Genomic DNA, 58,371 nt, shown 5'->3' on the forward strand with positions numbered 1-58,371 from the left:
AATGGTTTGGGCTGGAAAAGACCTCTGAGATGATCAAGCCCAACCATCAACCCAACACCACCATGGCCACTAAACCATGTTCCAAAGTGCCATGGCCACAGATTTCTTGAACACCTCCAAGGATGGTGACTCCACCACCTCCCTGGGCAGCCTGTTCCAATCCCTGGCCTCTCTTGCAGGTAAGAAATTTTTCCTTATATACAACCTAAACCTCACCTGGGGCAGACTGAGGTTGCAGCTTGAGGTTGGTGCCTTCCCTGGTGTAATTTCTGGGCAGGTTTAGATTGGATATTAGGAAATAATATTCAATAATAATAGGAGCTTAGTCAAGCTCCTCAGTTTCCTCTTGTTTAAGGGAAAGGATATGATGATGAGCCTCCTTTATTCTGATGATCTCCACTCCACTGGTCTTTACTCTACTGATGATGAGTCCCTTTCTATTCTGACCTAGTGAGACCACACCTGGAATACTGTATTCAGTTTTGGGCTCCCCAGTTCAAGACAGACAGGGATCTGCTGGAGAGAGTCCAACAGAAAGCTATGATGATGATGATGAAGGGACTTGACCATCTCTCCTATGAAGAAAGACTGAGAGACCTGGGGGATGTTTAGTCTTGAGAAGAGAGGGCTGAGAGGGGATCTTATTAATGTCTATAAATACCTGAGGGGTGGGTGTCAAGATGATGGTGCCAGGGTCTTTTTGGTTGTGTCCAGTAATAGGACAAGGGGCAATGGGTGTAAGCTGGACCACAGGAAGTTCTGCCTCAACATGAGGAGAAACTTCTTTGGTGTGAGGGAGCTGGAGCCGGCTGCCTAGAGAGGTTGTGGACTCATCTCCTCTAGAGACTAAAAGTTCCATCTGGATGAGTTCCTGTGTGAGCTGCCCTAGTTGATCCTGCTTTGGCAGGGGGGTTGGACTCAATGATCTCCAGGAAATCCCTTCCAACCCCTTCCATTCTCTGATCTTAGAGAGCACGCTCCACCTCTGTCACACAGCATTATTAGCACAAGGAACAGTTTGCCTACGCCCAGATTTGATCCCAGCCCAACTCACTCCATTTGTTTGGCAACAAACACAGCTCATTCCTAAAACTTGCTAGCATTAGTGTAATTATCTCAGTATCAACTGCTTGATGGAGTTGAGGAAATCACTGAGCTCCTCTGCTGAAAGGCATGCATAATTGGGCTTCAACCAGCTCCAAATCTGACAAACATATGCCTGACATTTTTAAAGTGCTTGCAAAGAGGTTGTTCAAGTGAAGCCCTCTGAGATCTTCAAGCTAAATTAAGAAGCTGAGATAACAAGAACACACAAATGGCATGAAGTTCCAGAAAATCCATTCAGGCCTCCAAGCTTGCAATCAACGTTTCTTGTAGCTCTGCTTGCTGTTTGGTGTGCTACAAAGTCTTCTGGGTTGACAAACAGAAGAATTGGTTAAGAAACAACTGGTATTTACAAGCGCTTAGGAAATGGGTTTACTGGGACACAGAAGGAGGTCACAGGCAGTCAGCCAGAAGTGCCTGCACCTCTGCCAGACTTTCCACTCTCTATCTAATCATAATGCTTGGACTTGATGGTCTCAGAGAAGAGCAGAGGGGATTCTCTTAAAGCTTATCAATATACCTTAGATATTGATCCTTTAGATCCCGGTAACTGTGAGGGGGGCCACATGCTGGAGCAGGTTGCTCACAGAGGACAGTCTCCAAACCCAATGTGACATGGTCCTGGAAAACCTGCTGCATTTGACCCTGCTTCAGCAGGGGGCTTGGTCTAGTTGATCATAGAATGACAGAAGTGTTTAGTTGGAAGAGATCTTTAAGGTTGTTACTGAAAATCTTGGATTCAAACTCTCTAAGAGCAGTCTCAAGGTCTTAGGGAGCAAAAAAGCATTTATGGATGGCCAGGTCCATGGGGAAATCATTTCACAAAGTCCATGCAGACAGGGTCTTCTCAAACACACATCAAACATACTCATGGCTTTGCCCAGAAATCATTAACATATTCAGAGCTCATGCTAGGTCTCTCACAAAATCACAGAATTATCAGGGTTGGAAGGGACCCCAAAGATCATCCAGTTCCAACCCCCTGCCATGGGCAGGGACACTTTCCACTGGATCAGGTTGCTCAGCCTGGCTTTAAAAACATCCAGGGATGAGGCTTCTACCACCTTCCTGGGAAACCTGTTCCAGTGTCTCACCACCCTTATGGTGAAGAAGTTCTTCCTGACATCTAATCTAAATCTCCCCTCCTCTAGCTTGGATCCATTTCCCCTAGTCCTATCTCTATCCAACACCCTAAAAAGTCCCTCCCCAGCTTTCTTGTAGGCCCCCTTCAGATACTGGAATGCCACAATAAGGTCTCCTTGGAGCCTTCTCTTTTTCTCTCCCATGTGCACACTCCCAGCCTCTGTCAACTTTTGGGGAAGGATCTTCAAGAAGAATCCCCCTCACTTCCTCCCTCTCTGATGTTCTTCATCAGTCTGTTCACTAGCTGACCCCCAGGTTCATGCATGCTCAGAGAGGTGTGGACTCATTAGTGAAAGTCTTAACTGTCTGCCAGAGTCTCTGCTCTTTCTCCTCTTCAAGAAAACTGCTGACTTCACAATTCATTACCTTTCCTTCCATGTTTTGTCATCTCTTTATCTGAGTTCTACAAAGCTGGTCTCTCTTTCCAGCTGTGTTATCTTAAAGAAGCAAGCTAAGGATGATGGTTTCTCTGCTGAGCTCTGGTTGTTTCATTGACCTATTCTATTTCATCTTTATTTATAAAGACTCTATTTGTTTCATTAACCTGGTTTATGTCATTTTCTACTTACAAGAACACCAAGTCCAACCATTAACCTAACACTGCCAGGTCACCTCTAAGCCATGTCCCTCAGCTCCACATCTCCACAGCTTTGAAATCCCACTAGAGAGATCCACAACTGCCCTGGGCCAGGTCTTGATAACCCTTGAGGGGAAGAAATTGTCCAACTTAAAACCTCCCCTGGTGCAACTTCAATCCATTTCCTCTTGTCCTATCACTTGTTTCATGGGAGAAGAGACCAGCCTCCACCTGACTCCAACTTCCTTTCAGAGAGCTGGAGTAAACAGAAGGACACAGACACCAACAGAAGGAACAGGCTTATTTTACTGTCTATTTCAAGGTCATACACAAATAAAAGAGTGCATTTAGTCAAAAAGATAAGCTTATTATGCTCAAGTTCAAGCAAAAGAGAAGGTAAGCATCAAATCACTGCTACACAGAGTTTAGCCACAGTGGTTAGGAAAGCTCCATCACCAACTGCCCCAATACTTTACCATCATCCAGATCTGCAGTTGCTGGGGAGCCCTGGTTGCAGCAAGGATTTGGAGAACCTGTCCTGGCAATTGGGAGGTCATATGCAGTGTGTCCACTCGTAGGTGAGGTCTCCAAAGGCACTATAAAAGGGACCAACTTTTATACAGTTGAATAAAGAAGTTCCAAAACCTTAGGTGTGCAAATATCTGATGTCATCCCTCTCCTGCTGAAATCCCTCTGAAGCCTGGCCAGGTCTCAAAAGAGGAAGACATAGAATGGTTTGGGTTGGAAGGGACCTCCAAAGCTCTAGTCCAATGCTCCTCCAGTGAGAAGGGACATCCTCTACTACATCAGGTTGCTCAGAGCCTTGTTGAGCATGACCTTGTATACCTCCAGGGATGGGGCCTCAACTACCTCCCTGGGCAACCTGTTGTAGTGTTCCACCACCCTCATGGTTTCTAGCATCTAATCTAAATCTGCTCTTCTCTAGTTTGAAACCATTGCCCCTTGTCCTGTCACTGCAGGCCTCTGGAAACGGTACCTCTGCAGCCTTCTTGTAGGCCCCCTTTGGGTACTGGAAGGTCATTATTAGGTCCTCCCTGAAGCCTTCTCTTCTGCAGGCTGAGCAACCCCAGCTCCCTCAGCCTGTCCTCAGAGGAGAGGTGTTCCAGCCCCCTGATCACGTGCCTGTCCTCTGGACCTGCTCAATCAGGCCCATGTCCTCCTGCTGAGGGCTCCAGAGCTGGACACAGCGCTCCAGGTGAGGTCTCACCAGAGCAAAGTGTTGCTCTATCTATTACAGAGGAGCACTCTACCTGTTTTTCTGTTAGCCACAAGTCTCCTGGCAAGGCCAAATGTCTGCTGAGATCCCTTGCAACCTGCTCTTCTAGATATAGAAAGATCACCTGGTTGGTGATAGTTGCTCACCAAGCACCACAGCAGTGACATCCATCTGGATAGATAAAAGGCCACTTAATTGACATTACTGCATATAATAAGCAGTACAAGAAAGCTTCCTTGTGATGTGCAACTAAATCAAAAAGGATCATTTGCTCATTATTAGTGCAAGGTAAATATCACAGCAGGGCTGTGACATCCCCATACTGACCTAACAAAACAGAGCTAACTAGCTTATTACATGTGCAATTAATAGCATGCATGTTAATTATATTGTGGGGTTGTGAGGTTCATCTCTAAGTCAGCTTTGGTTCAGGGCCTATTGTTTAGGCCCCAGTAATTCAGTTGTAGAGAGCCATGGATAACTAGATTATCACATGTGCAATTAACATCATGCGTGTTAATTATACTGGGGGGTTGTGAGGTTCATCTATAGGTCAGCTTTGGTTCAGGGCCTTTTGTTCAGGCACCAGTATTCCAGCTGTAGAGAGCCAAAAAGTCTCCCCTCAGCCTCTTCTCTTCCAGGCTGAACAACCCCAGGTCCCCCAGCTGCTCCTCACCAGACTTGTGCTCTTGGCTCCTCACTTCATCTCCAGTGGTGCCTTCCAGCATTAATGGTTTTGTGAGCTGAGCCCCATCAGGGAGTTTTGTGCAATTCAGAAAGTCCACAGAGAGAAAAAAAAAAAAAAAAAAAGGCAAAGCAAATGATGAAACCATTAGCAAGCTCCTGTGCATTACTCAGACAAAAATAACCCAAGGGGGCGGGGGGGGACAAACACCTCCTGGTCAGCAGTGCTGGCTCCATTAGAGAAGCCCTCGTGATTTATCTGTCAATACCAACTTGGCTGACTGTGGCCTTGCAGCTGGAGACAAGGCAGAGGTGATTGCACATCACAGAATGAGAGAATCATTTTGGTTGGGAAACATCTTTCAGATCATCCAGTCCAACCATGAACCCAGCACTGCCAGGTCACCACTAAACAATGCCCCTCAGCACCACCAGCTTTGAAACCCCTCTAGGGATGACGGTTCAACCTGCACAGCCTGTTCCAGGGCTTGACAACACTTTTGGGGAAGAAAATGTTCCTCAAGTCCAACCTAAACCTCCCCTGATTCAACTTGAGGCTGTTTCCTCTTGTCCTGTTGCTTGTTCCTTGGGAGAAGAAACCAACCCCACCCAGCTCCAAGCTCCTTCCAGGGAGCTGTATTATAGGACAGGTGTTGTGGACAAGATCTACAACAGAGAAAAGTCATTCTGGGCATTCTCATCCTCCAGAATTGGGTGAAAAGCTGTCATTTCTCCTGTCTTGAGACAGGTGATCTCATAATGCTCATTCTCAGATGACAGATCATTTGAGGCTGTCATTCATGGCTCAGATGTAGAGAATCACAGCATCATTAATTTTGGAAAAGACCTCTAAGTTCATCAAGCCCAACCTTCTACCCAACACCTCCATGACCACTACACCATGTCCCAAAGCACCACAACTACTCTTTTTTTTTTTTTTTTTTCTCTTAATGGTGACTCCACCACCTGCCTGGGCAGCCTAATTGAAAAATAATAACATAATAAAATATACCCAAAGATGTTCTCCTACATCAGTCCCTTTCTTAGTAGTTCTAGATCTATGGCTTATCTTTAGACAAGCCTGAGATGGGTTGCAAATGTGGATGCTCTCCAGGAACTCCTAGAACTGTTTTACACATGGTACCTTCAGGAATGAGGATCTTAAATCCCTGGAAGTCTCTGAGCAGCACAAACAACTAGAGGGAAAGGAAAACATTTCAAATAGAGTCACTTGGGGGAAAGACTAAAAGTGTTTGTTTGTTGTATTTTTTTTTTTTTCCAGGTGGTGAATTTTCTTTACATACCCTAAAAGCCAAAAGGAGAAGTCTAACTAGTCAGGATTTGTTTAAAAGGGAGGAAATGCTCCTGCCTGCTGAGATCTCACACTGGATGCTCAGCTTTTCTCTCCCATGGGGTACACAGAGCAAAATTTGCTCTGAAGAGGAAATTGCTTTACTACAGGTGGCTTAAAATTAGCTGGTTGCTATTTATGTTCATTATCTCAAATACCTGGGGAGAAGTTAATGGTGGCTGAGCCTTCAAATCCTTGCCTTTTCAGGCAAGGCTTTCCAAAGCTGACAGTTCACCTCCATCACTAGGTTATCCACAGCCTCCTGGCAGAAAAAAAAAAATAGACATAATTTCTGAAATTGAATGAAATCCAACAAGGACAAGTGTAGAGTCTTGCATCTGGGAAAGAACAACCCCATGGAGCAGTATAGGCTGGGGGCTGATCTGCTGGAGAGCAGCACAGAGGGATGTGGAGGTTCTGGTGGGCAGAAGGATGACCATGAGCCAGCAATGTGCCCTTGTGGCCAAGAAGGCCAAGGGCATCCTGGGCTGTATTAGAAGGGGTGTGGATAGTAGAGAGATTCTAGAGAGGTTCTCCTGCCCCTCTACTCTGCCCTGGTGAGGCCACATCTGGATTATTGTGTCCAGTTCTGGGCCCCTCAGTTCAAGAAGGAGCTCAGGGAACTGCTTGAAAGAGTCCAGTGCAGAGGCACAAAGGTGGTGGAGTGGAACATCTCCCTGCTGAGGAAAGGCTGAGGTCTGTTTAGCTTGGAGAAGAGGAGCCTGAGGGGTGACCTCATTCATGTTAAAGATGTGAAGGGTGAGTGTCAGGAGGATGGAGCCAGGCTCTGCTCAGTGATGTCCAATGATAGGTCAAGGGTCAACAGGTACAAGCTGGAGCAGAGGAGGTTCCATGTGAACATAAGGAAAAACGTTTTCACTGTGAGGGTGACAGAGCCCTGGGACAGGCTGCTGAGAGAGGCTGTGGAGTCTCCTTCTCTGGAGACATTCAAAATCCACCTGGACATGTTCCTGTGTGACCTACTCGAGGTGGTCCTGCTCTGGCAGGGGGGGTGGGCTGGATGATCTTTCGAGGTCTCTTCCAACCTCTAATGTTCTGTGATTTCTGTGATTCTGAGAAGATAAAGATGGTTTCAGGCAGCATGGAAATAAAAACCTTCTTTCAAAATGACATTACAAAAGAGTTCTCCCCAGTCTGATACAGACTACAAGTGAGAGCAGCAGCTTCTTGACCAAGAGCCATAAAAATAATCAATCACAAAGCAATGAGAAAGCTGGAAATAAAGTGGGAAGAAAAAGATGTCAGATGGAAAAAAAAAAAAACAACCAAACCCACAACAAAAAGCCAAAATTTCTGACTTACCTGATTTCCCAGCCTGGGGTTGTCATCATTCCCCAACCCCCACCCCAAGTTCCAAGGTCTGCATCTGAAACCAGCTAAAAGCTATTAAATAGTCAGAGAATTAGCTCTGGACCCATGTGTCTATGAGAACATCTGAAGGGAAATGAGACAAATCATCACTTTTTCATTCAGAAGCCTAACTCATTTCTAATATTAGTAGACTGCTGGTGACTTCCAGTCACACCAGTTTTCCCAGAGTCTCCACCCCATTAAACCTGCTCAGCAAGATACTGAGTGACACCAGAGTGAAATGCAGCTGAAGAACCACTTGCTCCTCAGCATTCTTTGGCAGGCTGCTCCTGAGAGTGTTTGTTCCTCTGCCTGCTGAGGAATCCAGGAGCTGATTAATACTTCCTGAGGTGCTACAAACACCTGAGCCACACTAGTAACCCCTTTTGGGGCATGGGAGGCTGCAAAGTCACATTTGGAGGACTCTAAGTGTTCCACAGTGATTGCTCAATCACTCTGTCCACTGTTTTTGCTCCTGAGTGCTGGGGCTTGTCACAGAATCATAAAGCAGAAGCCCTTTGGTTGGAAAAGAGCTTTAAGATCTGGAGAAGACCTTTAAGGTCATCAAGTCCAACCATTCTCTAGCTCTGCAAAGTCTGGTGCTAAACCATGTCCCTCAGCACCACATCTCTGCATCTTTGAGACACCTCCAGGAATCCCGGGGATTCAACCACCTCCTTGGGGAGCATGTTCCGGTGTTTGAGTTTCTTTCAGTCAGGAAGTTTCCTCTAATGTCCAACCTAAACCTCCCCTGGTGCAACTTGAAGCCATTTCTTCTTGTCCTATGACTTAAAATCATAGAATTCTCACTGAAATTCTCACTCCAAGAAGGCATGGAGCAGGTCCAGAGAAGAGCAATGAAGCTGGTGAAGGGTCTGGAGAATAGGCCTGGTGAGGAGCAGCTGAGGGACCTGGGGGTGTTGAGCCTGGAGAAAAGGAGGCTGAGGAGAGACCTTCCAGCTCTTTGCAACTCCCTGAAAGCAGGTTGGAGCCAGGTCAGGTTGGAATAAGTGACAGGATGAGAGGAAATGGCCTCAAGTTGCCCCAGGGGAGGTTTAGGTTGGACATGAGGAACAATTTCTTTCACTTGAGGGTTGTCAAGGCCTGGAACAGGCTGCCCAGGGCAGTGATGGAGTCCCCATCCCTGGGGGGGTTTCAAAGATGAGGTGCTGAAGGACATGGTTTAGTGGTGACCTGGCTTTAAATTGGAAAAGGGGAGATCTAGACTGGAGATTAGGAAGAACTTCTTTCCAGTGAGGGTGGTGAGACAATGGAACAGGTTGCCCAGGGAGGTTGTGGATGTCCACTCTCTGGAGCTGTTTGAAGGCCAGGTTGGATGAGTCCTTGAGCAACCTGATCTAGTGAAAGGTGTCCCTGTCCATGGCAGGGGCTTCAAACTAGATGATCTTTAAGGTCCCTTCCAATCCAACCCACTCTATGAATCTATGTTTATCCAAACTTTACCTCACCATGGGGGGTTTGCTTATCTCACTAAGCAGCCCCTTTGCTTTTAGGTAAGCAAAGAATTTCTCATCCTGTTTGTACAAAGCTCAGCTCCAGCACACATGAGAGTGAGCTGTGAATATTCTGTGAAGCTCATTTGATTGAGTCACTATTTTGGTTATCTTGGCAGCATTTCTGCAAAAGAAAAACTTTTCCACTTATCCAAACCTAAACTTTTGTTTAGACAGAAATGGGAATGCACAAACAGTGTGGAGAGAATAAAAAAAACATATAAGGATTAGCCAGGCTGTTTCTTTTTGAAGTCTTTTCATGCTCAGCAGATGACAAATCCTTTTGGTCTATTCAGTATTTCATATCCACCACTTAGTCCCAGGTTGTGCTGTTGTCATATTTGAAAGAAAAGAAAAGAACATTGTCACTTTCCAAGGCCTAGAACAGCAGCAGGGCACTCAGTATGGAGGGAGATTAACAAAGGGAAATCACGGAATCCCAGACTGGTTTAGGTTAGAAAAGACCTTTCAAGGTCATCCAGTCCAACCCCCCTGCAGTCAGCAGGGACATCTGCAACTAGAGCAGGCTGCTCAGAGCCCCAAAGAACCTGACCTAGAATGCTTCCAGAGATGGGGTATCTCCCATCCCTCTGGGCAACCTGGGCCAGAGTCTCACTACCCTCTGAGTCAAATATTTCTCCCATCTCTCCAGTCTGAATCTCCCTCTTTTAGCTCAAACCATCCCCCCTTGTCCTGCCACAATATGCCCTGCTCAGAAGTCTGTCCCCAGCTTTCTCACAGGCCCCTTGAAATCCTGAAAGGCCACAGTGAGGTCTCAGGTCTCAGCAAGGTCTCGGTAAGGTCCACAGGAAGCCACTAGCAACATCTCTTCTTCGAGGAGCAGCTCCTTATTCACTTGCTAAACAAAGCAGCAGAATTTCACCACAGTGCCCCTGGGACCCTCCTAAAATTCCCCCCAGCAGCTCTCCCTGGAGAAGCTTTACCTTGGGCAGAGGACAGGGAGCTCTGGGCGTGCCTCAGGGGACACCCACTGGTTATGTCACTCCAGTCTCCTCTAACCCACCACTGCCCATCCAAAGAGCTCTTCTGCGACACAGCTCACTGCGGTGAGTCCTCTGAGAGCACACCAGGAACTCAAACCGAGCACAACCCACCAGGACCCAAGCCAGAGCCACGAGGTACCCCAGCCCCAGGAGCCGACACAAGGACACCGCCACTCACCCAGCGCCCGGGGCGAGGCTTAAAGTGCCGCTCGGCTCTCCCTGCTGCGGGGCAGCTTCGGCCTTAGCGTGCAGCGGGTCCGGCTCCTCGGAGAACCCCGGGAAGCAGAGCTCCAGAGCCCGCCTCTCACCACCCTGTCCGCCGGCCACCGCTCCCAACACAGCGGCTCAACCGCTTCAGCCCCATGGGTGGCCGTGGCCAGCTCGATACAGCTCTGGCTAGCCAGGGGCCCCAGAGGCAGTGGAAGGAGAACGATTCGCTCCGGGACAAGGTGCTCACACGGCCCGAACCCCGGCAGCGGCACAACCAACCAGACTCACCGGCACAGCGGCCAGAGCAACCTGGCTGGCCCCGCGGAGCCAGACCAGCTCTCCCCCAAGAGCGGCCACCCCGCCGGTCCAGCCCGCACCTCCGCGCCGGCCACGCTCTGCACCACAGCTAACGGAAGCACCGCCACTGTCTGGCTTTCCGCCCCCACACCCCGCGCCGGCCCGGTCCCTCCCTTCCCGGCTCTCTGGGGCAGGTCCCGGTGCATACGAGCAGACCGCGGCGACCCCGACAGCGCCTCCATCTCCTAGCCACACGGACGCACCGCAGAGGAGCGCCTGCCGCCCGTCACAGCGCCCCCTGCCGAGGGGCGGACCGCATCACCCCCCCGCCTCAGAACCGAGAGGGCGGGCCCGGGGCGGGGCTGCTCCGGGAGGGGCGGGGGTCTGGGGGACCGGGAAGCTACCGGGACGGGCGGCACTGAACCGGAGGGCGGCGCGCTCCGGGGACTCGGGGACGCACCAGAAAGGGCGGAACTGAACCAAAGGAGCGGGGCTTCGGGATTGGGTAGAGCACCGGGAAAGGCGGGGCTGCATCGGAGATTCGCGGAGCGGCGCCGGTAGCGGTCGGCGCTGATGGGTCGCGGGTCCTGTTGTTTCGCAGTCGGCCCCGGAGGAGCAGGGGCGGCGGGACGGGGGCGACCACCCTGGGAGAGGACCGAGGCGGTGTTGGAAAGCGCGGTGCGGAGGGCTGGGCGGAACGGGGCAGTGGTGGGAGCTACCGGGGCTGGCGGAGCGATACCAGGGGTAAGCGGCGGGATGGACCGGGGTAAGGGTGCACAGCGGCTGGGGGGATCCGGGGCAGGGATCTGAGGGCAGACTGAGGTGGTGGGGGTCCCCGGGAGAAGGATGCCGAAGCCTCGGGGACGAGGGATCGGGCTCGTGGCAGCACACGGAGACCAACGTGGCCTGGACCCAGCCCCATGGCTCTGCCCCATGCTCACACGAATAAAGTGGAAACCTCCCTAAACGTCCCGTTGCGTCCTCCCAGACCTGCCCTAGCTCTGCCATAGCCCTGTCAGCTGCCCCTGCCCCTCACCGTGACCTCTGTCACCGACATGCTTGAGCCAAGCCAGGAAGCAGCAGCCAGGGCTAAAGGGGACAAATCCCATCCTGCGCCTTCCACTGTGCCCCCAAAAGGGCTGGCAGCCAGCTGGGGATGTGCAAACCACCCGTGTTGCAGGGCTCGGCAAAGTGGCCATCCCAGTGCCACATCCCCTACTGCTACCATGGCACCCACCCAGGCAACCTCACGGGCAGGCACATACCATGTGCCACACACTGCCAAGGTGTGTCCTAGCATGTGGAATGCTCAGGGGAATTGGGAACCTGTGCATGCCAGGGGACAGTGGCAATGCCAGCATTACTCCCTAACAGTGGTGTGGTGCAGCTTTGCCATGGCACTGGCACTCGTCCTGCTCCGCTTCACAGAGCAACCCCACAGCTAGCAGGCACAGGTGGGTGGCAGACAACCCTGGAGTCCCTCCAGGAGTCACCAGGAGGTGGTTCAGGTGACTGTTGGCTGGGTTCAGCCAACAGTTTGATTTCAACTCAGGACCTCTCAGGGTGATGTGGCACATATTGGAAGGTGCTGTGACAGGGAGACTTGGGCAGAGCTAGAGAAGGGCTGCCCTGGGCACAGCTCTCATCCCACATCAGCTGCAGATGACAGCTCAGGGGGGCTGTGGGAAGCAGGGAAGCTGGTGGACCCCCATGTGTGGTGCAGCTAGCAGGATGAAGCTCCCTGGGGCTGGTGGTATTGGTGACCTGGGGTTTGCTTTTAGACCAAGAGCTGAGGAGCTCTGAAATGCAGCATTCTGGGGGCTTTTGAGGGGCCAGGTTTTGGCTTGAGGCCTTGGTGCCAGCTGCGGATGCTGGGGTGCCTGCTCCCCACACAGTGGGGAGGGTGCTCAGGACGATGAAAGGACACAACTTGTGGCATTTCCAAGCAACCTCGATGCCAGCCACCCCCTTAAAGTCTTCCCAAAGTCCATCCAACCTAGCTCAAAGCTGGGAGCTCTGCCTGAGGAACTCATGGTCAAGGCCAGAGGATAGAGAACAGCATCACCACATCAGGAAAGCTGTTTACAGCACCACATGCCTAGGGACCAGGCACATTCAAATGAGCTGCACTGTGGGCACTGAGCCAGCCAGGGGCTGTGGACCTGCTCCACGTCCCCAACAGGCACCATTGGTCCTGGGAGCCATCTCAGATGGGGGTCACCCAGCCATGGGGCTACCTCTCCCCTCCCAGGAAGGGCCAAGAGCTCCAAATGCTGCCTCTCCGCTGGCATCTCCAAGGTGGAAACAAAAGCAGAAGAAAAGGCCCGGTGGGATACAGGGACCGAGCCAGGATACTCCTTCCACAGCAGCACTCCCTCCACAGCTATCTCTAGCCCTTGACATGCAAGGTCAGGGCTGGCTTTTGGGGACCCCCTGCTGTTGGGGACTCACCAGTCAGGAAGCCTGAAGTCTTTACAGGTGAGTGGGAGTTGGGTTGGCTGCCAAAGGTGTCACCAGGCTCCTTACTCCCCAGAAACTTCCTCTTGGGCCTGAGCACCGAAGAGATGTGTGGTGAGAGCAGCAGAAGCTGCTGCTGCTCTGGATGGGGCAATGTCCAACAGCAAGGGGCACAATGCCAGCCCAGCTGTGGCTGTGTTCACTCTGCCAGGGCATCACAACCCAAGCACAGGCCTGGCTACTGGCAAATACTCTCCTGGCAACAAGGCCAAACTTGCCCCAAGGCTGATGGAGCAGTGGCCTGGCCCCTGCAAGTTGGTGGTGATCCAGTCTGGCTGCAGATCCTGGGTGCTAAACCCCCAGGTGCTTGAGGAAGCCACAGCTGGGTTCTCCCCAGGTGTGATTGCTGACCCCAGCATAGAACATTTCAGATGTGGTGGCAGGGAGGACACTGTGCCCAGCCATGTGCCTCCTGCCACACACCAGCCCTAACCTGTGGATGATAGCGAAGAGGTCCTCGGTGATACGGGATGTCATGAAGATGTCATCATCTGTCTTCAGGATGGAGTTGGCTGTCTTGGTGCTGGTGAAGGTCTTCTCCTCTGTGCCAGCCTCTGCTGAGCTGCATGTGGAAGAGAGGGCAGCTGTGAGCCACCCAGGGGACCCCAGTCATGGAATCAGAATAGTTTTGGTTGGAAAATCTCTCTAAGATCACAGAGTCCAACCATTGACCTAACACCACCACGGCTACTAAACCATGTCCCAAAGTGCCATGTCCACACATTTCTTGACCACCACCTCTCCAAGAACACTTTAGGATACCCTGAAAGGTTCTGGTGTGGTTTGATACCAAGCAGATGTGGTGGCAGGGGGGTTGGACTAGATGATCTCCAGAAAGTTCCTCCCAACCCTTATCATTGTGTGAGACTTAGGTCTTTCCATCTACCCTGCTCTGCAATTGGGAAGTAGAAGAAGATGTTGCCCTTCTGGTGCTCCCATCTGGTGTTGGGTGGAAGGTTGGACTTGATGATTTTGGAGGTCTTTTCCAACCTTAGGGATTCCATGATCCCTGTCAATCACCCACAACCAGCAGAGCACTGGACATGACAGATCTGTTTCATACTGGCAGACATCACCACAGCAGCTGCACTGGTCACTACTCTGCTAACTGTCCTGTGAATCACATTCCTCTTCAAGTTCCCTGCCCAAAAACTGTCTTCACTTTCATTCTCACTGCTTAAACTGTCAGACTGGAAAGCTCCCATGTCCACCACAACGAGCTTCATACAACATGGTCATCCTACAGCCAGTGCTTCTTCATGTTTTGAGGGTAAGAAAGAACCACACTTCCTTCTTCTGAAGCACTTTTGCTAAATCAAAACTTGATCTGTCTGTAAAGTACCAAAATTACATTTCCTTTTTCCTTCCCTGAAAACAGCAGAATGAGTAAAACACTTTCAAAAGTCTTTCCAGAGTCCTAGTGGGGCAGCAAACTGCTGTACCTTCAGATATGCTTACACTGCTGGTGTCCAGACCTTGTAAAACTTGACACCATGTTCTTGGTGCTGTCAGTTACTGAGACAAACTCCTACAAACCAGCCCAATCTCTCCATGGATCCCAAAGGAAAGCTATCTGAAACCAATCTCCAAAATTCCAGTGTTTATAATTAGAGCTCTCCAAGTCTCTCACCTTGATGAACACCTACATCAGTCCTGCAAACTCTTTTCACAGAATCCCAGCATGGTGGGGGATGGAAGAGACCCCTGGAGATTATCCAGTCCAGCCCTGCTGCTCAAGCAGAGGCACCCACAGCAGCTTGCCCAGGATCACAATGGCCACCTGGGTTTGGAAGCTCTCCAGAGATGGAGACTCCACAACTTCTCTGGGCAGCCTGCTCCAGGGCCCAGCACCCTCATGGCAAAGGAGTTCCTCCTCCTGCTGGTATGGAACCTCCTGGCTCCAGTTCATGCCCTTTGCACCTTATCTTGTCACTGGGCACTACAGACAAGAGTCTGGCCCCATCCTCTTGTCCTCCACCTTTTAGCTTTTGCTGAGCATTGAGCAGATCCCCTCTGGGGCTGCTCTTCTCCAGCCTAAACAGCCCCAGGGCTCTCAGCCTTTCTTTCTTACAGAGGTGCTCCAGGCCCCTCAGCATCTTCACAGCCCCTGAGGGACTCTCTCCAGTAATGCCCTGTCTCTCCTGAACTGGGGAGCCCAGAACTGGACACAATACACCAGATGTTGTGTCACTAGGGTCAGAGCAGAGGGGGAGGAGAACCTCCTTTGACCTGCTGCCCACTGGCTTTCTTGGCCTTGCTGGCTCATGGTAAACTTCAGTTTCATTTTGATACCACCACGGACTGCATTTTCCCCCTCAGTTACTATATGGCCTTCAAAGGTCCCTTCCCACTCAAACCAGTCTGTGATTCTCTGTATTGATCAGTCTATTCCTGTACACCAACAAAAAAAAAAACAAAAAAAAAAAAAAACAAAAAAAAAAAAAACAACCAAGAAAACACCAAACAAACAAAAAAAAAAAAACACAAAGAAGAATGAGAAACTTAATTTCTTCCCTTGTTCTGCTCATTATGAATTTCTAAGCTCCACTAGTGTGCCTGATATTGTGCAAATAAAAAGGAAAAATCACATCTTATACTCAGCTCTGGGGACAAAGAACACCAAACCAGCCAGGTTTGAGACACAGTAGAAGTATTCACCTCATCATCTCCTAATTTGCTCATTCCTTCTCATCCTATACATTGTTTTAAATAACCTCTCTTCATTTCTTCTCTGAGCTTCCCAGCTGAGTATCAATCTCTGACTTGAAACTCTGCTAGAAAACAGAATATTGTGACAGAAATGTGGAGTATTTAGAAGCAATTAATGCCCAAACCAGTGGGAATCATTCCGAAGTCAGAGCAATTACACACTGGTCCCAGAAGCAGGTGCTGAAAAGCCTTGTTTTTAACTCACCCAACTCCCTCAAAGGGATGATTACACTAAAAAAAAAAAAAAAAAATAAAAAAAAGAGCAAACACCAGCAGACAAGAGCCCTTCTGGGTTTAGATTCAGCCACTTGGTTTATACCTTGCTAACTGCTACTGGGAGATTTAAACAAGTGAACAGCAGACAGAGGCATGGCACCAACACCCAAGCCTCTTAAAACAGCACTAAGCTCCAGAGCTTATTCATCCAGCCTTTGGAGCTCTTCTGTCTGTTTTGATTCTGCGTGTAGCATTCCCCTATTGGTTTTAAGGGTCTCAGAGCATAAATTTGTGATGATAGAAAAGTTATATAGTTTCCCAATGCTGATTTTTGTCCCTTTCCCTCAGAATTTCTGGGTATCAGCAGTCAATACTGTTCTAAATTTGCCTCAATGACCAGCTTAGTAGGGCCTGCTTGACAGGACAAGAGGTGATATTTTAAAGTAAAAGAGGGAGATTCAGACTGGAGAGAAGTGTTTGGCACTGAGGGTGGTGAGACCCTGACCCAGGTTGCCCAGAGAGGTGGGAGCTACCCCACCCCTAGACCCATTCCAGGCTCTGAGCAACCTGCTCTAGTTGCAGATGTCCATGCTGACTGCAGTGGGGTTGGACTAAATGAGCTTTAAAGGTCCCTTCCCACCCAAACCAGTTTGAAAATCTATGATGTTCCCACTACGCTGGTGTAGAAGTCAAGGGATGATTTAAGAACAGAATTTTCCCTTTCTGGCTTCCATATTTACATGGCTCAGAAATGACAGAAGAAGACTTTATAGCAACCATGAAGGAAAGCATTGTCTAGATGTAGCAGGGACAAACACGACACCAGATCTACAAAGGCCTATTATAAGGCACAAAAACCAATCAGCAACTCATTGCAGCCAATGCTCAGCTACCCAGCAACAGACCAGAACTTCACACATGGTGCATGGGACAATCATAAAACCACAGAATGGTTTGAGAGGTGGGGAGTGACCTTAAAGATCAAGCTAGTTCCAAACCCCCCCCTGCCATGGGCAGGGAGATCTTCAGCCAGAGCAGGTTGCTCAAGGGCCCATCCAACCTGGCTTTGAACACTTCCAGGCTTGAAGTCTTCACAAGTTCTCTGGGCAACCTGTTCCTGTGCCTCACCCCTCCACCACAGGGAAGAATTTCCTTCTAAAGTCTAGAAGCCCTTGTGTTAATGTAAGGCTGCAGTAGTCATGTTAAAAGAGAAAAGAAACTATCCATAACAAAACATTAAATGTGGATGAAATAACCTAACTGGCCCAATTGTAGTTAAAGTTTTTAAAGCACTAACAAGAAAAGCTAGGCCTTATCTGAGGAGTTTCTATATCAACTGTTTTTACCATTTCAGATTTGGGGCCAGGAATTCTGACCTATGATCAGCTTCAACATGCAAAGATGTATTTACAGTTTCCCTTTCACACAGTTAATCACTTTAAGCAATAAAAAAAAAAAAGGGGGGGGGACACAAATGTATGAACCATCTACAAAAATCAAACATTACCTGTAGTGACTACATGGCTTATTCACAATATTCTTCGTACTTCAGCTTTAAAAAACAGAATATACAGCTAATATTTTCATCTTCCATGGGGAGACCAACCCAAGATCCCACAGAAGAGTTTCCCAGCACCGTAAGCAGGGCTCAGACACGGGGAGATTTCACACACTGTGTCAGCACAAGGTATTTCTGATCAGTGACATCTACAACAGACAGTTGACAGCTTTATTCATAGAAATGAACTCCTCAACTAAGACTCAGCATCACTTCATCCAAACGTAACAGCTGCTTCTTCTAGTATAAAGAGAGCAAAACCAGACCCTTAAAAAGCATCATATTTTTTTAAAGCTGACAGTTGTTTTTGTATCAGTCAGTCCAACAACTGAAGGGTTGGCTTGGGTTTTTTTGTTTTTTTTTTTTTGCTGCTGTTTGTTTACTTTGCAAAGATTTCTCTACAATTTATTTACTGTTGAGATGGGATCCTTCAATATTCCATCTGTGGAACATTTCCTCTCATTTTTAGTTCTCCAAACAGTTCTCAAAACCCTCAAGATACAAGCAGCGCACACAGGAGTGGAGCAGAGGGGAAACCAATGGGTTTAAAATATTTAGCTTTGGGTTTCAACTTTGAGTAAGTTTCTCCCAATAGTTTGAAAGGGGGAGGGAGGGGGGATTTTACACAGCTTTATATAAATTACACACACAAGGCATTCTTCCTTCTGACAAAACAAAGGGAAAAGCATCTTTGATTCTCAAAAACTTTTAATATTACATTTGATTAACCAATACTCAAGAATCACTTTGCTGCCATGATAAAAGTTCATTTCCTAAGACCTCTGCCATGAAAATAAATTCCAGACCAAACCTTCTTTGAAGGTTCTATGAAGCCTCAGCCCAGGGGCCAACCTTTGTTTTCACACCTGTAAATGAGAACCTAAAACAGAGCTAAAATAAAAGTCACCCTTATCCTGAAGCCCTAAACACTTTGTAAAGTTTAGAAACTACTGCAGTAGCTTCTAACCAGTGCCACAGAACAACAAATTACTTGTCCATGCCACAGACATGCAATGGCTCTCACGGCTAGATCATAACAAGGCCGTAAACAATACAAAAATATTAACCTGTTGCAGAATATTAGAAGTTACACTTTTCACATTAAACTGGATCCAGATTGACCTTCCTCCCTGCTCACACACTCTCAACAGAACTTGTGCTTAGTTGTCAACTTACTCCTTACAGTTCACACCTAGATGAGGCAGGTCAGAGAAGTATCTCCATCCTGCACTTCAAAATATTTTGACAAGACAAGACAGCCTTCCATCAATTCTCATCTTTTTGTTGATACTGGATAGCAAATGTGTCAAACAACATTGTTACAGCTCTGTCTTCTCCAGCCACCTAAGGTGAAGCAAAGTTTAACAAGTCCAGTGAAACTCCAGCATCTGTGCATAAAGGAACAAGCAGGAACCCCACCAAACAAATAAAGCACGTTTTAGCTATCGTCTGCCAAAACGCTCCCCTGCGTTTGTAAAAAATGCAGTCACGAGTCCGTGGAGACCAAAGAGCGTGGGATTTTGCTGCTACCTGAACGCTCATGGATCCAATACCTGAGGCAGGCAGCAAGCCCTGCCAGGACACATCTGACACCTCTTTTCAGAAGACAGCCTGCAAGAAGATACCGGAGCAGATACCTCCTGTTAGCAACACAAGCCCTAGCCTACTGCTTCATCCAACAACTGGCTCTGAACAGGCTCGGGTGACACACTCAGACCAGCTACAAGCATCTCCAGAGCTTCTCCAGCTTTTCCAGAGGTAATGACCCGACGCGGGATTTCTGAGCGCGACCAACGCCTCTCACCTCCCTCCCTCTGCCCGCAGCAGCCCCTTCACCCAGAGACAGGGGAAGCCCCCACGCTGACCTCTCGGCCCGGCATAAGCAGCACCGCCACCCTCCGCGCTCTCCCGCCGCGGGGAGCCCGCTGAGGGCGAGCAGGCCCCGGTACAACAGGGTGGCTACGCTTCGCTTCCCTTTTCTTTCCCCTTCCCCTCAGGGCCGCCGCTGAGGCGATCGGCGCCCCGCCCCCGCCCGCCGGGCCGCCCGCCTCCCGCCTTCCCCGCCCGCCGCCGCCCCGCTCCGCACCTTTCCCTCCCTTCCTGGCTGCTCGCCCCTTGCTCGGGCGGGCTCTCCGGTTTTTAGGAGCCGTTCCACCCGCCCCGCACCTCGACGCCCTCCCCTAGGATCCAGCAGGCGCGGAGGGAGGGGGTGGGAGGTGGAAAGCGGAGCGGAGCTGGGCGGGAGAAGGCAGAGCGAAGCCCCATCCCCACCGCCGAGCCCGCCGCCGCCGCTCCTTCCCCATCAGCCACTAGCACGGAATGATCCTCCGCTCCCAGCCGGGCTGTCCCCCTGGCCGGCTTCGCCGCTCCCCCATTGGCTTCCACCTCCCCTTGCCCGCCCCATTGGCTCCGGCCTGGCGTTTCAGCGCTGCGGTTGGTGGAGAAGGACGTAAATCAGGCCGGAGCCCCCGGGAGCGCCCGCCTCCGCAGTTATCAGGTTAGTGTTCGCCGCGGTGCTGAGGCTCGGGATTCCGAGCGGAGCTGGTTGAGCCCTCAAAGTGCCTCACCGAGCGCGCTGGCTTTGGGGGGGTCTCCATCGGTGGTGTCACTGCGACCAGCGGAGCCGGCGACAGCGAGCGACTCCCGCCAGCCACGGACATGGACATGAAGAAAAGGATCCACTTAGAGCTGCGGAACAGGACGCCCTCAGATGTAAGCAATGCCCAAAAAAAATAATAATTAATAATAATAATAAAAAATCCATCGCATCGTTATTTTTTTTTTTTTTGGGGGGGTGGGATGCATCCCAACCCCACCGGGCTCGGAGAAGCGGGGAGAAAGCGGTGGTAGCGGTGGTGACGGTGGGGCCGGTGCTGCCCTTGAGGTACCTACCTGTGTGTGGGGTTGTGTGGGGCTGTGCACCTCAGTTTGAGGGGAGCCCCAAAGGCGCAGACGTTACTGGGGAGAACTGGAGGCTGGCTCCTGACTCTGCCGGTGTGCGATGCCTTGGAGAGGGGAGAGTGTGTGTATGTGTTTGGTGGTGGGGGGGGGCTCGCCGGGTATTAAATACAAATAAGTTGGTTGCTCCTCTCTTGGCGTGTTTAGTTGGCAAATATTTGTGCTGGGTGCTGGGCAGGGAGAGGCAGACAGGGACTGCGAGGGAGTTGGAAACGGTTTAGTTTAAAGTGCGTCTTCATTTCTTTGCAGTGATCAGGCAAGAGAGACTGGGGAGCCATATTTGTAACTTTGTAGTCCTCATGAACGCGCCCTTTCTCTCTCTCTCTCTCTCTTCTCTCTCTCTCCAGATGCTGAGAAGATAAAAGAATTTTTAAAGCAATGATTAGCTTTTTTTTTTTTTTTTTTAATTGGGGGGGTTGGGGGAGAGGTCGGGTATCGCCGCCGGTAGAGCGAGTGTTGAATTGGGGGGGGGGGGGAGGGCGGAAAAAATTAAAAGAAATAAACGCACTCTCCACCCCCTCCATCCCCACACACGCACAAAAAGACTGGATGTGTGCGTGTGCGTGTTTTTCTTTCCCCCCCACCCCCCCTCCATTCCCCTCTCCATTCCTCTCTCCCTTCCCCTCCTTCCCCCGGGGCCGGACTTCAGGTTGTTGTTCCGCGTCTCGCAGAATAAACGAGAGGGAGAGAGAGAGAGAGAGAGAAAAAACTTTGTCAGGACAGGGGAAAAAAAAAAAAGGGGGGGGGGAAGGAAGGGACGGGACGAAAACCCCCCAACAAAAACCACCCCGACAAGAGGCGGTGGCGCCCGGGGGGGTGCCTAACGGCAGGCGGGCTTCTGAGCCCGCTCCGGCGGAGCTCGAACTCAGGGACCACAGGGGAGGCTGAGGGCAAGCGGCGGGGAAGACCCTTCCCCTCCCTGTCCCCGTGGGGCCCCTGCTGCTGCTGCCGCCACTGAGCCCTTGCATAATGGCTGGAGAGGGCGAGGTGTGCCCCGGCCCCGCCACCGCGGAAGGGGAAGGGGAAGAAGTGGAGGGAACGTACCTCTCCGGGGGGGAGGGCGGAGGCAAAGCGGCGGGACGCGGCCCCGTGGCTTTTCGATGGCCTGAGCGCGGTGTCCGAGGGACAAAAGGCGGGGGCACGTCCATGGAACCTGCTCTTTAAAGTTTAAAAACTCCTGGGCGAGGAGGAGGAGGATGGCGGCGGGGTGGTGGTGATGATGGTGTTGGGGGGAGGAGGGCTCCCGCCACCACCACCGCGGCGCACGGCGGCTGCCCGGCCCTGCGCGGCCCGCGGGGGGCTCATTGTTCAGGCGCGGGGGGCACCATGAGGCGAGCGGGGCCGGTCACCGAGCATCCCCATCCCGCTCCACATCCCAACCCTGGCTCCACCAGGGCTGCTCCCGGCCCCGCTCTGGCAGCGCCACACCGCAAGTAGGACGCGGCGCCATGTTTTTTTTTTTTTTTTTTTTTTTCCTTCTCCTTCCTCCCCCCTCCCTTTTCGTTTCTCCCCCTCCTCCTCCTCTTCCTCAGCTGCAAGCGGAGGGATCAGCCAGCCACGGGCCGCCCCACCAGGGACCCTCAGCGCTGGGCTGTGAGGGGAGCCCCGCCGCCTCTACCCGGTCCTTCCGCTCGCCCCGCCGCCACCGGTCCGGGGCGGGGGTAGCGGCGGTGTGTGGAAGTGCGACATGAGGCGTTGGCGGAGGGGGGGCCCTTCCCGCCGCCACTGCGGCGGGGCCGGGCGGCGGTGGTAGTGCTGGTGGTGGCGGTGGCGACGGAAGGGCGCCCGGGCGCCCTCTCCGACATGACTGTCAGCCGCCGGGGCTGCCATTTTGTCGCCGTCGCCACCGAGCGCAGGGCGGGAGGAGGCTTATGACGACCGCAGCGGGATGAGCCAGGAGGGTAAAAAGGCACCGTCCTCCACCCCCACCGACCCCTTATTCTTTTAATTATTATGATTATTTAATCCCGCGGGTTCTGCTGCAGGGAGGGGGGAGAGGAAAGGCGGGCGGGCGGTCTCCTTCCCGCCCTGCCGTGGGGACCGGGCCCGTACCTGCCTTGCCCGCCCCGCCCCGGTAACGCCCGCCCGGGCGGGAACGGGGCCGGGGGTCCCCCTGCAGCCTCCCCCGGGCGGGCAGCTGGGTGCTGGCAATACGCCTTCTCCCTGGGTAGGGGGCCTTGCGGGAAGGTCGATCTCTGCTTTTGAGGACTCATTTCATTTTTTAAAATTTCCATTTTTTACCTTTTTTTTTTTTCCCCCTAATTTGGTTCAATTTGCCCACCGCCCCTACTGCTGGAGGCTTTTTCACTATTTGAAACACATTTACAGTTTAAAGACTTGATTCAAGGCGTGTTAGGTATAAACTGGACTTTTTTTTTTTTTTTTCCCCTCTTCCACGCTTGGATTTTATGCAGTTTTTTGCTGTGTTTTGGCTTACCCCAAGGAAAGTTGAGCGAGCTGTGCTGCGGTGGGGGTTCACTGTTCCTCAGCGTTCGGTTGGTTGTAAAAATAAGGCTTGTTCAACCTGTGGCTTGTTCAACCTGTCACTTGTTCTTTTTCCCTGCTGACCTTTAGCTCTGTCAGTGAGTGATGCGTATCAGCGCTCCCAGAGCGAGGATGGTGAGGATCAGCTACGTTACAAAGCCAAATCTTTCCGGTTTCATACCAAGGAGGCTAGAGATTCCATTTGGGAAGGCTGTACTGATTAGAGTTCGTTTTTCTCCATTACAAAGCCAAATCTTCCTGGTTTCATACCAAGGAGGATAGAGATTCCATTTGGGAATGCAGCTCTGGTTTGTAAAGCCATTGATCACAGATGTGTGCATGTGCTTTTGCATCCTGGAGGATTAAGGGTACAATTTGAAGTCCCTAAAATACCTATTAATAAAATTTGGCTAAATCCAGCTAGTGCTTTAGCTAAAATACTCGCAGTTGGAGTTTAGAGGTGATTCTAAAGCTGATGACATTTGTTTATGGATTTTACTAAGTCTTTGGGCAGCAGTAGGATGGTTCTGTTAATTTGTTGTGGTTAATCTCTAATTTGATAGTGTTTCTCCATCTTCCACGGGGCAAACATAATGTTCAAACTTCAGAGTGTCACCTAGATAAGTCTTGGCGCAGATAACTCTGAATATACTTGGTTTGGAGCTTTTGCCCAATACATGCTGAAATTTTGTGGTACATCTATTTTATATATCCTCTTGTCAGAGCTCCCAGGATCAAAACTCTTAGTAAATCAAAGTTAGATAGTAGGATGCCAATAAGGTGGTGTGGTTCTTTCTGAGCCTGTATTAACATTTTGCAGTTTTGAGCTGGCTAACGCTGTTCTTGTGTATGAATATTCTGTGCTGCTGTGCATCTGAGCTGGTTGCTTCCAGCTGTTGAATCAGACAGCCCTGTGAGGTTACATGTTGACTAATAAAACGTAATAGAAATGCCCTGAAGTGTATTGTGTAGGAACTATTTCTTTTTTTTTTCTCCCCATTCGGCCTTTTTTGGATTGTTTTAATTCTCCTTCCACTTCATACTAATTCAGTGTTGGTCTGGGGTTTTGGTGCTTGAAATTTGGGTTTTTTTCTGTGTTGCACAGACAGAGTTGAACTTGTGCATCTGCTTTCTACCCAGATTTTCATCTTTTCATACCATAATAACATTTCGCGGTCACTTTCTCTGGTGCACGTGCTGCAGCCTTTGTCACTTACCTTCTCAAGACGTTTGTTTGTTTGTTTTCTGTTTGACTACGTGCTAGGTGTGATTATTTTAGGTGAGTTTCCTACAGAACCATCAGCTGGTCATGATGTAACTGCTGACTGATGTAACTGGTGCATGTTTCCGGCTGTTCTTGTTCATTACCATCATAAACTCATGAGTAAAATGCAAAAGGCTGTGACACAGGTTAAGTACTGAGGCTGTTAGCTGTGTGACACAGAGGTAGGTTTGTGAAATTGGACAGAAACCTCCTCGTTTCTGGGTTACAGCTACCACACCGCTCCGTTTAGTCAGCGGATTTAGTGCTTTACCAGCTCAAAATCAGGGCAGTGAAAAATTACTGACTGTAATCTTATTTCTAATGCTTCTCCTTTACTCTGTTGCACTTTAAGACTTACTTGTCAGTTTGATCTGCCTTTGTTTTTCTGTAGGTTTTAACGCTGAAGGGAAATAACAGTGCAAAAAAATCTACTCAAAGTGTGCTTGCAAAGATTTTCCCCTCACCCACCCCAAGCTAGTTGCTTGTTGTGGTGCTTACAAGAGCAGTAAAGAGTTTAAAGTGACACACATCACTTCAAAGACCTTCACTTAAAATATTTTGGTCTTGTGTATGGGTACAGCTACAGCCTTTTTGGCTTTCCCCAGGCTGAACAAGCTCAGAATATATAGGAAGGGTTGGAAGCAAAGTGGGATATGGTTGTGTGTCTGGGGAGCCATGAGATCAGCACGTAAAAACTCCATGTGGCATTTGCAGATTATCCTGGATTTTTGCAGGCTTGTATCACTTAACTACTTCTGTGGCTGACAGCAGGGTGGGAATGTACATAGATGTACCCAAAACTTACAAGTTTGTGTAACAGCTGTTTTTCAAGGCTTGGAATTTCCAGCTGCAAAGCTCTAAAGTCAGTATCCTGTTGGATGATGGATGGGTCCTCAATGCAGAGAGGCTGCAGCCCACAAACATCATGCTAGAGGATGGTGTGATGTGTGAGCTGTCCTCATGGAAATACAGACTAGTTTCAGAGCTGACTTTGGGAACATTTGACAAATTCTCTTAAACTAGATCAAGTTTTAAGCATATGGAAGGAGCTCTGGTGTAGAGTTGAAATCCACCAGTATATGGATCCCAAACTGGTTGCTTAATTGTCCCATTTTAATGTGATGCTGCTAGAAAGTAGCAACATCTTTTTTTAACCCTCCACTCTTGAAAATTCCCTTTTGACTATCAAACATATAAAGTATGGTCCCAATTGCAACGTTTTCTGTACGATTCAAGTGTGTGTCCAAACCCTGCCCTGATAAAAATACATTAAGAGAAATATCTGGGCTCTACTTGATGTAAATGTGTTGGTAGCCCATCAAGAAAAACATCTGAAGAAACAACAGTTCTTGGCTGCCTGTGAAATGAATAAAGCTGTTGAAACAAGGGAAAAAAGAGAAAACCCAGAAGGTTTGTACTAAGAAGCTTTTTAGGGTTAAGCCTGGTTATTATAATCCATCCTTGCAGCAGGATTTTTGTGTTAGATATCAATAAATAGAATTCAGCCCTAAGTGTACACCAAAACTGGAATGTTTCAAGGTACCTTTTAGGAGGGATTTAGGGCTTGTCAAATAGTTTTTCCTTTTGCTGTATTTAAAAGACCATCTTACCTACTTCAGTGATGCATTTGAAATGTAGTTTGACTGGTGGCACAAGTTTCAGTGGCTGTTTAGATTTGCATCCTGTCAGGTTGACCTCAGCCAGTTTTTCCTATGTCCTTCATTCTGTGGATGACTGTCCACATCCTCCTGTAAAGGTACAGGAGGTGATAAGCTGGAGAAGGTTGAAAATGAAGAACTGGACCTATGAAATGTGTGGGTGCTGCACTTTGAATATTTTTTGAATGAATTAGAAGGAAGGGAAGGTTCTGGGAGTCTCTCATCCCTGGGTACATTCAAGATCAGACTTGATGTGGCCCTAGGCAGCTTGATCGAGTTGAGATGTCCCTGCTGACTGCAGGGGGGTTGGGTGAGATGACCTTTGAGGGTCCTTTCCAACCTGATGCAGTCTGTGAATCTGAGTAGTCTTGGTTGCACACCAGAATTCCAGGTGCCTTTGGGAGGGAGCAGAAGTTCCCCCATGATGCTGGGAGGGAGGTCCTCTCTTTGCCACCCGCCGAGGCTGGTTTGCTGTTTGCAGAGCGCGTGATGGCTTTCAGCAGTTTTGACTGACAAACAGCTCAGCTCAATGAACCAAACCCTCTGTGTCTGCAGCAGGGTCCAACTCTCAAGTGGGAATAGAGAGTGGGATGTTTGTGTTGTGCTTTGGAGTGATGGACACTTCTCAGCTATTTCGGTGACACTGCTGGACTTGTTTGGCATATAATTTTTGCCCTGTCTCCCCTCTTGCTCAGCTTTCCTGCAGACAAAACAGCTACTAAATACATAGTCTGTATTTTTTGACTAGGTTGCTAAAATCAGTCCTGAAGCCCTTGCGTGTCTAAGCACGACCTTTGAAATCGTTCCAAAGAGAAGAAAATAAACCTCAGTGCTTTGCCTCGGTGTAAAAGTTGTGCTGCTGGCTTTTTGGAGCGCTTGTTTGTCCATCCCCTTGGTCCTCTCCAACACTTTTCCCTTCAAAGCCATTACAAAAAAAAAAAAAAAAAAAAAAACCCACCTCAGAAAAGCTTATCTTCTGCAAGTGTGATTTGTGTTCTGTAGCAGCTGACATCTTCAGAGGCTGCTTTCTGGATTAAATATGCAGCTCTTGAAATTAGCCTTCATTTAAATGCAGCGTTTTTGTCTTTCTGTGTGGCTCTACATCAGCCCTTTGTTGCTGAGGGCACTTTGGAGTTAATGTGCAACCGAGAAAAAGGAAGAGGAGCAGCTAAAGGCTTCATGTTTCTAACCCAAAGGTTTTCAAATCGAAGGTGTTGATGAAATCTTACTCGTTGCTTCTGGGTTATTTAGTGAATTAAAAGCACTGTGAATGTGGTTTCAGGCACTTGGTTTCTGACTGACATGAGGAGATGGAAGGATCCATCGGTCACCCGCTGCAGCCAGGATCAGAGCAAAGCACTCTACTGGTTGGTGATACCATCTGTAGAAGAGAATCCCAGCATGGTGAGGGTTGGAAGGGATCTCTGGAGATCATCCAGTCCAAACCCCCTGCTCAAGCAGGGCACCCACAGCAACTTGCCCAGGATCACAATGGCCATGTGGATTTGGAATCTCTCCAGAGAAGGAGATTCCAAAGTCTCTCTGGGCAGCCTGCTCCAGGGCTCCAGCATCCTCACACCAAAGAAGCTTCTCCTCATCTTTGGATGGAACCTCCTGGGCTCCACTTTGTGTCCATTGCCCCTTGTCCTGTTGTTTGGCACCACTGACAGTAGTCTGGCCCCATCCTCTTGCCCCCATGGGCCCTTTAGCTCTTGCTGAGCACTAAAGGAATCCCTTCTCAGGGGGGATCTCAGAAGATTCCCTCAGCAGCCCCAGGTCTCTCACTGGTACTGGGGGAGGGTGAGGCCACACCTCACCCTTGTTGAACTTCTTGAGGTTTCTCTCTGCCCAACTCTCCAGCTTGTCCAGGTCTCACTGCATGGCCACAGAGCCTGACAGAGTGTCACCACTCCTCACAGCTTTGTATCATCAGCAAACTGGCTGAGGATCCACTCTCTCCTTTCACTGAGGTCGTTGATGAAAGTATTGAACAAGACTGAACCCAGAACTGAGCCCTGGGGACTACCCAGAGAAGCAAACAACATTCTTGTGAATACTAAAAAGCATTTAATGGAAAAATCAATTTCATCTTGTAGTTGAAACAGTGTCTCAAGAAATACTTGGAGTTTTTACTGAGTTTTGCTGCTCACACTAGGAAGAACCCCCCCCCAAACTAGCTGTCTGCTGTTGAATGAAACAGCTTTTGGTGTCACTAGAGCTTGGCCTTGATTTATTAATCAGTGTGGAGCTCATGCATATGGTTCCACTGACCCTTGTAGATGTGTGAACGTATATTGATGTGACTCGTGGGGTTTCTTGCGTGGAGAGGGTGGTGGGTTTTGAGAAAGAATTAACCTGCCATTGTCTTTCTGGGTTTTTTTTTAATGCTGGAGATGCCTCATAATTGGATATAAGACATCAAGTTGCCAAGCCTCTTCACCCTTCTGTGCTTCACTTGAACCCTTAGTTCCTCATCGAAGAGAGTGAAGAAGTGTAAAATGCAGTTGGAGCCATATGTGTTGCTCTCAGGGTTTATGGCTCTGCTATCTAAGATACTAGAGGGTGAAAAAAGTTCAATTTATTGATACTGAGCCAGAGTTGTGTATTATTTTTTTTTCTCAGCTCTGTAAGCAGCCTTAAGCTGTGAACACAGAGCAGCTTTGATTTAAGGGAGAGAAAAAACCCCAACCCCCAACGCAGAACAACAACCAAACGAACAAAACAACAGACATTTCCTGTCTCCCCTCCCTTTCTCCTTTGGCCAGGGTAGGGGTGATGCAGTGTTCCCCATACAGGCAGAGCAGCCAGGAAAAAAGAGGACCCTGCTGTGCTCATCTTCCTGGCAGCAAACATGACGAGAGCCCAGCTTGAGGGGAGTTGAAAGTGGTGCCCAGTGACAGGACAAAGGGTAACGAGACTTGAACGCAAGTTCCATCTAAAGACGAGGAAGGACTTCTTCAATTTAAGGCTGGCAGAGCACTGGAGCAGACTGCCCAGAGAGGTGGTGGAGTCTCATTCTCTGGAGATACTGAAAACCACACTTGGGTGTGTTCCTGTATGACCTTCTATAGGTGACCCTGTCTTGTTGGACTCAATGATCTGCAGAGGCCCCCTCCAACCCCTACCATTCTGTGATTCTGTGAAAGGTGGCTTTAAACTGCTATTTAGCTGTACCACTTTGAACCTGGGGACAATGGTTTAACAAGCTGCTTAAGGCTGGGCTGTGACAGATGTCCACAGAGATGTCCATGTGGTCACTGGGTCGATTCTTGGGCTCTAAGCAAATGTTTTCATGCAGTTCCTTGGTTGCACCCTTGGTTGTCTGGAGTAAATCCGATTTTCTTCATTGTGTGATTGTGGGATCAGCTAAATTAAATACTAAAGTGCTTGCTAGGATATAGTTTACAAGCACAAAGTGAACCTGTGGAAGAGCCATGACTTCATAGTGAAGCTTGAAGTGAAAAAAGAGAAGCACCAAAACTGCATCAATGTGATGCTGGAAGTTCAAAATGAACCATTTGAAGCTGGAAGAAGGGAGATTTAGACTGGAGATTAGGAAGAAATTCTTTCCAGTGAGGGTGGTGAAACGCTGGAACAGGTTGCCCAGAGCAGTTGTGGAGGCTCCAAGCCCAGAGGTATTGAAGACCAGTTTGGATGAGGCCTTGAGCAACCTGGTCTAGTGGGGGGTGTCCTTGTCCATGGCAGGGGAGCTGGAATTAGGTGATCTTGAAGGTCCCTTCCAACCCAAACCATTCTATGAAAATTCTGAAAGGAGGATGGAGCCAGGTGGAGCTCAGTCACTTCTCCCAAGGAACAAGTGGTAGGACAAGAAGAAATAGCCTCAAGTTGCACCGGGGAGGTTTATGCTAGACATGAGAAAAAATTTCTTCCCCCAAAGAGGTGTCAAGGCTTGGCTCAGGCTGCCCAGGGCAGTGGTGGAGTCCCCATCCCTGGAGGGTTTTCAAAGCCATGGAGATGTGGTGCTGAGGGACATGGTTTGGTGGTGGATTTGGTAGTATTTGGTTGGGCTCGATGATCTCAATTATTTCTTCCAATTCAAACAGTTCTGGCTTTCCAAAATCACATGTTGGATTGTAAAGAAAAAAAAAGCTTCAGTGTTGCCTGCAATTGGTGACTTTTCTGCTTTGCTTTTTCCTTGTGGATCTTGGGGTTGGAAGATGTCAGCACTCCTGGACTTTTCCCACTCTTGTTGAATATCCTTGTTTCTGTGGCTAGCTCCTCATCCCTGGGTGTCTCCCTGGGACAATGCTGACCTCCCCAGCCAAGGACTGCCCTGCTGAAGTGAAGTCCCCACTGGCAGCCAGCCATGGCACCTGCCTGCCTTGCTCCCCTGTTTGCCCTACCACAGGCAGGAGAGGGCACAGGCAAGCCTGGAGAGGCTCAAGAGCTCTCGAGGTGTCTCTTAGTTGACGTACAGCGGCCCAGAAGCTGCTCTGATTTGGGTTGGAGATCATTCTGTGCTTCTCCTCCTGTTTTCCACCAAGAGCTGAACATTTTGTAGCCTGACTCTGCTGTGTGGTTTTGTCACAGGGGGCTCCATGTGGCTGAAGATCTGTCTTAAACATAGGTAGTGGATGGTGCATGGTGCCATCTTGTATGTTTTCAGTTTTGGTGATCAGACCAGAAGTTGGATCCTATCTTTGAGCCTTCAGAGGAGCTTTGTTAGCCCAAGGTGTTGAAGAGCCTGTTTGTTCAAGTGGTTGGTTTGGTTTCTTGGCCCAGTCACATTCCAGATAGCATCTGAAATGGAAGTTCATGCAACGTTTATCTCCTCTAGTAGAAGCTTCAGAGGAAGCTTGTAACGTGAGCATGGAGAGCTTTAGATCTTTGCCATCGTGGAGTTAAGGATGAACAGTGGGCTTCTGCAAGACTTGGGTATCATCCTGAGTCTTTGAACCCATGCCTTCCCCAGCAAATCAGAACCTTGTAGCCATGGAAGGTTGGCTTCTCTTAAGCTTTGCTGCACAAATCAAGTGGAATAAAAACCTAAGGAGAAGGATTTCTGCTCACAGCCCCCCAGATTCTGTACAAGTACAGGTCTAGGATAGAGTACAAGAACTAGGAGGATACAACTCTTGGCTGGCTGGTTGCAGAAGATTGCAGTGGTCACTTTTACCTGTGGAGGGATGCAAGGCTTTGCATGGACTCTGCAGGCTGTGGACAGCAAAAATCTCTCCTGAAGACAGAAATCCAAGTGTCTTGACATGTTTGTGTTTCTAAGAGAGGATAAAACTCTGCTTTCAGTAGTTTGGACTTAGCTTCCACTTACCACAACAGGCTGCTCTTGCTCTCCTCTCCCTTCTCTCCACAGCTCTGTACTCCTCCAGGTGAGGTTTTTCATGTGTTAAGAGATCTGAAGGACTCAGATCAGTTCTCTGGAGCCCCCAGCACAAGAAGGATGTGGAACTGTTAGAGTGGGTCCAGAGGAGACCACAAAGATGACCAGAGGGCTGGAGCACCTCCTCTGTGGGGACAGGCTGCAAGAGCTGGGCTGTTTACCTGGAGAAGAGAAGGTTCCAGGGAGACCTTAGAGCAGCCTTCCAGTATTTGAAGTGGGCTACAGGAGAATCATAGAATGGCTTGGGTTGGAAGGGACCTTAGAGACCATCTACACCAACCCCCTTGCTATGGGCAGGGATGCCTCCCAAGTAGACCAGGTTGCTCAAGGTCTCATCCAGCCTGGCCCTGAACACCTCAAGGGAGGGGGCATCCACAACCTGTCTGGGCAACCTGTTCCAGGGTCTCACTACCCTCATCCTGAAGAAATTCTTCATAAGATCCAGTCTAAACCTACTCTCCCTCTGCTTCAAACCATTCCCTCTTGTTCTATCACTAGACACCCTTATGGAACGTCCCTCTGCAGCCTTCCTGTAGGCTCCCTTCAGGTATTGGAAGGCAGCTGGAGAGGGACTCATCACAAAGGCATGGAGTGACAGAACAAGGGGTGATGGCTTCAAACTGGAAGGATCTCAGTTCAGATTTGGCATTAGTAAGAAATCCTTACCCATGAGGGTGGTGAGGCACTGGAACTGGTTGCTTTGAGAAGTTGTGGAGGCTCCAAGCCTGAAAGTGTTCAAAGCCAGGTTGGATGAGGCCTTGAGCAACCTGGTCCTAGTGGAAGGTGTCCCTGACCATGGCAGGGGAGTTGGAACTAGATGCTTTTTAAGGTCCCTTTCAACCCAAACCATTCTGTGATTCTCTGATTTGGATGGGAGCAGTGCAAGACAGAGTTAACACTCTCATCTCTACCTGCTTTTGTTGATTCATATGCCATGTAGTGGGACATTGCTGTCCTGGGGGTACCATATGCAGCTTCAAAAGCATCTGCTCTGTTGTGCTGAAAATGAGCTGTTCCAGCCTCTGCTGCTTTTGAGGGCAGCAGAATGATGTTTGTACTTGTAAATTTGCCTTTTATCTTCTAAATTTATCTTCACAACCCCGTCCTTCTGCTACTTTCTTATTGGGGAGCTTAGTCCCAAGTTGCTGGATCTCCCAGCCCATGCTCTGCAGGCTTTTGGAGGTGGAAACTTTGCCTTTTTCACCTGTTACAAGAGAAATGTCAGTTAAATTAATTCTTAGGCTGAAGGTTGGACTTGGTGATCTTAAAGGTCTCTTCCAACCAAAATAATTCTACAGTTGTGTGAAAGGTCAAGGGGGCAAGGTGTGTCTCAATAGTTGTCTGCATGTCATTATACTCTACTGATTGTGTTATGACTACAGAGCACAGTCGAGGGAGGTAGAGGAAGGTCTGCCCGGTCCTATGCACAGGCCAGTGAGTCCCTTGTCTCTTGTGGTGGCTCCCCTGAACTCCTGTGAGATGTGGCTGCTTGCAGGGGATGTAGAGGAAGGTCTGCCCGGTCCTATGCACAGCCAGTGAGTCCCTTGTCACTTGGGGTGGCTCCCCTGGATTCCTGTGAGATGTGGCTGCTTGCAGGGGATGTAGAGGAAGGTCTGCCTGGTCCTATGCACAGCCAGTGAGTCCCTTGTCTCTTGTGGTGGCTCCCCTGGATTCCTGTGAGATGTGGCTGCTTGCAGGGGATGTAGAGGAAGGTCTGCCTGGTCCTATGCACAGCCAGTGAGTCCCTTGTCACTTGGGGTGGCTCCCCTGAACTCCTGTGAGATGTGGCTGCTTGCAGGGGATGTAGAGGAAGGTCTGCCTGGTCCTATGCACAGCCAGTGAGTCCCTTGTCTCTTGTGGTGGCTCCCCTGAACTCCTGTGAGATGTGGTTGCTTGCAGGGGATGTAGAGGAAGGTCTGCCAGGTCTTGTGCACAGCCAGTGAGTCCCTTGTCTCTTGTGGTGGCTCCCCTGAACTCCTGTGAGATGTGGCTGCTTGTCCTTACCCTGGGAAGAGGTTGGATCTCGCAGGAGCCCCCATGGCTACATTAAAGCTGCTGTAGATGTATTGGAAACACAGCTTCATGCTGTAACCATCCTTGGAAGCAGATAAGGGTCCCTCAGGCAGGCAGCAATGTAGAATGTGATGTCATGAAAGCCATGAAGAGCTAGAGGAGATGCTGTAGTTCACAGCTAGCAGTGCAGCAGCCCAGATGTGATGTCATGTGCTGAAAGTGGCCAGGACTGCCAGAAATAGAAACTGGGATGACCTCAGAAGAACAAGTCCAAGGCATGTGGTCTGAGCAATGTATTGGAGAAGCAGCAACCTCACAGAATCACAGAATGCATTGAGTTGGAAGGGGCTTTCAGAGGTGTCTTGTCCAACCACTCTGCCATCAGCAGGGATATCTCCAACTGGAGCAGGTTGCTCAAAGCCCCATCAAGTTTGACCTTGACTGTTTCTAGGGATGGAGCCCCAACCACATCTCTGGGCAACCTGTGCCAGAGTTCCACCACTCCCCTTGTGAAGAACTTCCTCCTTGTGTTCAACCTACCTCTCCCCTGCTCCTGTTTCAAGCATTGCCCCTTGTCCTATCACTCAGGCCCTTCTAACAGCCCCTCCCCAGGCTTCCTGTGAATCCCCCTTTAGATGCTGAAATGCAGCTCTAAGGTCTCCCTGGAGTCTTCTCTTCTCTAGGCTGAACAACCCCAGCTCTGGCAGCCTGTCCTCGTGGGAGAGATGCTCCAGCCCGCTGATCATCTTCATGGCCCAATCTCAAATCATAGAATCATTTCAGTTGGAAGAGCTCTTCAAGCTCATGGAGTCCAACCACTGTCTGACTCGACCCAGTCTGGTGCTAAAGCATGTCCCTCAGCACCACCTCTCTGCCTCTTTTAAAATCTAACATGGGACTGCTGCAGAGTGAGGGCTGCTAGCAGCAGAGCACAAGAGCAGAAGGACACAGGCAACCAGGAAGCACCTGCTCGAGCAGATGGCACCTGCTCAACAGGGGGAGAGACACAGCAGAGCCTTGGGCCACCCTGGCAATGCAGAAGACACAGTCTGGGCCAGGAACGCTTGGCAGTGGAAGCTCTGTGATGTGCAGTATGCCAGCCCAAGCACCTGATAGGGCTTTATCACAAATCTCATCAAAGATGTGGCTATGTCCTACAGGAACCAACCCAGCCACCTGCATGTTAGGTCTTCTGCTAGATGTTCACCTGTGGGTGCCTTCTTGGCTGTTGGGGTGAGTCCTGTGTTGCTGGTGGTTAGGTACCTGGGGCATGTTGCTTTGCTGCTGCTTCTCACTAGGTAGCAGTTTTGGGGGAAGGTAAGTACAGGTCACAGGGTTTGTCTTGTTCATTGGTTCCTGCTCCAACTAGTACTTGGATTGCTTGTGCAGTAAGGCCTGGACAGTGATAAGGTTAACAATAGACAATTTCTGCAGGTCTTCTTCTGGAAGAAGCTGGATTTAGATTAGACATTAGGAAGACATTCTTCCCTGTGAGGGTGGTGAGAGACTGAAACAGGCTGCTCGGAGCAGTTCAGGAGGCTCCAAGCCTGGAGGTGTCAAAGGCCAGGTTGGATGGGGCCTTGAGCAAGCTGATCTAATAGGAGGTGTCCATGACCATGCCAGGGGGTTGGAACTAGATGATCTTTAAGGTCTCCTCCAACCTAAGCCATTCTGTGATTGGCAAGCTGGCTTGAGGTGGTATTGAGCTGATTTTAGGTAGTGACAAGTTGATTTTGGTGGCGTTGACCTGGCTTTAGATGGTGTTGAGCTGTTTCAGGTGGTATTGAGCTGGTCCTGTGTACAAGGGACTTAGGTACAATGCAGCAGATGAGGTGGGAGAAGCCCCTAAGTTCACTTCAGCCTCCTTTTGCTTCTTAGATCATCTTCATTGTGACTTCAGTCTTGTTCTGAGGAGTCAGGTTCTTGCAGAAGTGATTGACCTTTTGATCATACAAGCACCAAAATTGCTTATTCCTTTGCTGTTTTCCAGACAAGCTCCTCAGTTTGGCCACTTCCAAACCTGGCTGGTTTGATTCCGTGGAGTTATTTTGGCTGTACCTGTGCCCAGTGCCTTGGTTCTGGGCACAGCAAGAGAGCGTTTCAGTTCTGTCTCAGTTTTTCTGCCAAGCAGAGAGGAAGCAGCAATCTTGCCCTAAAAGGAGCAAACTAAGAGTGGAAGCCAGTTGGATCTTCTGCCACTATATAAAAGGTTTTTTCTTCTGCATCCATTGCTGTTTCCAGCTCCCTCAAACCCCTTTTCTACTCCCAAGTCAGCTTTGTCCAATTCTCCCTTAGCCTTCTCACCTGTGTCCTTGTACTGGGGAGGTCACACCTCAAGTCCTGGGGTCAGTTTTGGGCCTCTCACTCCAAAAAGGACATTGAGGGGCTGGAGAAGCTCCAGAGAAGGGCAGCAAAGCTGGTGAAGGGTCTGGAGAACAGGTTAGGTGAGGAGCAGCTTGAGGGATCTAGGGTTGTTCAGGCTGGAGAAAGGGAGGCTGAGGGAGGAGACCTTCTGGCTTTCTACAGCTCCCTGAAAGGAGGCTGGAGCCAAGTGGGGGTTGGTCTCTTTTCCCTAGTGTCAGGTGATAGAATGAGAGGAAATGGCCTGAAATTGTGCCGGGGAGGTTTAGGTTGGAGATTTGGAAAAATTTCTTTCCTGCAAGAGTGGTCAGGCATTGGAACAGGCTGCCCAGGGAGGTGGTGGAGTCACCATCCCTGGAGGTGTTCCAGAAATGTGTGGACATGGCACTTAGGAATGTCATGTAATGGCCATATCTTTGAGCTGAAAGTGGGGAGATTTAGACTGGAGATTAGGAAGAAATTCTTTCCAGTGAGGGTGATGAGACACTGGAACATGTTGCCCAGGGAGGTCATGGATGCCCCCTCCTTGGAAGTGTTCAAGACCGGGCTGGATGAGGCTTTGAGCAACCTGCTCTAGTGGAAGGTGTCCCTGCCCATGGCAGGGGGTTGGAACTAGAAGGTCTTTAAGGTCCCTTCCCTGAACCTATAAATGCTACATGATCTCTGCCAAACTTGCTTTCCAAAGAGAAGACAAACCCAGACCTTCCTGCTCTTCACAAGCATGGATCTTCCCCATACAGACATCAGCCCCTTCCTGCAGACTGCCTCTTCTCCCTGCACCAAAACGTGGTCTGTAGGTGGGTGCTGGGCTGAGCCAGCTTGCTGGTCCAGGGAGATAACAGGGTGGGTAGGGGCCTTGTGTGCTGCTGAGTGAGGACACAGATAGCAAGAAGGCAGCTGCTGGAAGTGTGGGTGTGGGCTGGAGCTCCTTTATTTATCTTTCTTTCGTTGTCTTTTGGTTTTTGGCGGGAGCCTGTGTGAAGCTGATGACTGAAAAAACTTTCTTTGTCCCCAAAAGGATCTCACTGGAGGATCCTGATACTTAAAAGACTGGTAGAGTAAGAAGATAGACATCACAGAATGGGTTGGAAGAGACCTTAAAGATCGTCCTGTTCTACCATGTTTGCCTTTAAAAGGGCTTTTTGCTGTCTCAATTTCAAAGCAAAAAGGTTTTGGTTTGGGTTTTGGTTTGGTTTTTTTTTTTTTTTTTTAATAGTTTATTTTGGGAATTCAGTGTTGGTTTTTATTTTCCCAGTGGAATAGATGTATGTAGGATCAAGAGCTTTTGACTTGATCTTTGGTTTCTTCTACCCAGCCTAAAATTCTTCTGGAGAACTTTTAGCGTAGTCATTCCCTATCCTAATTCTTCTAGGAAAATTGTGGAGCCTTGGAAAATCTTATTTCCTGTCTAACCCTGATCTTCCTACTCTCAATGAATCACTTGTCCTCCCTGTGTTGCTTTGGGCTGCCTTCCCTCTTGACTTCAGTGCCTGGGATTTAATTAGAAATCTTGGGATATTTTATTGGGAGCTGTAAAAAAACAATAACAACAATCACAAAAAAAAAAAAAAAAAAAACAACCAAGCCCCAAACCTACATTGGATTTAAAAAAAAGAAAAAAAAATCAGAAAATTAAATATTTGCATATTAACTGTCCTCTGTGTGAACTGAGGAGTTGCATCAGCTCTGCATCTTGCAAGCTGGTTAGATCCCATTCTCAGCTTCAAGCAGCACCTCTGGTCCTTTCCAAACCTACAAAGAAACCTCAAATGCAGGGTGAGGGCTGCAGAATTCCATTTTTTTGTGGATATTTTGTAGATGCAGAAGAACCTCATGGGTCTCAAAATGTCTGGATGTTCCCCAAATGGGTGGGTTCTTCTTCTGGATTCATAGCCTGTGGTGACAGAGCTTCCTCAGAGCCCCTCCAAAACTCATCTTCTGAAGAACTTGAATCTCTTAAGACTGCCCTGGTTTTGGGGTGAAAAGCAGCTGTTTTAGTCAGGGTGAGGTGTGTTTGGGAGCATTCTTGTATTGATACTGTTATTGAAGATAGTACCTGCAAAAAAAGTGGTGCTTAAGAACAACAAACCCCCCATGGGGTAAGCACCCATGGGATGCCCAGCTTTGGGTGGCAGGCAGGTCCTCTGCTGCCCAGGCCCATGGGGACATTATCTTCAAGCCTCCCTGCTGCAGCAGGACAAGGGAGATAAGACTTTGCTCACTAAAGGTCCCCTCCCAGCATCATCTCCTAGGTTCATAGAATGGTTTGAGTTAGGAGGGACTATTAAGGATCATCCAGTTCCAAACCCCTGCCATGGGCAGGGACACCTCCCACCAGCCCAGGTTGCTCAAAGCCTCATCCAACCTAGCTTTGAACACCTCCAGGGAAAGGGGCATCCACAACCTCCCTGGGCAACCTGTTCTAGTGTCTCCCCACCCTCACTGGAAAGAATTTCTTCCTAATCTCCAGTTTAAACCTGCCCTCATCTATTGTCATTCCCCACCAAAGCAGTCGCCTCTGAAGATCTCCCCTTCATGTGCCCAGCATCAGGAGGGGTGTGAGGGTGGAGGACTCCAGTAAGACCTGCTTTAGGACCACCAGCCCTTGCTGTAGGTTTCAGGAGTCTGTGAGCAGAGTCTGTCCGTGCTTGGAAAGCTCCAATAATTCCTGCAGGCAGGGAGAAGCTGTTTTAGTGGCTGATGATGTGTGGTAATAGCACAGGAGTTGTGCTGCGTGTTGGAGTTGAGGCTGAGTTTAAAAACAGATTAGTTTCATGGTTTTCAGGATGTTTATTGCTTGCATTTGGCAAAGACCAGGCTGCTTCTAACAGCCAGCTTGGTTAAGCCAGGATTAATGTTTCTGAACTGTTTACATTGATTATGGGACAACACAAAGGTGGGAAGTTGAAGCCAAGCCAAATGTCTGTGTTTCTGAAACCCTTCATAGAATCACAGAATTGTTTGGGTTGGAAAAAGATCTCTAAGATCAAATCCAGCCATCGACCTAACACCACCATGGCCACTAAACCATGTTCCAAAGTGCCATGGCCACACATTTCTGGAACACCTCCAGGGATGGTGTCTCCACCACCTCCCTGGGCAGCCTGTTCCAATCCCTGGCCACTCTTTCAGGAAAGAAATTTTTCCTAAATACCCAAATTGAACCTCCCCTGGCAGAAGTTCAGGCCGTTTTCTCTTGCTCTATCTCCTGGTACTAGGGAGAAGAGACCAACCCTGACCTGTCTCCAACCTCATTTCAGGGAGTTGCAGCGAGCAATGAGGTCTCCCTTCTAAACATCCCAGCAAGAGCAGGGATCAAGCACTGAAAACAACCACTCACACACTTGCTGGTTTGCTGGGATGCCTTGATGAGAAGAAATGAATTGAAGCTTGAGGAGGGCAGATTTAGACTGGACATTAGGAAGAAATACTATCTAGTGAGGGTGCTGAGACACTGGAACAGGCTGCCCAGGGAGGTTGCAGATGCTCCCTCCCTAGAGGTGTTCAAATCCAGGTTGGATGAGGCCTTGAGCAACCTGGGCTGGTGGGAGGTGTCCCTGCCCATGGCAGGGGGGTTGGAACGAGATGAGCTTTCAGCTCCCTTCTAACTCAAACCATTGTAGGAATTTTTGTCTGATCTGTGCCATCCTTTGCTTGTTGGGTGAAACTTTGCTCCTCCATGCTGAAGGCCTGACAGACACTGTGTTTGGTTCTCTTTGCAGGTTAAAGAACTGGTTCTTGACAACTGCAGGTCAAACGAAGGCAAAATCGAAGGCCTGACAGATGAGTTTGAAGAGCTGGAATTATTAAGTACAATCAATGTAGGCTTAACCTCAGTTGCAAACTTACCAAAGTTAAACAAACTGAAGAAGGTAAATCAAATCTCCTCTGCTCTAAGGGGGTGTAGGGGGGATAAGGGAGGGGGGCCCTCTCTGCACTCTGCTCCATGTATAAACCAGTTGTGTGCCTCAGAACACGAATCCAGCTGTTCTGGTTTTTTTTTTTTTTTTACACTGTGTGGTACGTGTTTGCACTACAAACTCGAGGTGTTGCTGTGCCTTTCAGCTCGAGCTGAGCGACAACAGAGTCTCAGGAGGCCTGGAAGTGTTGGCAGAAAAGTGTCCGAACCTCACGCATCTAAATCTAAGCGGCAACAAAATCAAAGATCTTGGGACAATAGAGCCTCTGGTAAGTTGGTGTGGGGCATGGGGGAGATCAAACCTCATTTTGTCAGCAGTGCTGGAGAATTACAAAGTGATTTGGGTGAGAAGGGAACTTAAAGGTTTTTTTTTTTCTAGTCCAACCCCCCTGCAGTCAGCAGGGACATCTGCAACTAGAGCAGGTTGCTCAGAGCCCCAAACAACCTGACCTGGAATGGCTCCAGGGATGGGGCAGCTCCCAGGGTCTCACCACCCTCAGGGTCAAACATTTCTCCCTTCTCTCTAGTACGAGCCTCCCTTTTTTTTACTTTAAAACATCACCCCTTGTCCTGTCACACCAGGCCCTGCTGGAAAGTCTGTCCCCAGCTTTCTGCTTGGCCCCTTGATGCACTGAAAGGCCACCACAAGGTCTCCCTGGAGCCTTCTCTCAGCCTGGCCTCACAGCAGAGGGCTTCTAGCCCTCCCAGCATTGCTGTGGCCTCCTCTGGCTCTGCTCCAACAGGTCCCTGTCTCTGCTGAGGGCTCCAGAGCTGGCCCCAGCACTGCATGTGGGGTCTCAACAGAGCAGAGGGGCAGAATCCCCTGCTGCCCATGCTGCTGGGGATCAGCCCCAGTCCAGGTGATGGTTGATTTTTGGGGCTGTTAAGGCACATTGCCAGCTCCTGTTCACCTTGGAGTACAGGCATTACAGCTTTGGAAAGACAAAGCCACTTGCAGTGGAGTGTCCCTGGTGCTAATCTCCTTGTGTGTGCCTTGGGCTCAGCCTGCCCCCGGGCTGTCCCCAGCCCTCCCCCGGGGCTGTGCCTGCAGCCTGGGCAGCTGCTTCCCTCTAGTGGCTGCTGCTCCGGGGAGCATCCTGGCCTTCCACGCTGCCCTGGGCTCTGAGATGGTCTCCCACAAGCTATGCTCGAGCTTGGTGAGTTTGTCCTGAAGTGCATTGGGTCTGAACTCTCCAGCCACCACTTCTGCCCAGGGTGCAGAGTGTGCTGGTGGTGGCTGCAGCACCATGGGCTTCCAAACTGTGCTTGTTCACTGTAGCTGGGTAGAGGTCACTGAGCTTGCAACTTATTCCTCCTGTTTTCTGTTAATTAGACTGCATGTTATAAAGCAATTCTTCCCAGTGAGGGTGGTGAGACACTGGAACAGGTTGCCCGGGGAGGTTGTGGATGCCCCCTCCCTGGAGGTGTTCAAAGGGCAGGTTGGATGAGGCCTTTTGAAGCCTTTTCTAGTGGGAGGTGTTCCTGCCCATGGCAGGGGGGTTGGAACTAGATGATCTTTAAGGTCCCTTCCAACCCAAACCAATCTATGAGTTAATTCTTCTGCTCACAGTCATTTTTATTTCAAGGGCTGACAGCAAGTTTGGGGGGTTGGAACTAGATGATCTTTAAGGTCCCTTCCAACCCAAACCAATCTATGAGTTAATTCTTCTGCTCACAGTCATTTTTATTTCAAGGGCTGACAGCAAGTTTGTCAGGTCTTGGTTCCAAAAGCCTCCAAGTGCCCATTCTGTGCTGGGTCCTAGCTTGTAGGTTGTGTGCTCTTTGCTCTTCAGAAGTGAAGAGTGTAATCTCATGCTTATTCCCCAAGTACTTCTCTTAAAATGTCTCAAGTAGCAGTTCTCAGATGTGTCCATCTCAAATCTCCTTTCCTCCAGCAGAAAGGGAGAGCAGAGCAGTTAAAACTCTTGGAGCAAACAGATGAGAGAAGGGATTGTAAGTGATCCCAGTTTCAGCCTAATGGTTTTCTTGATGTCACCATCACTCTACACATGGAACTCCAGAAGGGAGAGATTTCCTAAGGCTTGCTACAAATCAACTGCTTCTGCTTTTATTGTTAGTGCTTTGAAGTACTGTGGGCAATGCAGACAACACCTCCTCCTCCAAAATAATAACAAAAACTAAATTAGAACCAGGAATTGAATTCTTGTTCAATTTATGTTTTCATTTTTTCAAAAGGCTGAGGAGCAATCATTAAATTGTTCAAAATCTCTCTTAGCAAAATTATTGTGGCCAAAGAATTGTTTGTTCATTTTGCTTCTTGGCACTGGTGAGGTCCCACCTTGAATGCTGGATTCAGTTTTGGGGCCCTCACTACAAGAAGGACATTGAGGGGCTAGAGCAGAGAGACAAAGAAGGGCAACAAAGAAGGGTCTAGAGCACAAGGCTTGTGAGGAGCAGCTGAAGAACCTGGGGTTTTTCAGCCTGGAGAAAAGGAGGCTGAGGGGAGACCTTTTGACTGCCTCTAGCTCCCTGAAAGTAGCTTGGAGCCAGGTAGGGTTTGGTCTCTTCAACAAGGAACAAGCAATAGGACAAGAGGAAATGGCCCCAGGTTTCCCCAGGGGAGGTTGAGGTTGGACGTGAGGAAAAATTTCTTCATGGAAAGGGTTGTCAAGGCCTGGCTCAGGCTGCCCAGGGCAGTGGTGGAGTCCCCATCCCTGGAGGAGTTTCAAAGCTGTGTAGATGTGGTGCTGAGTGACGTGGTTTAGTGGTGACCTGGCAGTGCTGGGTTAAGGGTTGGACTTGATGATCTGAAAGGTCTCTTCCAGCCTGAAGGATTCCCTGATTCTTCCACTGAAGGCAGCAGTTCAGATACACCCACCTGGCTCCAGTATCTTGCCTTGTGCTCTTTGACTCCCAGAATTGCCTAGATTGGAAAAGACCTTTAAGATCATTAACCTCCACTAAACCATAACCCTAAGCATCACATCTACATGACTCTTAGATACCTCCAGGGATGGGGACTCCACCACTGCCCTGGGCAAGCTGTTCTATGTCAGATATTTTGGGATAACTGGCTGGAGCAGCATTTATTCCTAGCTTGTCCCTCACAGCATGTTTGATTATTGTTCTGTTACCTCTTTCTGAACCTTCAGCCTTCTCCTTGTGAGATGCTGAGTTCCAGAGAGGCCACTTTCCCCTCTGCCATACCAAGGCAGCAGTGACCAGACCTTGCAGGTTTCTTTTCTAGGCCAATTTAGTAGGCGAAGACCAAAATGACTCTTGTGTCATGGGAAGCTCTTGAGCACATTAACTTTGCCCTGTGGAGAATTATCTAGAGTCTTGGAGTGCTTTGAGTTGGAAGGGACCTTAAAGATGATATAGTTCCAACCTCCCTACCATGGGTCAGGACACCTCCCAGTAGGCCAGGTTGCCCATCCAACCATCATCATTGTCATCATGCTGAACTTCAGTGATGGGACCAGGCTTTACTCAGTGATGCCCTGTGACAGGACAAAGGGTGATTGTCACAAACTTGAACTTAAAAAGTTCCATCTCTGCAGCAGGCTGCCCAGAGAGGTGGTGGAGTCTCCTTCTCCGGAGAGCTTCCAAACCCACCTGGACGTTGTGACCCTGAGTACCCTGTTTTGGGCAATCCTGCTTTAGCAGGGGGTTTGGACTGGATGATCTGCTGAGAGGTGCCTTCCATCATGTAGCACTCTGTGACTCTGCTTGCTTTGCAGAAGAAGTTAGAAAACCTGAAGAGCCTAGACCTTTTCAACTGCGAGGTAACCAACTTGAACGATTACAGAGAAAACGTCTTCAAGCTCCTCCCGCAACTCACATACCTCGACGGCTACGATCGGGACGACAAAGAAGCACCAGACTCTGATGTAGAGGCCTACTTGAAGGGCTTAGATGACGAGGAGGATGATGAGGATGGTAGGTGAATTGTGCTGCTTGGTGTACCTAAGTTGTAAAAGATCAGTGTTCTGCCTAGTATGCTTTGCTTCCAGCTCTGACTTGTTGGCAAGAGAATCATAGAGTTGTTTGGCTTGGAAAAGACCCTTAAGACCATTGAGTCCAACCATCAACACCACCACCATTAACCCATGACCTGAAGTGCCATGTCCACATGTTTCTTTATTAAGAAGAGTGCGGCTAGCAGGTCAAGGGAGGTTCTCATCCCCCTCTACTCTACCCTGGTGAGGCCATATCTGGAGTATTGGGTCCAATTCTGGGCTCCCCAGTTCAAGAAAGCCAGGGAAGTACTGGAGAGTGTTCAACGGAGACTGTGAGGATGATCAAGGGCCTGGAGCATCTGCCTGATGAGGAAAGGCTGAGAGACCTGAGGCTGGAGGAGACTGGAGAAGATTGAGAGGGAATCTTCTCAATGCTCAGCAAGAGCCCTCTCCTGGGGCAAGAGGATGGGGCCAGACTCTTCTCAGTGGTGCCCAGTGACAGGACAAGAGGCAATGAGCACAAACTGGAACCCAGAAGGTTCCATCTGAAGATGAGGAGAAACTTCTTTGGTGTGAGGGTGGAGCAGGCTGCCCAGAGAGGTTGTGGAGTCTCCCCTGGAGAGCTTCCAAACCCACTTGGCCATTGTGATCCTGGGCAAGCTGCTGTGCGTGCCCTGCTTTAGCAGGGGGGGTTGGACTGGATGATCTCTAGAGATCCCTTCCAACTTACACCCACTTAGTGATTCTTGAAGCACCTCTAGAGACGATGACTCCACCATCTCCTTTGGCAGCTTGTGCCAATGCCTGAAGGAAGGGTGTTCACAGCAGCTCATTCCTGACTGATGTAAAGGAGAAGTTACCTCAGTGTCCTCTGAAGGCAGGAAGGGAAAGGAGCTGGGCATGGCCTGAAAGAGCTTCTTTCTCAGTCTTGCCTCTAGTGAAAGATCGGGACGACAAAGAAGCGCCGGACTCTGACACTGAGGGCTACGTGGAGGGCTACGTGGAGGGCTTGGATGATGAGGAGGAAGATGAAGATGGTATGTGAATTTGTGCTACTCGGTGTCTCTGAGTTGAAAGATTGGTGTGCTGCGTGGTATGTTCTGCTTCCAGCTCTGACTTGTTGGCAGGAGAAGGGTGTCTTCAGTGGCTCCTTCTGTCTGATGGAAAGCAGAAATAGTTCTGAAGGGAGGGAGGAAGGAAAGGAGGAGAGGAGAGAAAGGAAGGAAACAGGAGAGGAGAAAGGCAGGGCAGAACAAGCCACTTTTCCAGTCGTCTCTAGTGATAGGGTGGTAGAAAGGCATCAGGAGGAGAAGGAAGACACTGAAAGAGTGTCAGAGAACCAGTCAGCCCCAGAGGAGATGGACATGAGACAGAAACAGCTAAGAAAGGATGATGTGAACATGCTGCAGTTTTCAGGAACCATGTGATGAGTGGTTCCTGATGGAGGAGGCTAAGGTGGAGAACTGGACTGGGTGCAGAAAAAAGCTGAGTCAAGGAGCTGAGGCACTAATGTGAATTCATAGCTGCTCCATGAGGATGAAATGAACTGGTTGAGATCAGGCAGAGAAGAGGACAGTGTCTGTATTGAGGTCTGGTCAGGGCCAGTGATGTGAAAGGCACTGATTGAAGCAGCAAACAACTTCTTAATGGTAGGAAAACGCAGAGTGGGTGCCAGTGTGGTGTAGGTGCTGCTGTGCCTCCCCAGCAGGCTGCAGTGGGAGGCCCCCAGGCACTGGTCGGGTGAGTATCCGGCTGAGCCTGGGGAATTTGCTGGACTCTTCAAACCCAGCTGCACAGCAAAAGCAGAAAAGCTGCACTTGCAGTTTTGCCTTGAGTGCTGAATGGGAGCTCTGCTGAGAGGGGCAAGGGCTGCAGCAGGGCTGGGCAGAGTGGGGCATGCACAGAGCCCTGAACCCCAGCACGGTGGGGGTTGGAAGGGACCTCTGGAGATCATCCAGTCCAGCCCCCCTGCTAAAGCAGGGCACGCACAGCAGCTTGCCCAGGATCACAATGACCGGGTTGGGTTTGGAAGCTCTCCAGAAAAGGGACTCCACAACCCCTCTCAGCAGCCTCTTCCAGGGCTTCAGCACCCTTACACCAAAGAAGTTTCTCTTCATCTTCAGATGGAACCTCCTGGGTTCCAGTTTGTGCCTGTTGCCCCTTGTCCTGTCCCTGGGCACCACTGAGAAGAGTCTGGCTCCATCCCTTTGTGCTTCACCCTTTTGCTCTCGCTGAGCCCTCTGGGGCTGCTCTTCTCCAGGCTCAACAGCCCCAGGTCTCAGCCTTTCCTCCTCACAGAGATGCTCCAGGCCCTTTGTCTTCCCCTGGTGAAGTTTTTCAGCCAGCAGCACCCAGCTTCAGCAGGGACAGGGTCTCCTCACAAGTCTGGGCCTGCATTTGAAATAAGAAGAAAAAGCTCCAAAACACCATTCCTGTGGCTTGGAAAAACACTCTCTGGTTTGTTGTTTGGGCTAGTTGCATTTAATCTCTTTTCCTCTTGACAAGAGATTGCAAAGCCCTGAGATGGATGGTGAGTGAGCCTCTTGGATTGTTCTGGCAGCAGAAGAGCAAAGGGTGGCCCTCAGGGAGAGTTTCCAGTGCATGGCTGGCTTGGAAAGTTCTGCTCTATTCCTGCTGGGAGCAGATGGACACTTGCAGATGAAGAGCTGCAAGTGTCCCACGGGCTCAAAAATGCTTATTGGCAGTGGGAAGTGGAGCAGCTGAAGCTGAAACAGTCCTGAGGCTGCTGTGACTTAGTGTCACAGCCCCTGCAGCCCCGGAGCGGCTCAGACTGTGGGTGCAGCTGCCACCCAAGCCTGGCACTGAGGCCCAGGACCAACAAAGCTGCCCTCCAGCTGTGTTTCTGGTTGCTCCTCATGTGGGAGGTCATGTCTCAGGTGGTAATATTGAGGGGGGGAAAAAAAAGAAAGTAAACTTTAAATGTCTGAATGTTTTAATCTTGTTTGTATAGAAGAGGAGTATGATGATGATGCTCAGGTAGTAGACGACGAAGAAGATGAGGAGGAAGAGGAGGAAGGAGAAGAGGAGGATGTGAGTGGAGAAGAGGAGGTAAGGATTTGTGCAATTAATCATGAATTCACAGAATGGTTGGGGTTGGAAGGGACCTTAAAAATCGTGTCCCCTCCCATGGACAAGGACACCTTCCACTAGCCCAGGTTGCTTGAGGCCTCATCCAGCCTGGCCTTGAACACCTCCAGGGAGGAGGCATCCACAGCCTCCCTGGGCAACCTGTTCCAGTGTCTCACCACCCTCACTGTAAAGATGACAGTGGGTTTGGAGTGACCATGCTCTGAGAAGAACTGGGTGAGAAATGAACCAAATACTGGAAGCCTTTAGTACTTGAAGTGTGTTCTTCATGTTTGATTTGGCTGGAGAAGCATCTCAGTGGGGGGGTAGCTTTGAGGCCTGGCTGTCTATGAGCCAGCTGCCATCTAGTGACCACTGACATGAAGTCATTCTCTTCGCTGGGCTGATGTCACAGATAGCATCAGGAAGGTAGTTTGTGGGGCCTTTGGAGGGCTGGAGTTGCAGCCCCCATACAGCCATGAGTTACTGACCCTGTGCTCTCAGAGAGGTCCTCCTTGGGCATGTTCCTTGTGATTCCTCAAGTTCTTCGTGTGTAGAGTGTGCTGAACCAGTTGTAGTCTGCTGAGGCTTTGCTGGGAGCTCAGCCCCTGGAATGGGGCTAAAACTGGCCTTGTGTCATCTGTCCTCCAGCCAAACAGTCAGGGAAGGGCCCTTTAAGGGTCAGCTTGTCAAACTCCTCAGCAGTCAGCAGGAACATCTGCAACCAGAGCAGGTTGCTCAAAGCCCCAGACAACCTGACCTGGGATGGGTCCAGGGATGAGGCACCTCCCACCTCTCTGGGCAACCTGGGCCAGGGTTGCACCACCCTCAGTGTCCAACATTTCCCCTTCTCTCAGGTCTGAATCCCACTCTTTGAGTTCAAACCGCCCCCCCTTGTCCTGTCACAACAGGCCTTGCTCAAAACTGTCCCCAGCTTTCTGATTGTCCCCTTGAAGTCCTGAAAGGCCACTGGAAGGTCTCTCTGACTGAACACCCCCAACTCAGCCTGGCCTCACAACAGAGGCCTTCCAGCCCTCCCAGGACTGCTGTGGCCTCCTTTGGACCTGCTCAGTCTCAGATACTTCAGTGCCACTCCTGAATGGCTGATCAGCCTTTGTCAAAACCACCAGCTGCTCCTCAGGCTCTGGAGATATCCATGTTTTAACTCTCTCTACCCCTAGAAGTGACCAATCAAGTTTCACTGATCCCAGGCTATTGGAACAGAACTGGCAGCTCTGTATCACCATGAAATCCAAACCTAATTTCTTAATGAAGTCTCTGCTCTCATCCCTTGTGATTTTCTGCAATGAAACTTGGGCCAGAGTCCAGTTCTTCTGCACCAAAAAGCTGCTCTTACATAAGTGTGTGGGAAGCTTCTGCCTTTCTGTTTGGTGGTTGGTTGAGAGGCTTCAAGGACTCGCTGTTGTAAAATGCTGCTGAATTCACAGTGTGAAATGTCTTGCACTGAAACTTCACTTTTTTTTTTTTTCTTTTAATCCTTCTTTTTTGTTGTTTGTTTTCTTTTTTTTTTTTTAATGCAGGAGGATGAAGAAGGCTACAACGATGGTGAGGTAGATGATGATGAAGATGAAGAAGAGCCTGGTATGACAACAATCCAGTTTTGGATTAGAATGCTGATGAATTGTTATGTTCCAAATGAAGTGCTGCTTTCTCAAAAGCAGGCAGATATTTCTATCCCTGCTCCTTTGATAACAACCCAGTGGCTGATGCAGAAGCTTGTTGACCCTTGTGGAGCTCCTCAGGGGTCTGTTGTGGGTCTAGTGCTGTCTACCATCTTTGTCAGTGACATGGACAGTGGGGACTGAGTGCACCCTCAGCAGGTTTGCTGGTGACACCAGGCTGTGTGGTGTGGTGGACTCACTTGAGGGGAGGGATGCCATCTAGAAGGGGCTTGAGAAGTGGGTCAGTGCAAACTGCAGGAGGTTCAACAAGTCAAAGGGCAAGGTCCTGCATCTGGGTTGGGCCAACCTCAGGCACAAATCCAGGCTGGGTGCAGAGTGGGTTGAGAGTAGCCCTGAAGAAAGAGACTTGGGGGTGTTGATTGCTGAGAAGCTCCCCACGAGCCAGCAGTGCCCTCATGCAGCCCAGAAGGCAAATTGTATGCTGGGCTGCAGCCAGAGGAGTATGGCCAGCAGGGCAAGAGAGAGGATTCTGCCCCTCTGCTCTTGTGAGACCCCCACCTTGGATACTGCATCCAGTTCTTGTGTCCCTAGCATAAGAAGGACACAGAGCTGTTGGAGTGAGTCCAGAGGAGGCCACAGAGATGATCCAAGGGCTGGAGCACCTCTGCTGTGTGGATGGGCTGAGGGAGCTGGGCTTGTTCAGCCTGCAGAAGGGAGGACTGCAGGGGGAACTTTCCAAGGAAGGGGGCTACAGGAAGGCTCCAGAGGAACTTCTCATACTGGTGTCTAGCAACAGGCTGAGGGGGAATGGTTTGAAGCTGAGGGAGAGGAGGTTCAAACTGGGTCTTTGGAAGAAGCTCTTCAGTAGGAGGGTGGTGAGACTCTGGAACAGGTTACCCAGAGAGGTTGTGGATGCCTTCTTCCTGGAGGTGTTCAAGGCCAGGTTAGATGAGGCCTTGAGCCACCGAGTCTAGTTGAGAGGTGTCCCTTTCCATAGCAGGGGGGGGTTGGAACTAGATGATCTCTAAGGTCCCTTCCAAGCTCAGCCATTCTGTGATTGTCAGCAGCACGAGGAGCCCTCAGCTAACTCCACTTGGGTTTTGTTTCCCTAGATGAACAGGGAGAGAAGAGAAAACGAGAACCTGACGACGAAGGGGATGAAGACGACTAAACTGAATAACCTATTTTGAATTTTTCCTATTGTGATTTGACTGTTCCTACCCTGTATTTCCCCCTTCCCTGCACCCCCAACCTTTTTATTTTCTTTTATTTTTCCTTTTTTTTTTTTTTCTTTTTTTGGGTTTTGGTTTTGGTTTTTTTTTTGATTGTAATGTTGCTGTGGGAACGAGAGGGAGAAACAGACCGGGTGGGCAAGGGAATAAAATCCTATTTTTACTGCCACTCCTCCTCCTATTCATTTTAAATTTATTTCTTTTCTTCTCTTTTCTTTTTTTTTTTTTTTGTTGTAGGGTTTTTGTTGTTGTATTTTTTGTTTGTTTGTTTGGGGTTTTTTGTGTTTTAATTATCTTTTTTTTTTTCTTTTGGGATCCCTTTCTTTAGTCCCTGTAACTGCAATAGTAAGTATAAACCAAGTGGTAATTTGTTTCTTATTAGTGGAGTGGAGACTTTTGGACATCTTTTTAAACAAACAAAAATAAATACAACACCCAAAAGTTTCAGATCCCAGTGGCTTTTACCCCCAATACTCCACTCCAGGACACCTCAGTAGAGTTGCTCATTGGGATTTATTTTTCCAGTCACTTAACCACGCTGTAGAACATCTTTTTATTTTGATTTTTTTTTTTCTTGCTTGGTTTTGTTGGGCTTTTGGTTTTGTTTTGGGTGGGGTTTTGGTGTTCTTTTGTTGTTGATGTTGTTTGGGTTTTGGGTTTTTTTTTTTGAGGGGTGCTACACATTTTTTTTTAGGTAGAGCAACCCCTCCACAGCAACAGGGTGTGAGAATGGCATCTTGGATCCAGTGATTTCTTTGTTGCCTGTTGGTGAATGTCTGCCATTTTCAGCCAAAGCTTTCCCTTGCTCCTTGTAGCCACCTTATTTTTTTTTTTTTATTTTCCTCTTTGTAAATAGTGACCAAATTTTTTTGTTGGGCTTGGGTTTGGGTTTGATTCCCCCACCCTCACCCCCCTCCTTTTTGGGGGTGTTCCTTTTGGATCTGGTTTGTGGGGTGAATTTGCAATCCCCTCCCCTCTCTCCTCACCTTGTGTGTTGTGTGGTTTTTTGGGGGGGGATCTGTGGTTCTTTTTTTTTCCTTTTTTGTTTTATTTTTGGTGTTTGGGGGGGGTGGAGGTTGTTTTGTTTTGCTTAGGTGGCTTTTGGTTGGTGGTTTTTGGTTTTTCTTTTTTTGGCTAGGGTATAGCCAACACACTGAAAATGGCAGGCATTAAAATCTATATATAAATATATATTAAAAAAAAAAAAAAGGACAAAAAAACAAAGTGTTTCCTAATTCCTGAGTTACTAGTGAACTGAATTTGACAATTGTAATAAAAACCAAACTGTTTCAACCCTTTTAAATAAGGTGTGTACTATTTTGGTCTGTAATATATATATATTAACACCCTAGTCCCATTTTTGAAGTGATGAGAAACTACTTCCACTTGTGCTCTATACTTTTGAACCCTTTTTCCAAACCTAAAAAAAAAAAAATAAAAAATAAAAAAAAAAATCCAGGAGGCAGGTCAAAGCATGGTAGGGTTAGGAGGTTTCTTTTCATACACTCAAGCACGAGATACTAATACAAAAAAAAAAAATTGTATTTTCTTACCTAGTGGAAGTCAGTAAAATGACTGAAAAAAAAATACCTAGTTGAATGTACAGTTTTACTTTCATATCCCTCTTTAAAATAGCTTTAGAAGTGACTTGTATTTCCTAGTCAATATTTCATCTGTATAAATACATTTGCAACAGTTTCTTGGGGGTTGGGTTTGATTTTTTGGGGGGGGGTTTGGGGTGTTTTTTGGTTGTTTTGGGTTTTTTGTTTGTTTGGGTTGGTTTTGGGTTTGTTTTTTTTTTTTTGGTTGGTTTAGGGTTGCTTTTTTGTGTTTGTTTTTGCCTTTTTTGTTTGTTTGGGGTTTGGTTTGTTTTGTTGTTTTTTTTTTTTTTCTTTTTCCCAGAAGAGCCAAACTTTGAGTTTTATGTCTGTTTGTCATTGATGAATTTCAATAAATCTTTTTATACAATTTTTTTTTTCTGTGGCTTATTTTGAGTAAAAAATGGGCCACTGGGAAGGAACCACAGAACTCTTTTGAAAAGCTTTTACTGAGTTATCCTGCTCAATTCCCTCATGTTTTTAGGAGCTTGATGATATGTTTTGCTTCATAGTGAAACATGTTCCCTGCCCATGGCAGGGAGGGTGGGTGGTTGGTACTAGATGGTCTTCAAGGTCCCTTCCAACCCAAACCATTCTATGAATCTATGAATGGCTGGGTGAAACCAAGGGAGAGGTTGTAGCTTTAATGCCAATAATCATAGAATCATAGAATCAGTCAGGGTTGGAAGGGACCACAAGGATCATCCAGTTCCAACCCCCCTGCCATGGGCAGGGACACCTCACACTAGATCAGGCTGGCCAGAGCCTCATCCAGCCTGGCCTTAAACACCTCCAGGGATGGGGCCTCAACCACCTCCCTGGACAACCCATTCCAGGCTCTCATCTGTCCTTTTCCTTACAGAATGAGGATTGGAATATTGATCTGCTGTAGAATAGCAAGGCTCTACAGAAGGACCTGGCCAGGCTGGATCAATAGGCCAAGGACCATGGGATGAGGTTCAACAAGGCCAAGGGCTGGGTCCTGCTCTTGGGTCACAACAACCCCATGAATGCTCCAGGCCTGGGGTAGAGTGGCTGGAAGCTGACCAGCAGAGAAAGACCTGGGGGTGTTGGTCAGCAGCTGGCTGAAGATGAGCCAGAGGTGTGCCCAGGTGGCCAAGAAGGCTACCAGCATCCTGGCTTAAATCAGCAATAGGGTGGCCAGCAGGACCAGGGCAGGGATTGTCCCCCTGCACTGGGTGCTGGTGAGGCCACGCCTCAAATCCTGGGTTCAGTTTTGGGCTCCTCAGCCCAAGAAGGACATTGAGGAGCTGGAGCAGGTCCAGAGAAGGGCAACAAAGCTGCTGAAGGGTCTGGAGAACAGGGCTGGGGAGGAGCAGCTGAGGGACCTGGGGCTGTTTAGTCTGCAGAACAGGAGGCTGAGGGGAGACCTTCTGGCTCCTTGAAAGTAGGTTAGAGGCAGGTAGGGGTTGGTCTCCCAAAGGAACAAGTGGTAGGAAAATATGAAATGGCCTCAAGCTGCCCCAGAGGAGGTTTAGGTTGGACTTGAGGAGCAATTTCTTCGCTGCACCAGTGGCTAGGCCCTGGCATGTGTGATGCTGAAGTGACATTTGGGTTAACCTCTGTCACCTGTGAGCTCTCACAGCTGTTGCTGCATTGCAAAGCAGTTTTTCCTCTTTGCCTGGAAGGGTTCAGAAACCCTTCAGCTCTTCATCCTGTATGAACAATCAGTGGCCCAGGTGCTGTCTGGGTGACTCCTGATGTAGACTGGAGGTTAGGAAAAAGCTCTTTCCAGCGAGGGTGGTGAGATACTGGCACAGGTTGCCCAGGGAGGTCGTGGATGCCCCCTCCCTGGAGGTGTTCAAGGCCAAGATGGATGAGGCTTTGAGCAACCTGCCCTAGTGGGAGGTGTCCCTGCCCATAGCAGGGAGTTGGAACTAGATGATCTTCAAGGTCCCTTACAACCCAGCCCACTCTATGACTGTGAAGTGAGCAGGTATCTGATGAACCACAAGGTTTTGTCTGTGCCAGGAGGGGGGAAACTAAGTGACTTCTGCCACTGAAAACAGGAGGGTTGCCCAGTGTGGCTAATTTCAGATTGCCTAGCCAGAGAATCCCAGACTGGTTTGGATTGCAAGGGACTTAAAGATCCTCTAGTCCCAGTCCTCCCACAGCCAGGGACACCTTCCACTAGCACAGCTTGCTCAAGGCCTGATCCAGCCTGGCCTTCAACACTTCCAGGCTTGGAGCCTTCCCTAGTTCTCTTGGCAACCTGTTCCAATGCCTCAGTACCCTCATGGGGCAGAGTTTCTGTAGTCTCTAAGTACCAAAGGCTTGTTTTCCTGAGTGCTCTGTGCACACAAGTGCTGGCTGAAAACACTCTGGGACTGGCAGTGATGCTTATCAACCCTTGGAAGAAACCCAAACCCTGCTATTTTATAGCAGTTCAGCAGGAAAACCCAAGTAGAAATCCTCTCAGAAATGAATAATGGGAGAGTTCAGCTCCTTCCAAAGCCACATTTTTTGTGTCACTTTGCTCTTTCTGCTCTCAGTTTGCCTTTTAAGCAAAGCCCTGGTTGTGCAGCAGGCTGGGGCTGATGGATCTGCCTGGAGGTGGAGCCTGCTGTGGTTCCTGGATGCCCAGACTGTTGTCTTGTGTGTTCATTTTGACATGGAGCATGAAACTTGCTTTACCTGAAACTTTTAGGAGCTGGGGAAAGGTTCTTGATGGATAAGTTGTAGATGTCTCATCCCTGGAAGAGTTTAGGCCAGATGAGGCTTTGAGCAACCTGGTCTAGGAGGAGGTGTCCCTGCCTGTGGCAGGGGGTTGGAACTGGATGATCTTTGAGGTCCTTTCCAACTGAAGCCATTCCGTGATGATTCTATGAAAAGCAGAGCCCTCATGCCTCCTGTTTCAGAGCAGTCCCAGGAGTTTCTTTCTGGGGTGCTTGCTTTCCTTCATTGTCCCTCACCTGTTCCAAAGCTCAAACCACCTACAACGTGCTCCTGAGGCTTTCCAGCCTTGCTTGTGCTCTCTCTCTTCACAAACAAAAGCCCCTCTCCTGCATTGCTCAGGCTTGTGCAATGCCTGTCAAGGAGCTTATCCAAGCAGGGAACAAGATGATCTTGGTCAAAACCATTTTGTGCCAAGCTGAAGGGTTTGGGGACTGCAAATCCATAGCTTAATCACGTAATGGCCTGGGTGTTTGCAGTGCTGGCACCCTGGAGGACACCTTCTCCTTGGCTGATTTTTATAATGCTCTCTTCTACCTGAACTATTTCTGGTTAAAGCAGAACACAGGGTTCTGTTGAAGGTCAGGAAGGCTTTCCAAGCCCAAGTAATTGTCAACATGATCCAATTACATGGGAGGAGAGGACTGCTGGCTCTGGTAAGGCAAGGATGCTGCAGCAGGGCCCCTACCAGATCACCCTGAGTCAAGATGGGCAATGGTTTGAAACTAGAGCAGGGTAGGTTTAGGTTGAAGATTAGGAGGAAGCTCTTCACCATGAGAGTGGTGCAGCCACTGGAACAGGTTGCCCAGAGGTGTGGTGGAGGCCCCATCCCTGGAGACATTCAAGGTCAAACTTGATGGGGCTCTGAGCAGCCTGCTGTCGTTGGAGATGTCCCTGCTGACTGCAGGGGGGTTGGACAAGATGATCTTGAGGGTCCTTTCCAACCTGATGCATTCTGTGATTCTAAAGTCTGGACAGAGAGAGAAGCAAATCTGCTGGTTTGTAGCCAGACCCAGCAACTGACCATCTTTGGATCTCCAAAGCAGTGACAGTCTGAGGTCTTCCCCTGCCCCATCATGCAGGGTGTGAAATCCCTGCCCTGGTTCTCTGCAGAACCATCCCTGCCTCAACCAACAGTCTCTTGCAGTTGCCTTTTGAGATGCCTTGTGTTTCAGGAGGAATGAATCACCCTGTGCTGAGATGTGATGACTAAAGTCTTCAGCCCCAGCAGCGAGGTGGCTGCTGAAGATTTTCAGTCTCCAGCATTCAGGCAAGAAACATGCTGCAGAGCACTGAAAAAATGAGCCTTGAAGGGTCCAGCTGCTGCATGAAGCTCATCCTGATGTGGAAATAGCTGGTTCCCAGCTTACTGGAGGTCACTTAGGCTGCAGTTACTGATAGTCAAGATGCTGATAGAGCTCCAGCAGCAGTGGATGGGCAGTTGGGGCAGAGGTTTGGGCTGGCAGTAGCTCCTTCTGCAGCCAGGGAGGACATCCTGGTGCTGGGTTTGCAGTGAGGGAACACCTCTGCAGCTGCTGCCAGCCCCTCCAGACCATGACACATGGCTCAGCTCCAGCAGAAAGAAATGGACCATCTGGGAAACACAGAATCATAGAATGGTGGGGTTGGATGGGACCTCTGGAGAGCACCCACTCCAACCCCCCTGCTAAAGCAGGGGCACCCATAGCAGCTTGCCCAGCATCACAATGGTCAGAAGGGTTTGGAAGCTCTCCAGAGAAGGAGACTCCACAACCTCTCTGGGCAGCCTGCTCCAGGGCTTTGGCACCCTCACACCAAGGATGTTTCTTATCATGCTGAGCTGGAACCTCCTGGGTTCCAGTTTGTGCCTGTTTCTCCTTGTCCTCTTACTGAGCACCACTGAGAAGAAAGGGAAGGGGCTGAAGATGCTGCACAAGGTAAATGCTGGTGGCAGGTAGGTCAGAGAGAAGGACCACGATGCTTTTGTGGTGCACAGAGGCCAGGGCAGCAGGCACTGCTTTCTTTCAGCATCCCAGCTCACCACTCTCTTCTGTTGCAAGTAGTCCTGCAGAAAAGGAGGAGAAGCTGGGCATGAACCAGCAGTGGGCACTTGCAGCAGGCCAGTGGCAACATGGGCTGCATCAAAAGCAGTGTGGCCACACGTTGGGAGAGGTGATTCTGCCCCTCTGCTCTGGTGAAACCTCACCTGAAGTGCTGTGTCCAGCTCTGGGACCCCCAACACAAGAAGGACATGGACCTGCTGGAGAGGCTGGAGCACCTCTGCTGTGAGGACAGGCTGGGAGGTTTGGGGCTGTTGAGCCTGGAGGAGAGAGGGCTCTGGGGAGACCTCAGAGCTGCATCTCAGTAGCTGAAGGAGACCTACAGGAAGGCTGGGGAGGGACTGTTCAGAAGGACCTGTGGTGGGAGGACAAGGGGCAATGGTTTGAGACTGGAGCAGGGGAGATTTAGGTTGGACATTAGCAGGAAGCTCTTCACAATGAGGGTGGTGAGACACTGGGACAGGCTGCCCGGAGATGCAGTTGAGACCCCAGCCCTGGAGACATTCAAAGTCAAATTTGATGGGGCCCTGAGCAGCCTGCTGTGGTTGGAGATGCCCTGAGCAAACTGGTGTGGTTGGAGATGCCCTGAGCAGCCTGCTGTGGTTGGAGATGCCCTGAGCAGCCTGCTGTGGTTGGAGATGCCCTGAGCAGCCTGCTGTGGTTGGAGATGCTCTGAGCAGCCTGCTGTGGTTGGAGATGCCCTGAGCAGCCTGCTGTGGTTGGAGATGCCCTGAGCAGCCTGCTGTGGTTGGAGATGCCCTGAGCAGCCTGCTGTGGTTGGAGATGCCCTGAGCAGCCTGCTGTGGTTGGAGATGCCCCTGCTGCCTGCAGGAGGGATTGGACAAGGTGACTTTCGAGGGTCCCTTCCAGCCCTGTGCATTCTGTGATTCCTCCCACTTCTCCAAGCAGAGCTGAGAGATGTCTCCTCCTCCCTCCTGCTCTGCTGGCTGCTGGAGCCTTCACAGCCCACAGCTTCGCTGGCAGCAGCCCTGGCCCTGCTCCCGGAGAAGCTCTGGCAGCAGCAGCAGTGCCCTGATTGATGCTTTATGAAGCACCAAGGGACAGCTTCACCATCCAGCTGCTGGTTTGCATCCTGCACTGGGCAAGGGGCTGGTAGTGAGGGGGTTAAGGCTGGTGTGGGGGAGGAGGGGGTAAGAGCAGGGTGGGACATGGCCTGGAGGCAGTAGCTGTGTGGTCGGGGAGCTGCCAGTTATCACTCCCAGTTTAACTGGAAAACCCGAGGGCTTTTTCTGTCCCACCATTAACTTTTACTGGGGCTTCTCCAGATGTATGAGCCAATTAGAACCTGGTGAATAATTTCTTTTTTTTTTTTTTTTTTTTTTTTTTTTTTTTGGTGGGACTGTCACAGTTTCTGCTTGGAGTTTTAATTTGTCCATCCCACCTGGCACTGGCCAAAGAGAAGGGAGGTGGCAGCAGAGGTGGCACCAGGTGAGTTTCAGGTGTTTCACCCCAAACACCCTCTCATGAGAGACCACCACCCTCCAACCATCACAGCTTTGCTGATTTTACTGAGAATTCCCAGAGCTATTCAGAAGCTGCTGGGCAGCTGTTTCCTTGCTGAGCCCTTACAGATGCTGTGGAACATCTGGAACAGCCACATCTGGCTGAATTTAAGCAGGTGCATCCTAGGATGGCCATTGGTGGCACGTGGCACATGCAGGGTGCTCACCAGGATGTCCAGAGAAGCCACCAACTCTGCACAAGTCCTGGTTGGAGCTTCAGCTCCATTTGAGCACCAAATTCCCCTTTTGGTGGTGGAAAAGCTCTGGGAGGGGCTGGGAAAGCTGGATTCTGGGGCTCTCAGTTTGAACTGAAAAGCAGCAGTCCCTGATTTCCAAAAGCACCCTAAATCTGTAAAAACTCCTGCTGGCCTTTTGCTGTGAGGGGGTTGAGCTCCCAAGGGAAGAGCCTTGAGGGTGTTGCTGGAGCTGCTGAGCCAAGTGGGGCCAGTTCTGTGAGTGCCTTGATTTGAAGGGTGTCAGGAAAAGGAAGGGCCACCAGCACCCCCCCAGCCAGCTGCTGGGGCCACCATCACCCCTTAGCCAGCTGCTGGGGCCACCATCACCCCTTAGCCAGCTGCTGGGGCCACCATCACCCCCCCAGCAGACTGCTTGAAACCTCCCTTTCCACACACACACACCTCCCTCCCCCCACAGCAGCTTCTCCTCTACAATTTGTTCATTTCAGATTTCACACCCCAGGTCTTCAGTCTTCACCTCTACATTCAGGGAGCTTTGAATCAGCAGAAATCTTCCCACAAAAGGTTGGGAAATGGACAAAGAACAGTAATCCTGCAGGCTGGAAGCGTGCAAAGAGTCCAAGCCTCAGACAAAGCAAAACCTCCAGGAAGCTGAAAGTAGGTCAGGTTGATAAGGATGAGAGCAGAGGGACAGTGTTAGCAAGGAAGGGGGGGAAAAAAAAACAGTGGGAATGAAAACCACCCCACAGCCCTGTTGGAAGGGGCTGAGGTCTTGAATCCCTTTTTTTTCCCCCTTCAAAACCTGTTCTCCCTGGAGCTGTAGGTGGAGATGGGGAAGTTCTTGCAATTAGCAGCAGTACAGCAAGGGTGAGACTTCAGCCTGGGGTTGGATGGGGACAGCTTGGGAAATGCTGCAGGTAAATTGGAATT

The 58,371-nt window shown here is 49.5% G+C and overlaps 1 protein-coding gene across 5 annotated transcripts; it reads left to right on the top strand.

Annotated features, from left to right (window-relative positions):
• The first annotated feature begins 20,019 nt into the window (after positions 1–20,019).
• ANP32A (acidic nuclear phosphoprotein 32 family member A) lies at positions 20,020–49,400 on the top strand. 5 transcript variants are annotated; one of them, XM_054387835.1, is made up of 8 exons: positions 20,020–20,204; positions 39,312–39,461; positions 39,655–39,777; positions 43,210–43,408; positions 44,355–44,465; positions 46,400–46,497; positions 48,057–48,117; positions 49,271–49,400. In XM_054387835.1, the coding sequence occupies exons 1-8, from the start codon at positions 20,151–20,153 to the stop codon at positions 49,327–49,329; spliced, it is 855 nt and encodes a 284-aa protein (XP_054243810.1). In that variant the 5' UTR covers positions 20,020–20,150; the 3' UTR covers positions 49,330–49,400. The 5 variants fall into 5 exon arrangements, with proteins under 5 accessions (XP_054243810.1, XP_054243806.1, XP_054243808.1 ...); XM_054387831.1 differs by having other exon boundaries at positions 20,146–20,204; positions 44,367–44,465; XM_054387833.1 differs by lacking the exon at positions 44,355–44,465 and adding an exon at positions 44,626–44,670 and having other exon boundaries at positions 20,146–20,204; positions 46,403–46,497; positions 48,060–48,117.
• Positions 49,401–58,371: the final 8,971 nt, after the last annotated feature.

This window comes from Indicator indicator, chromosome 16 (assembly GCF_027791375.1).
Source record: "Indicator indicator isolate 239-I01 chromosome 16, UM_Iind_1.1, whole genome shotgun sequence".
Classification (NCBI taxonomy): domain Eukaryota; kingdom Metazoa; phylum Chordata; class Aves; order Piciformes; family Indicatoridae; genus Indicator; species Indicator indicator.

Coding starts and splice junctions, on each gene's coding strand:
- ANP32A (XM_054387835.1), top strand. CDS start 20,151: ATGGACATGAAGAAAAGGATCCACTTAGAGCTGCGGAACAGGACGCCC. Junction 39,462..39,654: donor AGTTAAACAAACTGAAGAAG/GTAAATCAAATC, acceptor TGTGCCTTTCAG/CTCGAGCTGAGCGACAACAG. Junction 44,466..46,399: donor TGAGGAGGAAGATGAAGATG/GTATGTGAATTT, acceptor TTGTTTGTATAG/AAGAGGAGTATGATGATGAT.